Here is a 72,089-nt window from a genome sequence, read left to right on the forward strand (position 1 = left end):
CTTTAAAGATGTTCAAAGTTGGGAGCTCAGAAAACTACCCTTCATGAGAGCCTATGCCTCTGCAGAGTTGGTCCAAGGACTGGCCCAATCAGGAGGTTTGAGAACAGGGGGGCGAGTTGTGGGGGTGTTTCAAGGGCGCCCACACAGCTGCCTTCCTTACTGGGTCTGGTGTCACACAATCCAGGAGGTCGCGCACCCGCTGGATGATCTCAGGCAGGCAGGCAGGTGAAGAGACCCACTCCGGGGTCCTTGGGTCCTTACTGGGTCTGATGTTGTGCAGTCCAGGATAGATCTCCAGTATTTAAAGCGACCTAGTTTGTGGAACTTTGTCACAGCAGCCCTAGAAAACTAAACTTCTTCTTCTGCTCTTCCTCCTAGAGTGAAGAGAGGATACCTTGAGGGACAGCACATTTTAGGAATATGAGAACAGAATCTGTGTGCTAAGTAAAGATGGTAGACCAGAAAGACAATAGGAGCCTGTTTCATTATGACAATTTCTCAGGGTTTGAGACAAATAAATCTCTAGGTGCTTCAGTCATTGTCACTTAGGTTTCCTGGTACAAATGACACATTCCTAACTAACACCCTATAATCAAGTAGAATGATATAGGAGTTATTGGAGTTCCTGTCCCAGCTGTGTTGATATATAGACGGGTGGCCCTGAGGAAAGTCATGAAAACACCTTCTATGCCATTTTATTCCTCTTTAAGATAGAAATAGTATTGTCAAGCTGAGTTTTAAATGAGATATTTTTTAAGAAAACCAGGGATTGTCAATCAGGCAGGGAAAACCCATACAAATTACCAGGGCTGCTCCCAGGAGGCCTGAATCCTATCTAGGTTGCATAGTAATATAAATGCTGAGTGGAGACCCTTTCCCCACCTTTGTCCTTCCTGGGGAAGTCCCTAAATTTTTTTTTAATCAGGAAGCACCTTTCAGAAGCCCTGATAAAAATATTTTATAAAGGACCATACTGATATTGGGGAATATTGAAGTACCAATTAAATAACTCCATTGTACAATTTACAAAAGAAATCACTGGGATGAAGAGTGCTCAATGTTCTCATTCAATGGAAGGGAGAAGTGAGGGTTTTGTCAATTCCTTCTGAGACATTTCTATCCTACAAGCTTCCCAAACCATCCCTTTCTGTCTTGTTTATCACAGGACCCATCCTCTGTCTCTGAGCAAATGCAAGACAAAAGTAATCAGGAGGCTGCAGAAAGAGAGCTCTGCAAGTCCTTCCTAGAGCAGAGTAGGCCTTGATGTCATGAAGGGACAAACCTCAGGGTAGACCCCAGAAGAATGCCACTGACTCCTGGAGTCTGAGGTGCCACATGGATACATCTTTCAACCACTCCCCACTTGTGGTAGGGAGCCTCTCCTTATCTAAGCCAAGTTTTCCAAAGTCTGGAAGGTGCTTCCCAATTCTAGTGCATCAAGATACAGGTCTTAGACAGATTCAGGGGTGCACATTTGTAATCCCAGCTTCTCAGGAGGCTGAGGCAGGTAGATTGCAAGTTCAAGACCAACTTGAACAACTTAGCAAGACCTTGTTTCAAAATAAAAATGAAAGGACTAACTGTAGAGCTCAATGGTGGAGCACCTGCCTAGCATTCACAAGGTCCTGAGTTCAATTCCCAGCATCCCCTCCAAAAAGATACAGGACTCATCTTGGCTTGGTATCTCAGTTCCAGAAATGTTCTATTTCTCTCAGAATTCAATTCAAATCACCTGCTTGTAGATTTGAGCCAAACATAGGCAAGCCCTGGTTCCTCTTTCCTCTCCCTTCCACCCATTCTCACTCTCTCACCACGTTAGAACTAAGTGAATATGGTTTTCCAAATATAGTTTTGCAGCCAGTGTGTTAGGCCTTCTAATGAGCCACAGTAATTGCTTCTCTATTTTCCAAAATGAAAATGAACCTCCAAAGAGCAGCTGGTTCGCTGTAATGTTCTCCTCCCTCTGATTACATCCCACATTCCTCCAAGTCAGTCAAACCCTGGCCTTGATTGCTTCATCTGTGAGCAGGGCCCGTGGGAGAGGCAGGAGAAATGTGCTGATGTCAAGGAAACAGGCTGGGCCTCTTGAATATTTGGTTATATTTAAGGGAACATGGAAGGAAGAGAAGGAGGAGGAGGAGGGGAAAGATCTGGTTTTGCTTTTGAATTCTAAGATGTCCTAGCTTGGGTTGTGCTTATCAATGTATCTAAAAGATAACCGGGATTTTAGACAACAGAGCAAAACTGTTTCTGCCTTCCTCTCTTTTTCAAGAATCATGACAAAGCAATAAAGAGAAGAAGAATCAATAACACCCCCCCATTCTACAGGGACAGGATGCATCTGTAATCCTGAGCCCCAATGTACGAAGATGAGAAAAATTGATGAGCCACTTAGTAGAGCTACGGAAAGTCCAGCCCAAGAAGCAGAGGGTGGCATCACTGTGAATCAAGCCATTCTCCCTGCAGAAAATAGGGGAGTTCAGGGAGTTGGGAAACCAACATGCTGCATCAGTCAGAAATCAGCACAGCATGGAAAATAACCTCTGTAGTATAAAGATAACAGTACCAGGTGCCACTTGTGGAACACCTCTTGGTGCCTGGTCCTTTACGAACATTCTCTCATGCAATGCTCCTAAGAGCAAAACACATTATTTTCCATTTCTGTAGATGTAAAAACTGAGGCTCAGCAGAACAGTCACTTGTCCCAGATGTCAGAGAATAAAACACTACACCACACATTCTTTTTGTTTTTTTCTTCTTAGTAGTACTAGGGATTGAACTGAGACCTCACACTGAGCTACACCCCTGGTTCTTTTTATTTTTCATGTTGAGACAGGATCTTGTTAAGATGCCCACACAGAATTTAAACTTGCTATCCTTCTTCCTCAGCCTCCCAAGTGTGAAATACAGGTTTATGCCACCACTTCCAACATACACCAAACTATTCTTACTTTCAAAGTCCTACCATGAGCCTCCACCACTTCCTCAGGTCAATTGAAGCATGTGTACCACTTGTACCTATGTACAAGGGTGGAGCCTGGTTATCATGGTTGGCAGGGGGACAGAATGGATTGGTCAGGGCCACTTTTGTCTGGGCTTCTGCTTGATTGTCTGCTCACCCGTTTTGCTCAAGCTGCACTGTGCTTTGGAAATGTTACAGAAACAAGTGTCACCACTTCCTTCTCATCACTCTCTGTTGGAGCCCTCCTGCTGGGATGGGGTACACCCAAAAGTGGATCCTTTCAGCTTCAAGGTGGGTGCAGGTCCTTAGAGACTAAGATTCCAGCAAACATACTGGCCTGAATCCAACAGGGAGGAATGGTGTTCACTTTAGATTTTAAATGTCCTCCAAAGACTCATCTGTTAAAGTCCTAGCCTGCAGCGCTACTGTGAAGCAGGAAATCTTTAGGAGGTGGGGCCTCATGGGAGGAAGTTAGATCATTGTTGTTGTGCCTTTGAATAGAATGTTGGGACTGTGGCCTCTTCCTCTCTCGCTGTGCTTCCCAGACACCATGGGATGACCAGGTCTCCTCCACCACATGCTTCCATGATGTGCTGCCCTACCACAGACCCAGAGGACCATAGACTGAAAACTCTGAAACCAGGAGTGAAAAGAAACCATTCCTCCCGTAAGTTGATTATGTCAGGTATTTTGTCAGAGCAATGAAGAGTTAACTCAGAGGATGTCACGGAAACTGCTCCTCCCTTCCTACACTGTCCTATTTGTTACTGCCCAGCACCTGTACTATACCATCCAAAGCAGGCTGTAGAACCCATGATTGTCCATATCTGCCCACCGAAGCCACAAAAGTCTGAGTGAATCTGAGTCACAAAGAACTACATCCATTTGATATGCAGCTTCAAATACTGCACAGTGTCTATTTGCTAGCTCCTTTCTGTTTTCTGATTTTTTTGTACAAAAATCAATCATCAGACACATGAGAGCCCATGAACAAGTGCTCCCTCACTCTGTTAGGCACATTGGAGATCAAAGGTATTGTGTCTGCCCTGGAGAATCCATAACTAGTCAGAGCTCTGGCAACCACATCTAGAGTTGAACATACATCTTTCTATCTGACTTTCAGGTGCTTCTTCTACCTACACCTACCTTTTTTCTTACCCCCTGGAATGGCTTGCCTGGGTGTACCCATGACACTTATTCATCTCCATCAGTCTCACCAAAAGTTTATCACAAACCTGACTTCCTGACTTCCATGCTCAGTCCTGGATTAGTCCCTTTCTAGAAACCATCTTTCCCTTTGGAAATTTCCTTCAATTCTACAGTCACTGCATGATAATTCAGTTTGACTGTAGTCCTGTTTCCACCTGGACATACTACCTCACCACTCCAGCTCTCTGCCCTCTACAGTATTCCTTCCTTGGAACATGTTCATTCCTTTACTTGTTCATTTGTCCACTCATTACTCATTCATTCATTCAAAAATGCTGACTGAACAGTTGGCACATGCTCCACTCATTTTTATGTACTGAAGTCCAAAAATTAGAAAAAGAAAAACCTTTAAAGAGTTCACAGTTTAGTGGAAGCATCAGGGAAATCACTGAGAACAACTATGGTACATCTCAGAACACTTTTGCACTGTCTCTTAATTGCACACAGCCTGGGGTCTTTCCTTCTCTAAATTTCTATTTTTCCTTCTTCTAAATTCCTATTTTGCAAAGACAGGACAACTCATAATGTACTAAGTTCTACTCTAGCAGGTCAGTCTAACTCTTATTGGCCTTAATTCACACCCAGGAAGCTTCCAACAGTCTTGACCTGTAATCAAATGGTATTTGAAAATTCTTTTCGGGCATTGAACACAGAAAAGCCATAGATTCATCTATTTGCTGTTTATATTGAGATATCTAATGATCAGTGCCATTCATCAGTCCCAAAAGGAAACAACTTTGGGAAACTAAATTCTACCCAAGCTACTGAGAGCTCTATTGAACAGATGGATTTTCCCTCATTCATTAAGTGTCTTTGAGCTTTTACCATATAGATCAGCACTGTCATTGGCAGCAGACTGAGCACAGACTCAATGGCCAGTAAGCAGACAGGATTCATCCTCTGGGAATATGGGTCCAGGGACCTACATTGGCCCTTTGTTATTTTCTTGGCTGGTGTTGCTTCTAAGCAAAGTAAGATCCTTAACTCAGATTCAGCACTTCCAGTTTTTAATAACCTGTGAGCTAACAATGTTTTCCCCATTTTTAAGTACTAGTTGAAAAAGTCCAAAGAATACTATGTATTTATTTATTTATTTATTTATTTATTACTTTTGGTTTTTTGAGACAAGGTCTCATTATGCAGTTCAGACTGCTCTAGAACTCACCATGTAGCCCAGGCTGGTCTTGAACTCACAGTGATCCTCCTGGCTCAGCCTCCCAAGTGCTGGGATTATGGGTGTGTGTCACCACGCCCAGCTTGGAATAGTATTTTGAGACACAAGAAAATTGTATGAAATTTAAATTTCAGCACTTATAACACAATTTTACAGGAACACAGCCACATTCACCCATTCATTTTTGTCTATGGCAACCTTCATGTCACCACCACAGGGGACAGAATATGTGGGTGTGAGCTGCAGAGCCGAGCATTTTTGACTGTTTGCTTTTTCACACAAAAAAGTTTGTCATTGCCCAGTCTAATCTAACTTTTCTCAAGATTCACTCCATGAAACTACTTCTAGCTAGATATGGTGACACATGCCTGTAATTCCAGCACTCTAGGAGGTGGAGGCAGGAGAATCACAAGTTTGAGACCAGCCTGAGCAGCTTAGCAAAAGTCTGTCTCCAAAAATAAATAAATTTAAATAAATAGTGGCTAGTCATGGAGCTTAGTGCAAAAGCCCTGGGTTCAATCCCCAGTGCCACAAATAAATACATGTATTTTTTTTAATTTGAAAAGAAGTGGTGATTTAGCTCATTGCAAAGGCCTTGGGTTCAGTCCCTAGAACCACAAACAAAACAAAAAATCAAAAGGAAGAGAAAAAGCAAAGTATTATATCAGAGGACTTTTGACAAATGTTAGATTTATTTATATTTTTTAGAAAAAGATTTCCATTGACAATATATTTAAATCAATGGGCAATAAAAAATTGAAGATTTCTTTCCTTGCTATTCAATCTTGAGTATGCCAAAGCACACAGTGCCCTTTGATAGCAATATATGATTCAAAGTTTTCCAAAACTGTGTATTCAGTAGACCCACCTTTTCTCTGGTTTTATTTTATGTAGTCTGTTACCTGTGGTCAACTACAGTCAAAAAATATTAAATGGAAAATTCCAAAAATAAACAATTTATAAGTTCTAAGGTGCACACTATTCTACATACTGTGACAAAATCTCACACCAGCCCATTCCATTCCACTCAAAATATGAACCATCGCTTTGCCCCATGTATCCATACTGTGTATGGAACCTGGCACTTAATCGAACCTTGGTGGTCAAATTCACTTCTGTGATATCTTAGTGCTGGTGTTCAAGTTTTAGTCATTAGTGCTAAGGCAGTGATGGTGAGCCTCTCAGATACAAGAGCCCATGCTACAACGCCAGAGCCACTCACTTATCACAAAGTGCTAACACCGCAATTAAACTTGACTACTCAGGTTTTAGTTTAGAAAGAAAAACAAATAACGAATGTGCCATAGGTTTGCCACCACTATCCTAAAGTATAAGTAATGTAATACTGGCAATTTGACTATACCAAAGAGGAGCCATAAAACTGCTTCCTTTATGTGAAAAGGTGAACGTTCTCAACTTGACAAAGAAAGAAAAAATCATCACAGGCTGTCACTGCGAAGATCAGTAGAAAGAACAAATATTTTATGCATGACATCATGAATAAAAAAGAAATCCATCTCTCAGACTTCTAAGGTTATGACCATAATATGTGATGATTGCTTAGTTAAAATGGAAAACAGGTTGTGTGCCCTGTGATACAGTGTTTGCCTGGTATGCACACGGCCCTGAGTTTCATTCCAAGCAACACACATGCACACACACACACATGGAGTGCAAGTGTTAATGGACACGGGGGAGCATTGATTTGCAGGCTTTGGCAGTACCCCTGCTGTGAAGTACCCATTGAGGTCTGGAAGATGTCCCCACGGATACGTGGAGACTGCTGAACCTTTGCTGACTTGGAGAGACTGAGCACACATGGAAGGTGACACTGATCTGAGTAGATTCTTTCTGAAATCACCTCCCAAAGCTAAAGCAATATCCTCAAATCACAAGGATGTTTTTCCATTAGATCTGAAGCCTCTTGCTGTCCAGCATAGTGAGCAGAATTAAGCAGCTGGTATTTCCCTATCACACATGAAGAGTTTCCCTCTGCTTCCTAAAGTAAAAACATGTGGGAGACGATCACAGTCCTCCAGATTCAGGCTCTTTGTGTGCACTGTAACCTTGCCTTATTCCAGGGGCAGGGTGGATAAAGTGTCTCAGGAGGAGCCAAGGCTGGGACACATTTACAGAACTGAAGTTTGTTTGTATCAGAGTTGAGAAACCTCCTGGGAGATCATCGAGGGCAAAACAATGAATTTGGCTCTGTGCACAGACTCAATGGCCAGTAGCAGACAGCATCCATACTCTGGGAATATGGGTCCAGGAACCTACACTGGCCTTTTGACACAATGAATTTGGCTCTGGAGAAAAGCCTCAATATGCCAGGGAAGGATTAGGTCCGGGAATAGCGCCTTTGGCACTTGGAAGTGTCTATGGTACCGTCTTCACTTGCTACTGCTTAAATCTTCTAAAGTGGTAATAATAAGGAAGGAGGTTGCAAATAAAGAATTAACAGAGTATTTCTTTAAACTTTTCAAATCTTGAGGCTTGGGTACCTTGTTTTCTAAGTCAAAGTGTGCATTCTTTTGGCTATGTTACAAGACATAGATCAAGCGAATGCACATAGCACCAAAGATGCCTCTGCCCAGCGGTGCTCACATATGAAGTCATAAATTGTAGAAACACAGACAGAGGTTAAAGAATTTGCCTGAGTTCATGAAACCAAAAGTAATAAGTTAAAGGCTTAAATTCAATGTTTTTGTTTTTCTTTGTTTTATAATCCTATTACACCATGCAGAGAAAGAAAGAATATTTACTCAAGTAATGAAGTCTGAATATTTTACAAAACTCTGTTTCTTGGTTTTAATGGCTGGAGGTTTGAGAATTGGCTTATTAGATCTTTTAATTTTTCTAGCTATGATTTTATAGCAAGGGAAATATTACTTATGGGGGCAGTAATGTGGATTAAATTAATACAGTTTCATATCAAATGACCACAGTTAATACAATTTTAAATTCAACTTTAAAGCTGAATTTAGAGTCTGTGAGACACGTTGTAATAATCAGAAATATATAACAAAATGAGATCATCGTGTTTTAGAAAGAGACTTGAAAAACATTGACCCAATTTTCTGAGCACAGAAGGACACAAAAACGAAGTTCAAGAAGTTCATGGATAAATGTTAGGAGAGTAGGCTAATTCAGACTGGAAAAAAGACAGCAAGAGACAAGAACTACGTCCTAAACACCTATTGACTGAGATGAGCTACTTTTCTTGTCTGCAAGTCCACAAAGAGGACAGGGCAGGATGGACCTCTACAAAGCAGTGTGGGAGTTTCAAAGTGGGAGAGACTGTAGAATGGAGAGGATGGCTCGGAGGTGCTCTACATCTCATAGACCTGTGAAGATTCAAAGTCGAGCCCATCAAGTTCCCAGTCCAGGGAGGAAATGTAAGTATCATTATGGACAAGGGACTCGCAGAGTGTCACTGTTTCAGAAAACATCAGTATCACCTTGTGGTAGGAGGGGAAGATCCTTCTCCATATAATCATAGTAGGTAAGGAGGAGGAGGCTGGGACATCATTTTCTATAAGAATGCTGAGATGGCCACTGGAATGCCCACCCATGCTGCAGGGCTGTTGCCCCAGGCTGGGCTGGAGGGTTTTGCGTGCCTACTCCTGTGCCTTCTGCCTCAGTGGAGACCATGGTGGAATCCATGGATGCCTAGTGGCAGTGAGAAGAACATTTTAAATGTTTCAGGTGTATCTAATGTTATCATTTCTTAATATGTTCCAGTAAACACCTGAAACATAAATTCTGGATACAAATGATCATCACAAATTTAACCCGCTTGTCTTCTGGGGCCAAGTGCAATGCTGGTTTATCAGATCTATGTTTAACATTATAGAACAAGGTACTTGATATTTACAGTTTAAAGGAAAAAAAGATCCAAGGCTGGGGATTTAACTCAGTGGTGCTGCTGCCTGCCTCGCAAGCCGAAGGTCCTGAGTTTGATCCCTGGTACCCTGAAAAAAAAAAAATCTAGAAGGATAGTTATTGTTCACTCTAGTTTAACAGACCCATAAGTATCAAAATCCTATAGAATAAAAGTATTTTGTGGGGACTGGTAAGAGATTTTCACTCAGTAGGCTTCAAGACATGACATGATCAGAGAGCAGAATCCAAGGTGTCAGAAGGACATATTTGCAAGTTCTTAATAACAAAATCAACTAAGCAATCTAGCTCAGCATCAAAACTCCAACTCACTAGCTTGTGGGTTGCCCAAAGAGTCTTGGGTGGCTATATCATATGTCACATTCACATTTAGAAAAAACAAAGTTAGTAGCAGAGATCATCTCCCTGATCAGACCCTAACCAGTTCTCTCACTCTGCCTCTTTCTTGGTCCAGGCAGAGGCATTAACTGGGACCTCAACTGCAGTCATGGGAGCCTCTTGAAAGTTCCAAAGGTTTAGCAGAGAGTGGTAGAGATCATTTGAAATGTGTGGTAGTGACTTAAGTCTCCCTAGACTCACTGTTTAATTTGTAGCCAAGTCCCTTGACTGTGGCCTGGTCCCACACACCCTGTGCAAGTTTCTAAATCTCCCATGGGACTCGAGAGAGGAGCTACATCCTACTTTCACACCTATAAAATTCTGCGGCAGCCAGGATATAGCTGTGCTGGCCCCTCTGAGTGGCAGTTGTTGAATCACTTTGCTTTGAGTGATTTTCTGTCACAAGTCTACTGCCAAAAAGCATCCATGCCTAAAATAACTTGCTGGGAAAATAACTTCTACTGGTTTTCTTGGGGAAGTCATCAAAAAGCATCCATACATTATCCCTCTTTGGCTTATGCCTAGAACTTCTGACACGCGTTATATACAGCTAAATTGAGAGGCCTGCTTAGGCACAGCAATTTGTTGATGGATTTCTTTTAAATTGAAATTTCAGAGACTAAGCAGAGCAGTGATGACTGATTATTAATGTGAAATGGAAAACAGGAGAAAGAACAAGACTGTATGGTAAAGATGGAGTGGGAATCATGGCTCCTGACTAAAGGAGAACAACGATGACTATGACAACAACAACATAAGATTTAAGTGAGTTACCGAAGTAAGAAAGAGTGACGCTGACTGATTATAACCCCTTTCCCATGGGATTTTGTTCCTTGTATGCTGCACTTTGCCCCAGAACCCTTTGCTCTCATACCTCCCTAGCAACTGTCCCTTGCTCATGCCCTATCTTATTTCTGTCCTTTTACAGCCTCCTTATCTAAAGCCTAGCTCACAGCTCAGCCCAGCCCCTCACCACTCCACTCTTTTCCCACCTCCTTCTTGAATGTTATTCTAATGGAAACACCAACCTTACATTTGTCCATCCCTCCAGCCCACCTTTGCCTCTCTTTCAGCCCTGGGCCCCACAAGCAAAAATTCAAAGACGCAAAGCCCAGAAGAGTGGCACAGAAACCTTTCCAAACAGCTGCTAAGGGGAAGAGGCTGATTTTTTTTTTCCTGGCACATATGAAAAAGCCTAACATTATGCTTGGTCCTTAACAAGGAAATGATCAAGCAATAATCCATTAATATTAGTTGATAGCACCCATAGACCTGAGCGTTAACCTTAAGCTACATCAGCCACCGATACTATCATTTCTGAAATTCTTCACTGACAGATATTTTCTAGTGGTCTCCCTTCTTTCTCCCTTCCTCCTTCTTCCTTCCTTTTATACTCCTTGTCACCTTCAAGGGAATTCAAGGATAAAGATGGGGTTATCATAGAAAGTGGTCTGACTGGTTCTCTTCAGGAATAGCCATAAACAGAGCTCTCCAAATGAGGGAGGAAAATGGTAAAGTAGATTGACTGTGTGCATACCAAGGCTTACACTGTGCATTTGACACGCACTAATGACATTTCCTCCACTCATAACAAGCGTGCACCAAATGTGTACCATTGTAGCAGAGTTGCATGCATTTGACTTACTCAACCTAGACAGATACAGCTATGTATATGTGAATAAGAGGAATGGAGACCAGGAGAGAGAATGAATGTACTTTTAACTGGTGCAAGTAATTTTGCTCCCAATTCCATTCACTGAGCTTGGAGCCCAGAGTACCCATGAGATATAAATTCCTTAAAATTCCTTGTGCTTCAAATTACATGGTGTTGGTTTTTCACATTTACTCTGGTATTAAATTAGAATGTAGGCTTTTGGGGGCCTAAAATAGCTTATAAACTGAGGCTAAGAATTTCATTTTTCTCACTATTGAAGGAAAACGTAGCTGGGTTAGACCCAATGGGAGAGACACTTTGAAGAATTATTAGGAATTAGTAGGAATAAATTTTGATGCATGCTGTGTTTGCCTTATGTGTTTAGTTTTTCTCATATGTGACATTCTACTCTATCCATTGTACAGAGAATCAGGTGAACTTGCTTCAGGTCACACCTCTGGAGCTCAGATGAGAGTCAAGCCACATCAGTCTGGCTCCAAAACACGTGCTCTTTGTACTGCACACGTCCAGCACAGCTGTCCCTCCATCGCACAGCTGCACATTGTCATCCTCCTCTTGGCCCTCTCTGGGCGGTCTGCATCATCTCCATATTTCCACCTCCTCTTTTGTTTTTTTTTGTTTTTTTGAGACAGGGTCTCACTATGTAGCGGAGACTGACCTGGATTCCATCTCCTCTTAAGCCTCTGGTCAGGACTAAAATGACAATCACCAGGGATGAAGGAGGATGTTCAGCCCACTCATGTTGGTAGGGCCATGCTGGGTGCGGTGGACAGTCTTCTATCCTAATGGCCACACTGCCTTTCCAATTGATTGGACATAAACTCTAGGACCCATGCCTTCCTGGTTGTTAAATATTTTGAAGAACACCCTGATCGTATAGCATAATACTGTAGAGATTCATGTTAGAGTGACCTTGCTGTATGGTCATTTATGGTCACTGACATCTTCATTTTCCAGAGCCAGGAACTGATACCCAAGGAATATGTCTTGCCTAGGACCCCACAGGAGGTGGGGTCACACCTAACCCTGACCCTGTATCATTTTATGATAGTGTTCATGTGGTGTTCTGCAGTCTCCACACCCAGTTGCCTTAGTCTTTGCTGAGAATCTGGGGTGACAACTGACAAAATTATCTCCATAAGAGCAACAAGTTGCAGGTGAACCACTGAGAACAAATAGGGATTTTATTGCTTCCATCTGGAAATGTGAAACAAAATTACAGTGCTGTGTTGGGTTCTAGTCACTGGTGGTGTTAGGATACTTGGGAGTGGAAGGCCTGCCTGTTTTAATCCAACCACCCTCTGCTCCTCTGCTCCCAGTGATGCCAGTGGCAGTGTTGGAGACTCAGGCCCTTCACTCACAGGGTGGCTTTTCAAAAAGGTGCAAGGCCTCCAGCTATCATATCCCATGTTGCCCTGCAGGATATTGAAACTGACTCAAGATTGGCTTGTAAATGTTTTCTTTTTCTGTATGCTAATAAGAGCAAGATCACACCAATGGGTGTGGATTGTGGCATGATTTGTCTTCAGTGGAGTGTTTTAATGAGCCCATCTGTAATGAGGGCTCTGTCTGCATTTCTCCCTGTGTGCTAGCCAAAGTGTAAAGACATTTCCCCTTCTCTCACCCCCTGGCTTTAATTCTTTTAAACAGTAACATTAATTGGCTGTTAAGCAAAACAGGAGAGAGCACAACAGATTTATGATATTTTGAAAAGCTAAACCAGTTCTGGAGCATTCAGAGAAATAAGCCTGGCGTTTATGAGGTAATGATGATTTAGGGTTTGTTCCCATCCTGTTGACTCTGTGGGCTGCGTCTAAAATGGATCTGGGATGGATGTCAAAGTCAGGATTTACAGTTAAACCTTTTCAACATACAAAGAGCAGGAGAAGTTTATTGTTTTGTTGTTGTTTTCTAAGCAACATTTCGTCTTGTGTTTCTCTGCAGTTAGGTTTTACAGGATTTCTTCCCCTTTGCAATGGTCTCTATAACTTACTGCTCCTGATAAGGCCACTGTGTCATCAGAAAGTGTTTGTTTTTGGAAGCAGTCATGACAGAGCATGTCAATTTAAATAATTCTTTCTTTTCCTCTCATTCTTCACCCTCAATGAGAAAACTCCCCAGTTTTTTCCACCCTTCAGAAATGAGCAGGCACAGTCCAAGTTTGATGATCTTGAGAAGTCGGGCTTTATGCTTTTCTTTACTGAACATCCCCATGCCCCATCCACCTCACTGTCCTGGAAATCAGAACTGGATTGAGCTGTTGCTTTTGCAGAGGGCAGACCTTGGGGATTGTTGGATTCTAAGCAGTTGTGACCTATGAATCCCACTAACAGGTTGAGTTCATAGGAATTCCCTACCTCCAGGAGCTACTCATTTCTTAATTTGGAAAATAAGGGAGTGGGTGACTTATAAGGCCTTTTCCAATTCTAAAATGCTAGGGACCAGGGATTTAGTGGTTCCTCAGTATTTCTGCTGCCTGCTTCACAAGCAAAGGTCCGAAGTTTGATCCCCCAGTAAGCGAATTCTAAAATGTGAAGATTATGTTTCTATGACCCAGTAGTATATATCACAGCATCTTAGTGCATGTACGCATGTGTGCATGTATGTGTGTATGGTGTGTGAGTTTAAAGGTGTCAGAGCTGAGGAAGGGAGATGGTGTGTATTATAGTTTGACCGTGTCTCCCAAATTCCATGTTTAGAAACTCATTCCCCAAATTCATGTCTTAGTGGTGTTTGGAGGTGAGACCTTTAGGAAGTAACTAGAATTAGACAAGGTCATGAGAGTGGGCCCCTGGGAATGCAGGAGCAGCTTTGTGAGGAGGATGGAGAACTGGGCTGAGCACACGCTCTCTCGCTCCATGTCCTGTGTCAGGTGATGCAGCAAGGAGCCCATCAGAGGTCTGTCAGAGGTTGGCCACTGTGAGCCAGACAAACTTCCATTCTTTAAAAATCACTAAGCCTATTGAATTCAGGTAGAGCAACAGAAAATGGACTGAAACAATGTGACAAAAACTCTGACCTTAACCAAACTTCAGCCTGGCTCCTCTAAGCCCAAACCTTGATTTTCGATGTTTGTCCTTGGTGTGTCACCAATGCCTAATTTTAGCATGAATCCCCTAAGTCAATTTATAAAGAATTTCCCACTCTCAATGCCTGATCCACCCTGCATGTCTAACCTACGCATTTTGATGTGGATACAAGGGGTAGAGATTGACTAGTGAGTAGGGTTAGAGCTAGATTTAGGGGATGGAATAGGCTCCGCATTTCACTCCCTGTGTAGTGTAGCATCTGTTTCAGGATGAGTGTTGATGTTAATTTGACTTTCAGTGTTAGGAATGATGTAGGGCTATAAGTACCTCCTCAAGGTTTAGGGTTAGGGTTAGGATTAGCGTTAGGATTAGGGTGAGTGGTAGCCTTGGAATTTCTGTACCTGGGAATTAAGATATGGGTTTCATACTTAGTATCAGTATGAGATTTCCCCTTAGGATTAGCCACAGTGCAGGATGTCAAGTACCGCCATTTGGGAATTTAGGAATCAGCTTGGCGGTTAGGCTTAGGGTTAGGATTGGTGAGCAAGATATAGAAGGAATTCACAGACCCGATAATTTGCATGTGAAAAATGAAGGTGAGGGCAGTGAATTTTTTTTTGAAGGTGGGAGGTAGTGTGTTATTCCAAGGATCTGACATTAACTTGTTGATATAATGGGTAGTCATTGCTAGTGAATAAGGTTAGAACTAGATTTAGGGAATGCACTAGGCTCCCCATTTCAATCCCTGTGTAGTGTTGTGTGTGTTTGTGGGTGAGTGTTGTTGTTAATTTGGTGTTCAGTGTCAGGAATGATGTAGGAATATAAATACGTGCACTCAGATTGGATTAAGGTTATGTTTCAGTTTTGGCTTAGGGGGAGGGATACTTTTGGAATTTCTTTGCCTGGGTATTGAGGTTTCGGTTTCATACTTAATATCAACATGAGATTTCGCCTTAGGGTTTGCAACAGGGCAGGATTTCCAGTACCACCCTATGGGAACTGAGGAAGTAGGTTGTCCCTTAAGGTTAGGGATAGGATTGGTGAGCACAATAGGGAAAGAATTCACCTACTGGATAATATGCATTTGAGAAGGAAAGTGAGGGCAGTGACTTTTTTTGAAGGTGGCATGTACTGTGTGTTTCCAAGGACCTGACATTAAGTTCTCAATATAGGCTAGCTAATAGGTTTAGAGTTACATTTAGGGGATGGACTAGGCTACCCATTTCAGTCCATTTGTAGTGTAGTGTGAGTGTTGTTAATTTGACATTTAGTGTTAGGAATGCTATAGGAATATAAGTACGTCCTTGAGGGATAGTGTTAGTGCTAGGGTTTTATTTAGGATTAGGGTGGGGGATAGCTTTGGAATTTCTGTTCCTGGGTATTGAGGTTTTGGTTTCCTACTTAGTATCAGCATGAGATTTCACCATAGGGTTTGCAACAGGACAGGATTTTCAGTACCGCCCTATGGGAACTTAGGAATCAGGTTGTCCCTTAGGGTTAGGGTTATGGTTGGTGAACATAATAGGGAAGGAATTCATCTACCAGATAATTTGCTTTTGAGAAGGAAAGTGAGGGCAGTGACTTTTTCACGGTGCCATGTTCTGTGTGTTCCCAAGGACCTAACATTGTGGTGTGGATATAATGTGTATTTATTGGCTAGTGAGTAGGGTTAGAACTAGAGTTAGTGGAGGCAATAGGCTTCCCATTTCACTCCCTGTGTAGTGTAGTGTGTGTGTGAGGGTGAGTGTTGTTCTTAATTTGATGTTCAGTGTTAGGAATTATGTAAGAATATAAGTACATCCTTGAAGGATAGGGTTAGGGTTAGGGTTAGGTTTATGATTAGGGTGAGGGATAGCTTTGGAATTTCTGTACCAGGGTATTGAAGTTTCCATTTCATACTTAGTATCACCATGAGATTTCGTGTTAGGGTTTGCAGCAGGGCACGATTTCCCGTACCGCCCTATGGGAGATAGGAATCATGTTCTCAGTTAGGGTTAGGGTTAGGGTTAGGATTGGTAAGCATAATAGGGAAGGAATTTGTTATGCCCAAGTCGCGAAGTCCCCAAACACCACCAAGGAGTCAGGTCTGATGCAATTACAAGAGGAGTTTAGTGCAAGCTCGAGCCTGGACCCTCAGGTGTCACCGTCACAGTGGATTCAGACTGAGAGCCCAGAACCATCTTTGAAGCAGGGTTACATAGGGTTAGTGAGACTCTTTCTTTTTATAGGTCCTATTTTTAGCTCTCATTTACTATTGGATATGTGAGGGGTACTGGGCGGGCACTTACTGGAAAACGAAGGCACTTACTGGAAATATTACTAATGCCTATGTTCACAGAATCAATTCCTCTTTTTTAAAAGAACATCTGATTAAACAAATTCTATAAAAGACTACCTATGTAAGCAGCGACTAATGCCTATATTAGCAGTGGGTACCTACATAAGCTGTGACTAATACCTATGTTGGCTAAATCAGTTTCATCAATCCTCCTTTAAAAAAAAATTGAGTATTTTAAGCAGGAAGAATTCATCTTTAGATCATAAAAAGAGGAACAGAAACAGGGTTGAGATGACCTAAGACAGCTTGCCCTAAGAAGAGGAAAAGAAGAAACAGGGAGATGGTCACACAGAATGGAATTTTACACAAAGGAATTTTTGCAGCTTTGTTCTGGGCAAGGGTTGTATAGAGGGAGCTCAGAGGGAGCCCACCTTGACCTGAAAACTTGGTCCTCACATTCCCCTCTTCTCCAGGGCCTTAGGGACCCAATCATGGAAATTTGGGCGTTGTCCTCATTAAGCTACTTCCTGCTGAAAGGGGGCAAGTGGAATCTAAAAAAATGGGCAAGGGTCTTTTAGGTCCTTGAGACGGGGTTGGGTCCTGTGTCATTTGTTCCAGTAGTGGTTTTGATGTGCCTCAAGTTCTTGTTTTACTTTGGATTTGACATCCTGTAGGAGCTCTTTTTGTTGTTAATTCTTGGAGAGGTCTATGGGAGGTAAGAGGAACATATTTATTAGACAGGAAGCATTTTTACCAGTGTCTTTCAGCTTTTTGGTCCCACAACTGTGTCTTATAATTTAAGGGAGTCAGTTTCAGTGACTCAAGGAAAGCTCCAACCGAATAGATCCAACAGGGATAAACTATGAGATAGACTGTAGGGAAAGTAGGGTAATGGCAGAAATTTTATAGCTCTACCTATTGGGAACTAACTACGCCAGAGGCTCTCCATTACCCAATTTGGTCTCAGATCTTTTACCAGATTGAATTTATGCTACATTATATACAATATCCTGTAACAAAAGCTATGTCTCTTATTCTGATTGACTTGTTTACTCTCACCCGACCATTACCAAACTTTGGCGGCACAATAAAGACAAGATTTTTGAGGGTACAGAATTGAGAGTCATTTCAGGGCTGCTGTTGGGATCCATTTTTTCTGATGGTCCCAAAGAACTTGTCTATCTTTAGAGTGCTTAGGCTAAATGCATGTCCGGCCCTTAGGAAGAGAAAGAGGGTTAGACAGAAAGGGGACATTATAATTTTTCCTGGACACTTGAGATTTTTTCGTCTTCAGGAGGAGGCTGATATTGTTATCTCAGTATCATTAATTGTACAGAGCTTGTTTCTTGCCTAATAAAATCAATCAACTTATTAATTATATAAGATCCTATTTCAAGCAAAATTAAACCTAAAATTAGAGATCCAGCAAGGACTGAAAACAAAGAAGTTAGCCAGGGGGATGTGAACCAACTCTCATGCCATCCTTGGTTCTGCGTCCTTTCCCTTTTTCTTTTTCTAGTCCTTTCTTACTTTTAGCCATAGAATTTCTGACTATTTTTGAATGATCAATATCTAGGGTGGTTGCCTGCAACCTCCACCCTCTTTCTTTGATTGTATTGTAGCTCCTGGACTATACAGCATACCAGTCTCTTTTTTTCTTTTCTTTTTCATTGTTTTATAGTGGAGTTAATATTGGAATCTGTAGGTTGGAAAACAGGTTTAGATTGAGGGACTAAGACTGAGTTTGGACCAAGGACTGAGGGGGGACCATTAGTAGCTCTAAGCTGTTCTTCAAATTGTCTAATGGTAAAAAGGACTCCTTGATTATAGCCTGATTGATATAACCATAATCCCCAATATTGTCCAGCTTTCCAGCTAGGAAATTGTTTTCCTTGTGCAGTGAAGGACATCCACATGGGGTTGCAGAGGAAAGAGGAGCATCTCCCATAGATGGGATTAGAAGCTAGTCGGGCCTGAGGTACCCTAGTGACTACTATTAAATCATCTTTTACGGGGGGGTGGGATAAAATAGATCATCCAGGTGGATTCGCATCCCCTTTGTTGGCAATAAAAATGCTCAGTTACCCCACACTTTTTTATCTGTTGTCAGGACCTTCTGGCTCCTGGGAAAACATAGAAGGATGTGTCGCGAAGCTCTGCTCTGTCCATTAGGTGTCCACATCCTGGTTCTCCTCTCCTCGGCGGGGGGGTGCATCCCTTTCCTGTATCACCACATTCAGGCCTTCCCTGGGAATCTAGATCTCAATTGCCAACATCCCAGGTCCCTATGGCCAACTTACATAAATCAAATTTGATATCTGGCCACCAGGTCCCCCGAGGGACCCCCGTGGGAAGTAGTATTTGTAATTCTTCCTGTGGAGGCATTAATAATCATCCAGGTGATATTTTGGGGTTCATGGGGATTGATAGAATGGCTCTTTGCAACCACTTGGAAAATGAATACCATTAATAGACCAAGCATTCTTAAGCCCTGAAACTATTGCAAAAGATCCAATAATCAAATAAAAGACTATAGCAATTTTAAACCTAGAAAATCTAACATAGATTGATGGAGTTGCTGCTCCTAGCCCTGTTTATCCCATATCAGGGAGGACTACTTTAATTAAGAAAACTAGGATTTAACAATTCTTCACTTCCAGTGGGTAACAGAGGGTTATTGGGATCCTTGATTGGTCTCCAAGGACTCGGAGACTGAGGGGTCAGCTGAGGGTTGGCATCCTTTTTCACATGGGAATGATGAATCCAAGCAGTAATCCTGTCCACTGAGACGGCTGTGGGGATGGACAATAATACAACATCAAAGAGGAGGAGCGACACCCAATTATCTCCAGTTTCCAAGGTTAATTTAGTCAAGGTCTCTTTTAGTGTTTTATTCATCCTTTCTATTTATCTTGAACTTCATATTTGAATTGGCCCCCGTTACCTGAGTTAAATCTTGTATCACTTCTGTTACAAATGCTTATTCAAGATCACTGCCTATGGAAAGGCAGACTAAACCTTGAAATTCTAATAAGATCTTCCATATTTTTGAAGCCTGTTTTATTTTTATAGGGAAGGCCCCAGGCCATCTAGAAAAATATAACCCCATTATAGGAGGTAAGTATAATCATTTAGAATTTTTGTTCAGTTACCTTTTTGGCTCATATGCCTATCTTAGCATTGCCATTTGTTATTATATCTCTTTTTGAATTATTATAGCCATTTTATCAGATTTCCACATTGCCTTAAATAACTATATTATATCTTGTTTATTTTTAATAAATTTGTCCTCTGCTGTGAGAAGACCATACTCATATAGTCTGTGCCACAGATATACCATGTGGCAATCAGGAATCTGTATAAACATTTACCCTCTTTTGCCCATCAGAGAGCCTGTATGAGTGCCCACAGTTCCACTCATTGAGCAGACCAATCCAGTGGGGAGGGATCCTGCTTGGACCACTTTATCTTGAGTCATCTTTCAATAGCCAGCATAGCATACCCCATTTTTCCATGAAGCTGTCCCCATCCTTGAACAGGACAAAGTCAGCCTCAGGCAGCAGGTCTTTCTGCAGACCTAGATGACTGGAGAACAATTTGTCAGTGACCCCAAGTCAGTTATGATCAGGGAGCCAGGTTCCAAGATCAAAAAGTAACAGGGTTTAAGGTTTTAATTGGAACAAAATATAGGTGGGGATTCTCACAGATGAGGGCCTGATATTATGTGACTCTATTATTTGAGAGCCATCAATGTCCTGTTATTCAATAGTTTTAAAAGGCATGAGGAAACCAAACAATTTATTTTTTCTTAAGGTTACCAGGTCAACTTCTCTAATTAACATAATAGCAATTGTCAGGGTTTTATAAACAAGGGTACTATCTTTTTATAGCTTGATCTAAATTTTAAGATGAATATAGCATTGGCTGATTTTTATGGGCCTATTATTTTAATGAGCACCCCTAAAGCAATATGAATCCTTTTTCAATCAGATACAAACTAAAATGCTGGATCACATTTAGGATCCCTGATACAGGGGGCAGCAGAATTAGTTTTAGCTGTTTAAATGCTGACTCTTACTCCTTATCTTATAATAATTACTATCTTTCTGGGCCCTTTAGAGAGAATCTAGATCTTGTAAGCACCTTTTATCTAAAACTTTTATCTGCCTTAAATCCTTTTACCTTTAAGTGGCATAAATTTTATATTTTATTTCTTAAAACAATATTAAATCTCTTAATTCCCTGTTTATTTTGTACACCAGAAAATTAACAATAATCATAATTTTTATATAAGAAATTTTATGCCCTTTAGTCTAATCAAGTATCAAAAATATTTTAATAGAACCTCAATGTATTTCTTCATAAAAATCTTACTTTGAAAATACACACTATAAATACATCACAATAGCATGTTTAGAATCTAACCCTTTGATAATAACCAATGTAAACATTTTATAACTACATATTTAATCCTGATTATTGGGGATATCTTTTCAGAAGGTCATTAGTTAATATTGACCAGAATAAATTTTTCTAAGTATCTATCTTTTTACTATTATCAGGAATCTATTTAGACCTGAATTTATACTTAATTATCTTAACAAAATTTGACATATAAAACCAGGTTATTGGAATTAACAAATTATAAATATTTTATCATTTTAATAAAAATATAATTGGATAAACACCTTTTAACATATTGAACACAGACAAACATATAAAACAATTCATAAAACTATAATGTATTTAAATATTTGAACAATTGAATTATAAATTCTCTCATTTGTTTTCGGTATTGGGGATTGAACTTGGGTCCTTGTGCCTGCAAGGCAGGCAACAGCACCACTGAGCTAAATCTCCAGCCCTAAAATCTCTTTTAATTAAGACTAATCAAAACATTTACAAAACAATTAACAAAACCTCTTATAGAATTATAATCAAAAGAAATGAAAACTCTTTGTTACTATAAAAATAAACCTTCTATAACAAACTCGAAACCAACAAGCAAACATACATATTTTTTTTTGTTAAATTACTTCCACATACCTTCTTTACATACCCAAGCCTTCTGATCTTATACATCTTTCTTTATATTTTTCTAACAAGACAAACATACAAAATCTTTTCATATCAAAAGTATATCTGTTTTACCCATAGCTTTCTTAATATCTTCTTCTATCTCATTTTATAACAAACTTCAGCTGTTAAAGTCTTAAAATGTTCTTTTCCTGTTCTCAGATTGTTATATCTTAAAATTTAATTGGCTATCCATAGCACAATATTAACCTTGAATTTTTATCAACAAAGTACAAAGAGCAGACTAACCCTATAATTATAATTCAAAAATTTGCAATATACTAGAAATATTTTAAACATACCAATTAAACTTCATTTAAACAAAGATACATTTTTTAACAATTTTTTTATTTTGTTTGCACCTTCTGGTGCAATAGAGCTAAACAATTTTGTTCTTGCTTTCTGTTTCTTTTATACTCTCGATCTTAGCAACTCTGGGAGGGGGAGGCAGCTTAATTTCCTCTAAAAAGGGGAAACACTGGGATTTGCCTGCAACGATGTCATAATTTTTTATTTTTTTGAGAGGCAAATTTACCACAGGAGAACAGCAGGTTTGGCAAACGATTATTTTAAGACCAGAACTAAATAATTCTCATTAGTAGCTGATTACCACTGAATAGAAGCTTGAATACCTCCTAGAATACATTGGGCTCCAATTATTAAAGTCTCAGATAAGCGAAACAAAGACAGATAACTTCCCTTTTGTCCAGAGTTGTCCAGGGGGCAAAGTCTGACTTGGCTGAGATTATGATGACACACAAAGTTTCTTAAGCATCTTTGATTGCAATTTTATCTTAGAGTCTCCCAGAAAAATTTATTAAAATTCTAAATTATATACTTAAGAACAGCTGGCCCAGCATCAACATTTTTCCATGACCATTAGATATTCCCTTGTCTGGTGACGCAAGACAAACAAAGGGGGCTGTGTCATTCATCAAACACACAGGCACACAAGAGGTTAATACATTCCTTCCCTGGGGCCCCTTCCAGAGACAAACTAGGAGGCTAACCAGGGGATCTTACCATTTAGATATATTTATTTTTTTTCTTTTTATTCCACTACCAGTGAGCTGGCCTCTGCATCCTAGAAAGGGAACCCAGGAAATCCTGGGGGGGGCCTCTTCCTTTTCAAGGAGGTGGGCAGTCGCTCTCTCCGGTGAGACTCGGGTTAAGGTCCAATATGGGCTGTGTCAGTTAGTTCCTTCTTTCCCGATGTAGAATTTGACTCTGTATTTATCTTCTTGCTCAAGGAAAAAGCCAATTTAAAATTAATGAGAAAGCAATCTAACGGGGTGTTTTTGGAGTCGGATCTTCAGGATTTTCCTTTTCTTTGGTAACCAATATTGGCTCCAGCAGCTGTGAGGTCAAAAGACAATTTAACCAGCAAGGGGGATTTCCCAAACAACAATAATTTAATACTTCCCTTTTTTTATTTTTACAGACAAACCAAGAGCTCATGCTTTTACTTCTTTAAAGTGTTTAATCATTAAGAAAAGGTGAATAATTTAATTTGGGACAGTCTCATTATTATTGATCACATCCATTTTTCTCCACATAAAACCATTCACAATTGACACAAAACCAACAGACAAAACACAAACAATCAAAAAGGATACTGAAAAACACCAAATATCATACGCAGATGGTGGCATAACAATGCTGGCATGGGAGCCACCCACTTTACCTTAAAGAGAAACACACAGAAAAGAAAAAGCCTGAGTTGGATCCGAGAACTCTGTGTTCCATCCGTAAACCCAAGAAAAGCCTCAGTTGGATCCGTCAACTGTGCGTTCAATCTGCCAATGCCCTTGGGACAGGAACGTCTTCCACTCTTCCCCGCCTGTCGGACTTGTATAGGCCCGTCAGCCCACAATGCACAGTCGGCATGAAAAGACCCATGGGTTTAGATCAGAACATTGACAACAGAAAACAAAAAAGACAAAAGAAACAAAGGAAAAAGACACTCACATGTGCACATTCTGCCTGCTTATCTCCTTCAGAGGGAGTCCTTGAGTGTTTGGGGATCCCGGATGAGCCCCCAAATGTTATGCACAAGTTGGGAAGTCCCCAAAGACCACCAAGGAGTCAGGTCTGATGCAATTATAAGAGGAGTTTAGTGCAAGCTCGAGCCTGGACCCTCAGGTGTCACCGTCACAGTGGATTCAGACTGAGAGCCCAGAACCATCTTTGAAGCAGGGTTACATAGGGTTAGGGAGACTCTTTCTTTTTATAGGTCCTATTTTTAGCTCTCATTTACTATTGGATATGTGAGGGGTACTGGGCGGGCACTTACTGGAAAAATTACTAATGCCTATGTTCATAGAATCAATTCCTCTTTTTTTAAAAGAACATCTGATTAAACAAATTCTATAAAAGACTACCTATGTAAGCAGCAACTAATGCCTATATTAGCAGTGGGTACCTATATAAGCTGTGACTAATACCTATGTTGGCTAACTCAGTTTCATCAATCCTCCTTTAAAAAAAAAAACATTGATTATTTTAAGCAGGAAGAATTCATCTTTAGATCATAAAAAGATGAACAGAAGCAGGGTGGAGATGTTCTAAGACAGCTTGTCCTAAAAAGATGAACATAAACACAGGGAGACTGTCACACAGAATGGAATTTTACACAAGGGAACTTTTACAGCTCTGTTCTGGGCAAGGGGTGTATGGAGGAGGCTCAGAGGGAGGCCTCCTTCACCTGAAAACTTGGTCCTCACAAATTCACCTACTAGATAATTTACATTTGAGAAGGAAAGTGAGGGCAGTAACTTTTTTGAAAGTGGCATGAACTGTGTGTTTCCAAGGACCTGACATTAAGTTGTCGATATAATGGGTAGTCATTGGCTAGCGAAAAAGGTTAGAATTAGATTTAGGGGATGGAATAGGCTCCCCATTTCAGTCTCTGTGTAGTGTAGTGTGTGTTTGAGGGTGAGTGTTGTTAATTTGACGATCAGTGTTAGGAGTGATGTAGGAATATAACTACCTGCTTGAGAGATAGTGTTAGGATTAGGGTTAGGTTTAATACTAGAGGGAGAGATAGCCTTGGAATTTCTGTTCCTGTGTATTGAGATGTCACTTTCCTACTTACTATCAGCATGCGATTTTGCTTTCTGGTTAGCAAGAGGGCAGGATTTCCAGTACAACCCTACGGGAATTTAGGAATCATGTTGTCCCTTAGGGTTAGAGTTATGGTTGGTGAGCGTAATAGGGAAGGAATTCACCTACAAGCTTTAGGTTTAGCTTTAGGATTAGGGTAAGGAATAGCTTTGGAATTTCAGTTCCTGGGTATTGCAGTTTCGGTTTCATACTTAGTATCATGAGATTTCCCCTTAGGGTTTGCAACAGGGCAAGATTTCCAGTACTGCCCTATGGGAACTTAGGAATCAGGTTGTTGGTTTGGGTTAGGGTTAGGATTGGTGAGCATAATAGGGAAGGAATTCACCTACCAGAGAATTTACATTTGAGAAGGAAAGTGATGGCAGTGACTCTTTTGAAGGTGGCATGTACTGTGTGTTTTCAAGCACCTGGCATTGCAGTGTGTACATAAAGTGTATTCATGGGCTAGCAAGTAGGGTTAGAGCTAGATTTAGTGGATGTAATAGACTTCCCATTTCACTCCCTGTTTAGTGTAGTGTGTGTTTGAAGGTGAGTGTTGTTGTTAATTTGACCATCAGTGTTAGAATCATGTAGGAGTATAAGTACCTCCTTGAAGGATAGTGTTAAGGTCAGGGTTTGGGTTAGGGTTAAGACAAGGGTGAGAGATAGCCTTGGAATTTCTGTGCATTGGTGTTGAAGTTTCGGTTTCATTCTTAGTATCAGCATGCGATTTCACCTTAGGGTTTGCAACAGGGCAGGATTTCAAGTACCGCCCTATGAGAACTTAGGAAGCAGGTTGTCACTTAGGGTTAGGGTTAGGATTGGTGAGCATAATAGGGAAGAAATTCACCTACCAGATAATTTACATTGGAGAAGGAAAGTGATGGCAGTGACTTTTTGAAGGTGGCATGTACTCTGTGTTTCCAAGGATCTGACATTAAGTTGTTGATATAATGGGTAGTCATTGGCTAGCTAATAGAGTCAGAGCTAGATTTATGGGACAAACTAGGCTCCCCATTTCAGTCCCTGTGTAGTGTAGTGTGTGTTTGAGGGTAAGTGTTGTTAATTTGATGTTCAGTGTTAGGAATGATGTAGGAATATAATTACCTCCTTGAGCGATAGGGTTAGGGTTAAGACTAGGGTGAGAGATAGCCTTGGAATTTCTGTAACTGGGTATTGAGGTTTTGGTTTCATACTTAATATAATCATGAGATTTCACCTTATGGTTTGCAACAGGGCAGGATTTCCAGTACCATCCTATGGGAATTTAGGAATCAGGTTGTCAGTTAGGGTTAGGGTTAGGGTTAGGATTGGTGAGCATAATAGGGAAGGAATTCACCTACCAGATAATTTACATTTGAGAAGGAAAGTGATGGCAGTGACTTTTTTGAAGGTGGCATGTACTGTGTGTTTCCAAATTGCTGACATTGTGGTGTGGATATAATGGGTATTCATTGGCTAGCGAGTAGAGTTAGTGCTCGATTTAGTAGACGTAATAGGCTTCCCATTTCACTCCCTGTTTAGTGTAGTGTGTGTGCAAGAGTGAGTGTTGTTGTTAATTTGACATTCAGTGTTAGCAATGATGTAGGAATATAAGTACCTCCTTGAGGGATGGGGTTAGGGTTAGGGTTAGGATTAGGGTGAGGGTTAGCTTTGGAATTTCTGTTCTTGGGCATTGAGGTTTCAGTTTCCTACTTAGTAGCAGCATGTGATTTCACCTTAGGGTTTGCAAGATTGCAGGATTTCCTGTACCGCCCTATGGGAACTTAGGAATCAGGTTGTCCCTCAGGGTTAGGGTTAGAATTGGTGAACATAATAGGGAAGGAATTCACCTACCAGATAATTTACATTTTGGAAGGAAATTGACTGCAGTGACTTGTTGAAGGTGGCATGTACTGTGTGTTTCAAAGGACCTGACATTGCGGTGTGGATATAATCGGTATTCGTTTATTAGCGAATAGGGATAGAGCTAGATTTAAGGGGCGGAATAGGCTTCCATTTTCACTCCCTGTGTAGTGTACTTTGTGTGTGAGGGGCAGTGTTGTTGTTAATTTGACTTTCATTGTTAGGAATGATGTAGAAATATAAGTACGTCCTTGAGGAATAGGGTTAGGTTTCTGGTTAGTGTTAAGATTAGAGTGAGAGATCACCTTCGAATTTCTGTTTCTGGGTATTGAGGTTTTGGTTTCATACTTAGTATCAGCATGAGATTTCCCCTTAGTTTTGCAACAGGGCAGGATATCCCGTACTGCCCTATGGGAATTTAGGAATCAGGTTGTGTGTTAGGGTTCGGGTTAGCCATTGGTTAGCATAATAGGGAAGGAATTCACCTACCAGATAATTTGCATTTGAGAAGGAAAGTGAGTTCAATGACTTTTTTGAAGGTGGCATGTACTGTGTGTTTCCAAAGACCTGACATTAAGTTGTTGATATAATGGGTAATGAATTGAGTAATGAATAGGGTTAGATGTACACTTAGGAAACCGAGTAGGCTCCCCATTTTAATCCCTGTGTAGTGTAGTGTATGTTGGAGGGTGAGTGTTGTTAATTTGACATTCAGTGTTAGGAATGATGTAAGAATATAAGTACCTCCTTGAGGGTAGGGATAGGATTAGGGTTAGGGTTAGGGTTAAGATTATGGTGAGCAATAGCCTTGGAATTTCTGTTCCTGGGTATTGCGGTTTTGGTTTCATACTTAGTATCAGCATGAGATTTTGACTTAGGTTTTGCAACAGGACAGGATTTTCAGTACCGCCCTATGGGAACTTAGGAATTAGGTTGTCCCTTAGGGTTAGGGGTAGGATTGGTGAGCATAATAGGAAAGGAATTCACCTACCAGATAATTTACGTTTGAGAAGGAAAATGAGGGAAGTGACTTTTTTGAAGGTGGCATGTACTGTATGTTTCCAAGGCCCTGACATTGCCGTGTGTATATAATGGATATTGATTGGCTAGCGAGTAGGGTTGGAGCTCGATTTAGTGCAAGTAAATAGGCTTCCCATTTCAGTCCCTGCGTAGTGTAGTGTGTGTGCGAGGGTGAGTGTTGTTGTTAATATGACATTCAGTGTTAGGAATGATGTAGGAATATAAGTACCTCCTTTTGGGATAGTGTTAGGGTTAGGGTTAAGACTAGGGTTAGAAATAGCCTTGGAATTTCTGTACCTAAGTATTGAGGTTTCCGTTTCCTACTTAGTATCAGCATGAGATTTTGCCTTATGGTTTGCAAAAGTGCAGGATTTCAATTCGTGTCCTATGAGAATTTAGGATTCAGGTTGTCGGTTAGTGTTAGGGTTGGGATAGGTGAGCATAATAGGGAAGGAGTTCACCTACCAGATACTTTACATTTGAGAAGGAAAGTGAGGGCTGTGACATTTTCAATGTGGCATGTACTGTGTGTTTCCAAGGATCTGACATTTCAGTGTGGATATAGTGGGTATTCATTAGCCAGCGAGTAGGGTTAGAGCTCTATTTAGTGGACGTAATAGGCTTTCCATTTCACTTCCTGTGTTGTGCATTGTGTTAGTGAGGGTGAATGTTGTTCTTAATTTGACATTCAGTGTTAGGAATTATGTAGGAATATAATTACCTCCTTTGAGGGATAGGGTTAGGGTTAGGGTTAGAGTAGAGTTAAGATTAGAGTGAGAGATAGCCTTGAAATTTCTTTTCCTGGGTATTGAGGTTTCAGTTTCATACTTAGTATCTGCATCAGATTTCACCTTAGGGTTTGCTATAGGTCAGGATTTCCAGTACTGCCCTGCCCTATAGGAACTTACACATCATGTTGTCCTTAGGGTTAGGATTAGGGTTAGGATTGGTGAGCATAATAGGGAAGGAATTCACCTACCAGATAATTTACATTTTAGGAGGAAAGTGAGGGTAGTGAGTTTTTTGAAGGTGGCATGTACTGTGTGTTTCCAAGGACCTGACATTGCAGTGTGGATATAATGGGTATTCACTGGCTGGCAAGTTGGGTTAAAGCTAGATTTAGTGGATGTAATAGATTTCCCATTTCACCCCCTGTGTAGTGTAGTGTGTGTGTGAGGCTGAGTGTTGTTGTTAATTTGACATTCAATGTTAGGAATGATGTAGGATCATATGTATGTAATTGAGGGATAGGGTTAGGGTTAGGTTTAGTATTAGGATAGGTGATAGCTTTGGACTTTCTTTTCCTGGGTATTGAGGTTTTGGTTCCATACTTAGTGTCAGCATGAGATTTTGCCTTAGGGTTTGCAACAGGGCCTGATTTCCCGTACTGCCCTATAGGAACTTAGGAATCAGGTTGTTGGTTAGATGTGGGGTTCAGATTGGTGAAAACAATAGGGTGGGAATTCACCTGCCAGATAATTTACATTTGAGAAGGAAAGTGAGGGCCGTGACTTTTTTGAAGTTGGCATGTACTGTGTTTCCAAAGACCTGGCAATGCAGTGTGGATATAATGGGTATTCATTGTCTAGCGAGTAGGGTTACGGGCTAGATTTAGTGAATGTGATAGATTTCCCATTTCACTCCCTGTGTAGTGTAGTGTGTGTGTGAGGGAGAGTGTTGTTCTTAATTTGACGTTTAGTGTTAGCAATGATTTAGGAATATGAATATGTCCTTGAGTTATAGGCTTAAGGTTAGGGTTAGGTTTAGGATTAGAGTGACAGATAGCTTTGGAATTTTTGTTCCTTGGTATTCAGGCTTCAGTTCATACTTAGTATCAGCATGAGATTTTGCCTTAGGGTTTGCAACAGGGCAGGATTTCCCCTACCGCCCTATAGGAACTTAGGAATCAGGTTGTGGGTTAGGATTAGGGTTAGGGTTGTTGAGCATAATAGGGAAGGAATTCACATGCCATATAATTTGCATTTGAGAAGGAAAGTGAGGGCAGTGACTTTTGTGAAGGTGGCATGTACTGTGTGTTTCCAAGGTCCTGTCATTGCGGTGTTGATATAACAGGTATCCATTGGCTAGTGAGTAGGGTTATAGCTAGGTTTAATGGATGTCATAGGCTTCCCATTGCACTTCCTGTGTAGTGTCAAGTGTGTGTTATGGTGAGTGTTGTTATTAATTTCACGTTCAGTTTTAGGAATGACCAAGAATATAATAAGTATGTTCTTGAGGGATAGGGTTAGGGTTAGGGTCAGGTTTTGGATTAGGTTGAGTGCCAGCTTTGGATTATCTTTTCCTGGGTATTCAGGCTTCAGTTTCATACTTAGTATCTGCATGAGATTTCTCCTTAGGGTTTGCAACAGGGGAGGATTTCCCGTACTGCCCTATGGGAACTTAGGAATCAGGTTGTTGGTTAGGGTTATGTTAGGATTGGTGAGCATAATAGGGAAGGAATTCACCTACCAGATAATTTACTTTCAGAAGGAAAGTGAGGGCAGTGACGTTTTTGAAGTTGGCATGTACTGTGTGTTTCCAAAGATCTGGCAGTGCGATGTGGATATAATGGGCATTCATTGGCTAGCATGTAGAGTTAGAGCTAGATTTAGTGGACATAATAGGCTTCCTATTTCACTCCCTGTTTAGTATAGTGCGTGTGTGCGGATGAATGTTCTTAATTTGACATTCAGTGTTAGGAATGATGCAGGAATATAACTACATCCTTGAGGGATAGGGTTAGGGTAGGTAGGGTCAGGGTTATGTTTAGGATTAGGGTGAGGAATAGCTTTGGAATCTGTACCTGGGTATTGAGTTTTCGGTTTCATACTTAGTATCAGCATGACATTTCACCTTAGGATTTGCAACAGGGCAAGATTTCCAAGCTGCCCTAGAGGAACTTAGGAATCAAGTTGTCTGTTAGACTTAGGTTTAGGACTGGTAAGCATAATAGGAAAGGAATTCACCTACCAGATAATTTACATTGGAGAAGGAAAGTGAGGGCAGTGCCTTTTTTGAAGATGACATGTACTGTGTGTTTCTAAAGTCATGACATTGCGATGTGGATATAATGGGTATCCACTGGCTAGTGAGTAGGGTTATAGCTACATTTAGTGGACGTAATAGGCTTCCCATTTCACTCCCTGTGTAGTGTCGAATGTGTGTTAGGGTGAGTGTTGTTCTTAATTTGACGTTCAGTGTTAGGAATGATTTAGGAACATAAGTATGTCCTTGAGTGATAGGGCTAGTATTAGAGTTAAGTTTAGAATTAGGGTGAGGGAGAACTTTGGAATTTGTGTTCCTGGGTATTCAGGCTTCAGTTTCGTACTTAGTATTAGCATGAGATTTCTCCTTACTGTTAGCAACAGGGCATGATTTCCTGTAGTACACTATGGGAACTTAGCAATCAGGTTGTTGGTTAGGGTTAGGGTTAGGATTAGGGTTAGAATTGGTGAGCGTGATATGGAAGGAATTCAGCTACCAGAAATTTGCATTTGAGAAGGAAGTTGAGGTCAGTGACTTTTTTTATGTTGGGGTGTTCTGTGTGTTTCCAAGGACCTGACATGAATTTGTCGATATAATGGGTAGTCATTGGCTAGCGAATAGCATTAGAGCTAGATTTCAGGATGAACTAGGCTCCCCATTTCAGTTCCTGCATAGTGTAGTGTGTGCTAAAGGGTGAGTATTGTTGTTAATTTGACCTTCAGTGTCAGCAATGATTTAGGAATATATGTACGTCCTTGAGGGATAGGGTTAGGGTTAGGTTTAGGATTAGTGTGAGGGATAGCTTTTGAATTTCTTTAACTCTGTGTTGAGGTTTCTGTTTCCTACTCAGTATCAGCATGAGATTTCAGTTTAGGGTTTGCAACAGGGCAGGATTTCCTGTATCACCCTATGGGAATTTAAGAATCAAGTTGTCGGTTAGGTTTAGGGTTAGGATTGCTGAGCATAATAGGGAAGGAATTCACCTACCAGATAATTTACATTTGAGAAGGAAAGTGAGGGCAGTGACTTTTTTGAAGGTGTCGTATACTGTCTGTTTCCAAGGACCTAACATTAAGATGTCCATATAATGCATACTCATTGGCTAGAAAATAGGGTTAGAGCTAGATTTAGGGGCCAGACTAGGCTCCCCCTTTGAATCCCTGTGTAGTGTAGTGTGTGTTTGAGGGCAAGTGTTGTTGTTAATTTGACATTCCGTGTTAGTAATGATGTAGGAATAGAAGTACCTCCTTGAGGGGTAGGGTTAGGTTTAGGGTTAGAGTTAATACTAAGGTGAAAGATAGCCTTGCAATTTCTATACCTGGTTATTCAGTTTTCGGTTTTCTACTCAGTACCAGCTTGAGACTTTGCCTTAGGGTTTGCAACAGGGCAGTATTTCCCATACTACCCTGTGGGAATTTAGGAATTAGGTTGTCCCTTAGGGTTAGGGGTAGGATTGGTGAGCATAATAGGAAAGGAATTCACCTACCAGATAATTTACATTTGAGAAGGAAAGTGAAGGCAGTGACTTTTTTGAAGGTGGCATGTAATGTGAGTTTCCAAGGACTTGACATTCAATTCTCAATTTAATGTGTAGTCATTGGCTAGCTAATAGGGTTAGAGCTAGATTTCAGGGATGGACCGTGCCATGTAGTGTGTGCTACAGGGTGAGTGTTGTTGTTAATTTGACGTTCAGTGTTAGGAGTGATGTAGGAATATAAGTACCTCCTTGAGGGACAGATTAGGATTATGGTTAGGGTTAAAATTAGGGTGAGAGATAACCTTGGAATTTCTGTACCTGTGTATAGAGCTTTCAGTTTCTTACTTTGTATCAGCATGAGATTTCACCTTAGGGTTTGCAAAAGGGCAGGATTCCCAGTACTGTCCTATGGGAACTTAGGAATCAGGTTGTCCCTTAAGGTTAGGGTTAGGATTGCTGTGCATAATAGGGAAGCATTTCCCCCACCTGATAATTTACATTTGAGAAGGAAAGTGAGGGCAATGACTTTTTTGAAGGTGGCATGTATTGTGGGTTTCCAAGAACCTGACATTAAGTTCTCGATATAATGGGTAGTCACTGGCTATTGAATAGGGTTAGAGCTAGATTTAGGGGGCCGGACTAGGTTCCCCATTTAAGTTCCTGTGTCCTGCAGTGTGTGCTAGAGGGTGAGTGTTACTGTTTATTTGACGTTCAGTGTTAGGAATGATGTAGGAATATAAGTACCTCCTTAAGCGATAGAGTTAGGGTTATGGTTAGGGTTAAGTTTATGATTAGGATGAGGGCTAGCTTTGGAATTTCTGTTCCTGGGAATATAGAGTTCCGTTTCCTACTTAGTATCAGCATGGTATTTCGCCTTAGGGTTTGCAACAGAGCAGGATTTCCCCTACCGCCCTATGGCAACTTAGGAATCAGGTTGTTGGTTAGGTTTAGGGTTAAGATTGGTGAGCATAATAGGGGAGGAATTCACCTACCAAATTATTTACATTTGAGAAAGGAAGTGAGGACAGTGACTTTCTTGAAGGTGACATGTACTGTGTGTTTCCAAGGACCTAACATTCAATTGTCCATATAATGCATAGTCATTGGCTAGTGGATAGAGTTAGAGCTAGATTTATGCTATGGACTAGGCTCCCCATTTCAATCCCTGTGTAGTGTAGTGTGTTTTTGAGGGAGAGTGTTGTTGTTAATTTGATGTTTATTCTTAGGAATGATGTAGGAATAGAAGCACCTCCTCGAGGGACAGGGTTAGGGTTAGGGTAAGATTAGGGTGAGAGATAGCCTTGGATTTTTTTTGTACCTTGGTATTGAGGTTTTTGTTTCCTACTTAGTATCATCATGAGATTTTGCCATAGGGTTTGCAGGATTTCCAGTACCCCCTTATGGGAATTTAGGAATCAGATTGTCCCTTAGGGGTTAGAATTGGTGAGCATAATAGGGAAGGAATTCACCTACCAGATAATTTGCATTTGAAAAGGAAAGCGAGGGCAGTGACTTTTTTTGAAGGTGTTATGTAGTTATGTTTCCAAGGACCTGACATTGTGGTGTGAATATAATGTGTAGTTAGTGGCTAGCGAGTTGGGTTTCAGCTAGATATAGGGCATGGAATAGACTCCCCATTTCACTCCCTGTGTACTGCAATGTGTGTTTGAGGATGAGTGTTTTTGTTAATTTGATGCTCCGTGTTAGGAATAATGTAGGAATATAAATATCTCCTTGAGGGATAGGGTTAGAATTAGGTTTAGAGTTAGGATTAGGGTGAGTGATAGGCTTGGAATTTCTGTACCTGGGTATTGAGGTTTCCGTTTCATACTTAGTATCAGCATGAGATTTCCACTTAGGGTTTGCAACGGGGCAGGATTTCAAGTGCCCTTTGGGAACATAGGAATCAGGTTTTCGGTTAGCATTAGAGTTAGGACTGGTGAGCATAATAGCGAAGTAGTTCAACTACCAGAAAATTTACATTTGGGAAGGAAAGCGAGGTCTGTGACTTTTTTGAAGGTCGCATGTACTGTGCATTTCCAAGGAACTGACATTGATGTATGTGTGTAATGGGTTCTCATTGGTTAGGGAGTGGGCTTAGAGCTAGCTTTGCCAGATGGAATAGGCTTCCCATTTCACTCCCTGTGTAGTGTAGTGTGTGTTTCAGAGGGAGTGTTGTTAATTTAATGTTCAGTATTAGGAATGATGTAGGAATATAAGTACGTCCTTGAGGGATAGGGTTAGGGTTAGGTTTCATATTAGGGTGAGTGATAGCTTTGGATTTTCTTTTCCTGGGTATAGATGTTTTGGTTTCATACTTATTATCAGCATGAGATTTCGCCTTTGGGTTTGCAACAGGGCAGGATTTCCCATACCGCCCCATGGGAATTTAGGAATCAGGTTATATGTTAGGGTTAGGGTTATGATTGGTGAGCATAATAGGGAAGGAATTCACCCACCATATAATTTACATTTGAGAAGGAAAGTGAGGGCAGTGACTTTTTTGAAGGTTGTATGTACTGTGCGTTTCCAAGGACTTGACATTGCAGTGTGGATATAATGGGTATTCATTGGCTAGCCAGTAGGGTTAGAACTAGATTTAGTGGAAGTAATAGGCTTCCCATTACACTCCCTGTGTACTATAGTGTGTGTTTGAGTGTGAGTGTTGTTCTTAATTTTACGTTCAATGTTAGGAATGATGTAGGAATATAACTATGTCCTTGAGGGATAGGTTTAGGGTTGGGGTTAAGTTTAGGATGAGGGTGAGTGATAGCTTTGGAATTTCTGTTCCTTGATATTGAGGTTTTGGTTTCACACTTAGTATCAGCATGAGATTTTGCTTTAGGGTTTGCAGCAGAGCAGGATTTCCTGTATGGCCCTATGGGAACTTAGGAATCAGGTTGTCAGTTAGGTGTAGGGTTAGGATTGGTGAGCATAATAGGGAAGAAATTCACCTACCAGATAATTTACTTTTGAGAAGGAAAGTGAGTGCAGTGACTTTTATGAAGGTGGCATGTACTGTGTGTTTCCAAGTACCTGACATTAAGTTGTTGATATAAAGGGTAGTCATTGGCTAGCGAATAGGGTTAGAGCAGGATTTAGGGGACGGGCTAGGCTCCCCATTTCAATCCTTGTGTAGTGTAGTGTGTATTTGAGGGAGAGTGTTGTTAATTTGACATTCCGTGTTAGGAATGATGCAGGAATATAAGTACCTCCTTGAGGATTATGGTTAGGATTAGGGTTAGGGTTAAGATTAGGGTGAGAGATAGCCTTGGATTTTCTGTATCTTGCTATTGAGGTTTTCATTTCCTACTTAATATCAGCATGAGATTTTGCCATAGGGTTTGCAACAGGACAGGATTTTCAGTACCGCCCTATGGGAACTTAGGAATCAGGTTGTTGGTTCGGTGTAGGGTTAGGATTGGTGAGCATAATAGGGAAGGAATTCACCTACCAGATAATTTACATTTGAGAAGGAAAGCAAGGGCAGTGACTTTTTTGAAGGTGGCATGTACTGTATTTTTCGAAGGACCTAACATTCTGTTGTGGATATAATGTGTAGTTATGGACTAGCGAGTAGGGTTAGAGCTAGATTTAGGGGACAGAATAGGCTCCCCATTTAACTCCCTGTGTACTGCAATGTCTGTTTGAGAATGAGTGTTTTTGATAATTTGATGCTCAGTTTTAGGAATGATGTAGGAATATAAGTATCTCCTTGGGGGATAGGGTTAGGATTAGGGTTAGAGTAAGGATTAGGGTGAGTGATAGGCTTGGAATTTCTGTACCTGGGTATTAAGGCTCCCGTTTCATACTTAGTTTCAGCATAAGATTTTGACTTAGGGTTTGCAACGGATCTGGATTTCAAGTGCCACCCTTTGGGAACATAGGAATTGGGTTTTCAGTTAGCATTAGAGTTAGGACTGGTGAGCCTAATAGCAAAGTAGTCATCTACCAGATAATTCACATTTGAGAAGGAAAGCGAGGTCTGTGACTTTTTTGAAGGTTGCATGTACTATATGTTTCCAAGGAACTGACATTGCTATGTGTATGTAATGGGTTCTCATTGGCTAGGGAGTGGGGTAAGAGCTAGAATTAGGGGATGGAATAGGCTTCCCATTTCACTCCCTGTGTATTGTAATGTGTGTTTGAGTGAGTGTTGTTGTTAATTTGATGTTCAGTGTTAGGAATGATATAGGAGTATAAGTACGTCCTTGAGGGATAGGGTTGAGGTTAGGATTTTGTTGAGGGTTAGCCTTGTAATTTCTGTACCTGGGTATTGAGATATGGGTTTCATACTTAGTATCAGCATTAGATTTCTCCTTAGGGTTAGTAACAGTGCAGGTTTTCAAGTACCCCCCTATGGGAACTTAGGAATCAGATTGTTGGTGAGGGTTAGGGTTAGGATTGGTGAGCGTGTTATGGAAGGAATTCACATACAAGATAATTTGCATGTGAAAAGGTTGGTGAGGGCTGTGAATTTTTTGATGGTAGGATGTACTGTATCTTTCAAAGGATCTTACAGTATGGTGTCGATATAGTGTCTAGTGATTGGGTACCAAGTACGATTAGAGATAGACATAGGGGATGGAACAGACTCCCCTTTTCACTCCCTTGTAGTGTAATTTGTGTTTGAAGGTGAGTGTTGTTGTTAATTTGACGTTGAGTGTTACGAATGATGTAGAAATATAAGTACCTCCCTGATGGACAGGGTTAGGGTTAGGGTTAGGGTTAAGATTAGGTTGAGTGATAGCTTTGGAATTTCTATATCTGGATATTAGCGTGTGGGTTTTATATTTAGTATCAGCATGAGATTTGGACTTTGAGTTAGGCACACTGCAGGGTTTCAAGTACCCCCCTATGGGAACTTAGGAATTAGGTTGTTGGTTAGGGTTTTGGTTAGGCTCATTGAGCATTATATTGAAGATATTCATGTACAAGATAATTTGCATTTTAGAAGCAAGGTGAGGGCAGTGGGTTTTTTGAAGTTGGGATGTACTGTATGTTTCCAAGGACCTGAGCCTTGTGGTCTGCATATAATGCATAGATATTGCCAAGTGAGTATGGTTAGAAGTAGATTTAGGGGATGGAACATGCTCCCCATTTCACTCCCCATGTAGTGTAGTGTGTGTTTGCAGGTCAATGTTTTTGTTAATTTGACGTTCAGTGTTAGGAATGATATTGGAATTTAAGTACTTCCTTGAGGGACAGGGTTAGTGTTAGGGTTAGAGTTAGGATTACATTGAGTAATAGCCTTGGAATTCCTGTACCTGGGTATTGGGATTTTGGTTTCATAGTTAATATCTACATGAAATTTTGCCTTAGGGTTAGCCACAGTGCTGGATGTCAAGTACCGCCCTATGCAAACTTAGAATCAGGTTGTGGGTTGGGGTTAGGGTTGGGATTGGGGAGCATGAAGGGAAGGAATTCTCCCAGCAAATAATTTTCATTATAGATAGAAGGTGAGGGCATTGCATTTTTTGAAGGTGGGAAGTACCTCATCATTTCTTGTACCTACATATTGGATTCTGGTTATCTTGGGTAGTCATTGGCTGGTGAGTAGGTTTAGAGCTAGATTGAGGGGACAGAATAGGCTCACCCTTTCACTCCCTGTGTAGTGTAGTGTGTTTGAGGATGAGTGTTGCTGTTAATCTGATGTTCATTTTTAGGATTATGTAGGGTCAGGGTTAGGGTTAGGATGAGGGTTAGGATTAGGGTGAATGACAGCTTTGCAATTTCTGTACCTGGGAATTGCTGTTTGGGTTTCATACTTAGTATCAGCATGACATATCTCCTTAGGTTGAGCCATAGTGCAGCATTTCATGTACTGCCCTTGGGAACTTAGGAATCAGGTTGTTGGTTAGGGTTAGTGTTCAAATTGGTGAGCGTGGTATGGAAGATATTGCATTACCAGATAATTTGCATGTGAGGTGGAAAGTGAGGGCAATGACTTTTTTGAAGGTGGCATGTAATGTGGGTTTCCAAGGATCTGAGCATTGCAATGTGGATATAATGGGTAGTGTTTGGCTAGTGAGTAGGGATACACCTAGATTTATGGGATGGTTTAGGCTCGCATTTCACTCTCTGTGTAGTGTAGTGTATGTTTGAGGGTGAGTGTTGGTGTTCCTTTGATGTTCATTGTTAGGAATGAGGGAGGAATATAAGTACCTCCTTGAGGGACGGGGTTAGTGTTAGGGTTAGGGTTAGGGTTAGGGTGAGTGATAGCCTTGGAAATTCTGTACCTGGGTAATGAGGTGTGGGTTTCATAGTTAGTATCAGCAGGAGATTTCATTTTAGGATTAGCCACAGTGTAGGATTTCAAGTTCAACCGTATGGGAATTTAGGAATCAGGTTGTCAGTTAAGGTTAGGTTTAAGCTTGGTGAGCGTGATATGGAAGATATTCTCCTACCAGATAATTTGCTTGTGAAAATGAAGGTGAGGACAGTGACTTTTTTGATGGTGGGATGTACTGTGTGGTTCGAAGGACCTGACATTGCAGTTTGGATATAATGTCTAGTGATTGGCTAGTGAGTAGACTTATAGCTAGGTTTAGGGGGCAGCGTAGGGTTCCCCATTTCACTGCCTGTGTAGTGTAGAGTGTGTTTGAGGGTGAGTGTTGTGAATTTGACATTAATTTTCAGGAATGAAGTTGGAATATAAGTACCTCTTTGACATACAGTGTTAGTGTTTTGATAAGTGTGAGTGTGTGCCTCGGAATTTCTCTACCTAGGTATTGGGGTGTGGGTTTCATAGTTAGCATCAGAATGGTATTTCGCCTTAGTGTTAGCTACAGTGCAGGATTTCAAGTATCACCCTATGGGAACTTAGGAATCAGGTTGTCGGTCAGGGTTAGTTTTAGGATTGGTGAGCTTGATACAGAAGGAATTAATGTACTAGAGAATTTGCATTTGAGAAGGAAGGTGAGGGCAGTGACTTTTTTGAAGGTGGGGTGTAATGTTGGTTTCCAAGGACCTGAATATTTTGGTCTGGATATAATTGGTAATGATTGGCTAGGGAGTAGGTTTAGAGCTAGATTGCTGCGATGGAATAGTCTCCCCACTTTACTCCCTGTGCAGTGTATTGTGTGTTTGAGATTGAGTCTTGGTGTTATTTTGATGTTCAGTGTTAGTAATTATGTAGGAATATAAGTACCTCCTCAAGGGTTAGAGTTCTAGTTAGGGTTAGCGTTAGCATTAGCCTGAGTGATAGCCTTGGAATTTCTCTACCTGGGTATTTGGGTTTGGGTTTCCTGGTTAGTACCTGCATGAGATTTTGCTTTAGGGTTAGGCAAATTTCAGGATTTCAAGGTCTGCCCTATGGGAATTTAGGAATCAGGTCGTTGCTTAGGGTTAGTGTTAGGACTGGTGTGCGTGGTAGGGAAGGAGTTCACATACCACATAATTAGCATATGAGAAAGGAGGTGCAGGCAGTGACTTTTTTGAAGGTGAGATATACTGTGGGTTTCCAAGGACCTGAATATTGCAGTCTGGATAAATTGGTAGTGACTGGCTAGCGAGTAGGCTTAGAGCTAGATTTAGAGGATGGAATAGCCTCCCCATTTCACTCCCTGTGTAGTGTAGTGTGTGTTTGAGGGTTAGTGTTTTTGTTAATTTGACGTTCATTGTTAGGAATGATGTAGAAATATAGGTACCTTCTCAGTTAGGGGTAGGGTTAGTGTTAGAGTTAGGATTAGGGTGAATTATAGCCTTGGAATTTCTCCTCTTGAGTATTGGTGTGTGGGTTTCATAGATCATATCAGCATGAGATTTTGCCTTAGCCTTAGCCATATTGCAGGATTTCAAGTACCTCCCTATGGGACTTAGGAATGAGGTTGTCAGTTAGGGTTACTGTTAGGATTGGTGAGCCTGATAGGAAAGGAATTCATGTACCAGATAATTAGCATGTGAGAAGGAAGGTGAGGGCAGTGTCCTTTTTGAATTTGGATTTACTGTGGGTTTCCAAGAACCTGAACATTGCAGTCTGGATATAATGGGTAGTGAATGTCTAGGGAGTAGGGCAAGTGCTAGATTTAGGGGATGGAATAGGCTCCCCATTTCACAGGCTGTGTAGTGTGTTGTGTGTTTGAGGGTGAGTGTGTTTGTTAATTTTACGTTCAGTGTTAGGAATGATATATGAATATAAGTACCTCTTCAACAGTTAGTGCGAGGTTTAGCGTTAGGATTAGGGTGATTGAAACCCTTGGAATTTCTCTAGTTGGGTATTGGGCTGTGGGTTTCATAGTTAGTATCAGCATGAGATTTCGCTTTTGTGTTAGCCACAAGTCAGGTGAGAAACAGAGTCATCGGCTTAACAAAACATAAAGCATAACAGTCAGCCCTTAATTAATAAAGAAAATAAAGACAGCAAAGCATTTTAACCATAATGGTAATAACAATTAAAATGTCAATGTGAATGTGGAAAAGGCTTTAAGGTAGAAATCAAGATTGTGTGGCAGTGGTTTTCTTGATTCTTAATATGCGATCACATCAACAAACAGGAAGTTTTACCTGCTGTGAGATGGATAATTAAAATAAATGTAAATTGTGAACAAAATTAACAAATTGTTCACTAGGTTAAATAGAAAAGAAAGATATGACTCGCGTAAATAAGATTGGGAGTGCAGAAAATATATCGCAACTGATACAACAGAAATATAAAGAATTAAAGAAGCACAGTACAGTCAGGAGTTTAAATTCTGTAGCTCTGCCACCTGCCTTGCAAGTATAAGGTCCCAAGTTTGTTCTCTAATACAAAAAGAAAATAGAAATAAAGAAATAAAAAGGATTACAAGTAAATATGAATAGCTCTATGCTAATACATTAGAAAATACAGAAACCCATTTTCACCATTTCTGTTCATCATAGTATTGTGTTATCATTGGAAATGGTTTGAGTTGTCCTTCAGCGTTTCTTGTACTGGAAACCTGGTCACCTTCCTGACAGTGCTGAGGTGCTGCAACATTTCAGAAATGGGGCAGGCTGGGGATCAACTAGGTGTTTGGGACTCTGCACTTGGAAGGAGTTAATGAAGTTATTATGGTACCCCTGTTAGTTCTTTCAAGAAAGCATTGCTATAAAAAGTGTAAACCTGATAGCCCCTGGTATCTGGCTTCCTATGGTCTCTGGTTTCCTTCCTTTGCATGTAGTCTCTCCCTCTGAGCTACTGCCATGCTGCTCAAAAACCCTGCAGACATATATTGGCACTTTAAGATGGCCAGAGGCCAGGTTCTATCAGTCCAACAAGACAGAACTGTAATCAACAAATAGGATCGACTATGGCCAAAGATCAGGTAAAGCGTATTTCAGATTAAAAGCAATGAATAAAACTTTATCACATTAACATGTAGTCCTATAAAACTACTACTCCCTCCCTCTAAAGAACTGTTTAGTCCTCTTTTAATGGGAAGAAACAGAAAAGGAATTCTATACAATGGGACTTTCAAAAACAAGCAAATAGCTAAGGTCCAAAGCTAATGGCAAGAAGTGTTTGGCTTTTTCAAACTGTGTACTCTAATGTGTCATTAGTTACACTATTTGTGGTGCAGGACTTCTTTAGGTTTCCTTTTAAAAGTACTTTAATGTAAATTAGTAAGCCTAAAATGTTTTTCTATTGATGTCAAAATTTTGTAATTGTGTTACTTCTAAAAGAAGTATGCTGTATGGTGATACTATTTTGTAAACAAAAATATAAATCTGCTTTGTAGGTAAAGCCATGGTCTAAACACCCAATTTTCTTACTTTCTTATTTTATAGTGACACTGATTTAATATATAACAATCTTATGAATTTGGGATTTAAAAAGTAAAGCCCAGAATCAGCAAATGTAAAAGGAATAAAGAGCTAAATATGACTACTGGCTACTTTCTAAGTCATTGCTCCTTATAAACCACAGCTTCTTCCAAAATTGTACCAAGAGGTTTATTTATTTATTTTTTTTAGGGCCAAGGGCTATGTTTAAAAATAACTCTTCATGTTATTATTTTAGACTACTTCCATTCATGCAATAAAATCCAGAAGGAAATTTGGGATGATCCCAAACTTTCTTCAGAAGTACAAAACTGGGAGGTCTGCTGGGCACATGGAAGAGTACCATCTCTCCCTTAGGTGTACAGATGCAGCTCTAAAACCACAAAGCCTTAGTGAGAATTTGGCTCTTAAGTATATAGTTAAAAGCAGAATGCTGCATTTTAGCCCATATAGAATTAAAAGGCTAAGAGAAATTAGAAACTGCCTACTGCTTCATTCATTACAAATTACCTGTGCTGATCGCTTATCTGCTGATGAGCTGAGCAGTAAGCAAGGAGGGACCAGATATGCACTTGCAGCTTGCACTGCTTTGGGGAGGCAAAGTTTCAAGCCTAGAACATAAGTTCAGGGATCTTCCCTGCCTGTACACCAGTGCCATTTGTGCTATGTGAGGAGCACTGAAACTGGACTGTGACTTCACCACACTGAACTTTGTTATGCCTTCTTATCTGAAGTAGCTGAATTCCTTGCCATCCAGAATTACACTGGCTGTGTAAAAGGTGCCTGGCTCGATCTGCTCTGGGTACTCAAACCGCATGGGGAATTGCTGGACCCTGCTGAGAAATACTTGCTCAGGTTCTGCCCCAAGACAACACCCTGCCTCTTGAGTTCGATCTTGGCACTGTATTCTGCAGAGCCACAGCTGGAGCCATACAGTCCAAAGCCCATAATGAACACTCTCTTGTCAACTGCAAATTGGATGCTGTCGCAGCGGCCCTGATTGCACCACTGGTTGCTCCAATAGGCACAAGACTGGAAATGGTGGCAGCACTGGGAGATGAGACCCTTGAAGGCTTTACTCACAAACTGCAACTCGGGCGTTTTGGCCACAGGGTACCAGAGGAAGATGTTCTCGGTCTCACTGAAAGTTAATACTCCGGACAGGGACAGGGCGGCACCATTTGCAAAGTAATCAAAGGCCATTGTGGGTGTGCGGATCAAATGGATCAAATGAAGTGCCTTTCGCAGGACCTTGTGTTTATTTTTAATGCTCAGGGCCAGATCTTGTCTCTGGCATTCTACTTCAGCCCAGTTGAGAGCCGCCTCAAAAGTGACAATTTCTTTGGCATTCAGAGTTTCCCTGTGGAGGATACTTTCTAGCATCTGGAAGTGGATATCACAGAGCCCCTCAGACTTAAGAACTAACTCGGCCTGGGCGTTGGTCACCTCCCAGCAATGTTGGATCAGGTCTGGCTCTTCAAACAGGCAGCTCTGGGAAAGCAGCACACAGGAGTTGTTGGCACTCGGGCTGGTCTCCAGGAAATTCATGCAGGCTCGGCAAGGTGAGGGACAATGGACTTTTTGGCAGCATACAGTGTGGCCAGCACCATGTCTGTGGCCAAGTCAATTTCATCACAATAGATATATTTCAGCATAGCGGGAAAAGCAGCAGGTTCGACATCTGGTATACGGATTTCATCTTTGTCCTCAGCAAGTTCTCCATAAAACATCTCATGGAAAACAGAGCTCCCAACAGCTAAGACATATTTGTGTCCTGGCAACCACTGAGTCCCACCTGGTGGCCCAATCCCGAAATGTACATCTGCCATCAAATCATTATTGAACATCACCGCATTTCTTTCTCTGATGGTGGGATAGAGACCTTGCCAATTGGGGGCCTGTATAAGGCTGCTGTTACCGAGATTCTGCTGGTGCTACTGCTGGACAGTGGTGCTGCTGGAGTTGGCTGGTTTTTTGCTGGGGAATATAGGGACAGCCTCTTCCTCTTCCTCTTCCTCCTTCTTCTTCGTCTTCAAGATAATTATTTCATAACAAACTAGGGGCAACTTGCTGCTGCTGCTGTTGCTACTACTGCTGCTGCTGCTAGCATTTGCTTTCTTCAAGCTTTCTTGGACCTGTTCTTTAGAGTCTCGCCCAAGCTCCTTGTCACCCTGGCTTGGGGCCCAAAGCAACACAAAACAGCCTAAGAACACACCCTAAACCCATGAAGGCAAACCTGTGGCATTTGTGCCACAGTGGGCTGTTGTTACCATTGAAAGCTCTAAAAGGTTCGCTTTCACCGCCCTTTACAAACTTCAACAGAAACTTACATATCTCCCACCTGTTCTCAGGGCCCATCCACTGTCCTTAAAGATCATTTGCTTTTCCCTGTGTTATCTCTCCTCTCCCCACCTCCACTTTCCCTTAAGAAGATGTGTGTTTACTCCTAAATCCCACTGCCTTTTGGGGTATTCTTTCTTAACTCCCTGCAATGCCCTGTGCATATAATAAATGTACAATAGATCGTCTCTCCTGTTAATCTACCTGTTTCAGTTTATTTCCTAGACTTTGCTGTCAAATCTAGGAGAAAAGAGGGAACATCTCTCCCTCCCTTATGTATGTGATCCATTATACACTATATACAGCACCATTGACTGTGCAATGCATCTGAGATGTCACCTTATATTATATATAGCTAGATATTATGACATAGTTTATTATAGCTACAATTTATTGAATATTAACTATGTGCCAGGCGTGCTGTTAAGTATTTTTCTTATGTTTTCTCATTTAGTTTAGGTGATGTAGCTTATGTGAATGGTAATTCCAGTAACATCTAATGTTTATCATTTCTCCGAAGCATTTCTTCTGTCTTTAGGATAGAGAGGTTAAGGCATAGGGAAAAGGACCCAATAGGAATATCTTCAAAAGGAGGTGAAAATAATGAACTAAGGATTATTACAAATCTTAACCCTTCCCGGGCCCCTACCATCCAGTCTAACCAAACAGGCACCACACACACACACACACACACACACACACACACACACACACACACACACACATCTCTAAAGGTTGAGCAGAGAATTCAAGGATTCCATTATATTCTAAAATCTTCCCAACTGGGATAATTGGCTTTGGAGCTCCCCTTTTCCCCAGGACTCTCACTCACATGCCAGTTTCTCTAACACATAGATAATTTATGAAAATAGAGTAGACACTTTTTAATAATTAAGTGATAGATAATAGGAGCTTTTAACATAAGCTGTAAGAGCTTGGAGAAGGAATAGGGACTGAGATGATTAGTCATCTACATATTTATTTGGGATGACCCTCAAGGCTACATGTCTCATACCCCATTATCCACAACCAGAGGCCCCCAAAAGTTTGCCATATTTGCTAGCCGAGGTCTTTTCCAGCAGCATCTGGGGACTGCAGTGAGTCAGGGATAACCAAAGAAGAAGGTGCCTACTCCAATCTAAATCATCCCACCCTATTCACTCCAAACTGCAGTGCAAACAAAACACAGGTAAAATTAGTCCAGACACTAATTATGGAGCTCAAATGGGAAAGGGTTATGGAATGATCAGTGGCAAAGCAGAATGTGTTATGTCATATCTTGTAATCTTTCCGGCTGCTGAGCCCAGGAACAAAAGGAGAATTGTGCTCTGTTTGTCTAACATGCTCTATGTCACAAATTAGAAATCCTTCCTAATTAAGATATTGTTAAATGTCCTTTGTTAGCAGATTTTAACAATGTTAATTAGGAGGTTAGAGTGATCATTGTTCATCTAGCAAACAATTAGGGTGATTTGCACTGTAGCTTTGGAGGAACTTCCCAGCATTTCAGGAGTCTCCTCGCCTCTCTTTGCAGGGAGGTGAACGGTCTTGAGAAGGTGGTGACAGGAGGGTGACATCCTTAGTCTCTGGGCCCAGGCAAAGTGGATGAAGTGAAGAAGTGTTAAGTGTGAGCCCAGCAGTGGAAGGCAGCACATTAGTCTTGACCTTGTGGAATAGTTGTGTTGGCAGCTGATCTGTCCCCACAGTGGTTCTTGTCTTGGTCATTTAGGAGAGTGTGGCTAGGTCTCTTAACTATCTTATCAAGTGAAGGTATCTTCCTAAGGAAAGGAAACTAGTGCCATGCCAGCCATTTTTCAAAGTTTTTAAAGTAATTCCAACACTCTGGGAGGCGGAGGCAGGATCTTAAATTCATGTTGCCCAGACAGAGCCTGTCTTAGAGAGAGAGAAAGAGAGAGAAGTAGAGATGTAGCTCAGTGTGGAGGTCTTGAGTTAACCCCCAGCAACTCTCCCCCCACGAAAAAGTTAGAATTTATGAGTTTTAATACCAGGTGAGTCTGGGATAAACCTGCTATAGCCCTCCACCCCCTATCACCTCAAATCCCCAACACCACCCCACACATGATATAAAACATTTGTCAAGGATTTTCCTTTTTTCCTCCCCCCCACACCTCACCCTTCAGCCTGCTACTCGTTGGAGATGAAGGGATTAAAAGGAAAGAAGCCAGACAGGAAAGGGGAGGCTGGAAGCAAAGAAAGGAGGAAGGACAGAGGGAGAAAGGAAGGAGAAGGAAGAAAAGCAAGAAAAGGAAGGAGAGAGGGAAAGAAGGAAGTCTTGTGTTTTGCTACTTTGAAACTGCAAATATGCAGTATATATTTTGGGACCAGACCAGAAGTGGCTGTTGGACAACTACCAGCATGCTTAAGTGGCTTTGCGAACCTCATTCTCTCTTGGCAAAGGTTTCTGAGGAGCAGGGGGGCAGGCACCCTGGGGAGAGGAGCTGCGGATTGGAAATTGAACTCAGACACTGAGCCCTATTCTGGGCTTCACCAATGACTTCCAGACAAACCCAGGACAAGTCACTTAACTAAAAGTTGCACTGCTTGAAAATGTCACCGGGCATCTAATGGTGTACATCTAACTCTAGGGGAAGGAAATCCTAGCAGATGCCCACAGTAGCTCTAGGCCAGGCACCGTGCACAGTGCTTTGCAGAAATTCAGTCACAGCTAGCACTTAGCTTCAATCCCAATTGCCAGCGGCCAATTTAAGTGGCTCTCAAGCCTCTTTTATCCTTGGGGGACCCTATCTGCTGGGAGAATAAAAAGCCCTTTTATGTTCGGCAAGCCCACAGACCACCCACCCCAGCAGTTTGTGCTTTGTCACAAAAAAACCCTTCATCTAATTAACAGGGCACGATTTTGATGAAATATTGGTGAAATAAATTATTCATGCATGTCAGAAATCAAATATAGATGGAGTCATCTTGTAAACTGTTACGATGTCTGTAATTTGCTTTATAGAGTACTTGCACCTAGACAATGTATATCACGTTCACGTTAGTTAGCAAAAGCCACAACTAAAGTGAAGACATCACTGTAGTAGGAATTTGTTTGTTAGAAAACTGCCATTCGCGAGCTGCCTCCTTGGTCAAGGTCAGAAATAGGTATGCTCTGTATATTCATTGGCGAAGTTAGTGGCTTTTTGTTGCTGTTGTTTTTTTGTTTTTTCTTTCCTTTTTTTTTTTTTTGGTACCAGGGATTGAACTCGGGTCCTTGCGCTTGCAAGGCAGGCCACTGAACCACTGAGCTAAATCCCCAGCCCGTTAGTGGCTTTTTAATCACATAGTGGCTGTTGTAAATGGGCTTTCATTGGTGAAATTTGATCTGAGTGTCACATTGCTAGTTTAGAATGACAGGTGGATTGGAGTGCTAGTGTTCTGTAGCAGACTAGTCTAAAATAACTTATGATATACAGTGTTTCAAAATAACTAAGATTCCAATATTTCCCAAAATGTAGAATATATTAAATCCCAAAATACAAGGAAATGGAAATGCTAATTACCCAACTTGATTATTACACATTGTTATACATGTCTTGAATTATTGCACAATGCCCCATAAATATGTACAAATATTATGTCCATTAAATTTTTCTTTTTTGTAAATTGTTTTAAACAGTTGAGGGATGAATCTGAGGTAGGAGATTAGGGTGTGGCCAGCCACCTGGGGCAAGTGGGCATGACCTGTCAATCATGGAGATCAGGACACAGGCACTGAAAAACAGTTACCAATCCTTGCAGCTGGGGCCAATCAGAAAGTCCTGTCTTTAATTCTTCTGGTGCAAAACCAAACAGGTTTTTGACAGGAAGCCTTTGTCAGCCTGAGGAATGGGGGTTAAAAAAGATGGCGGCCATTAACCTCATAGTCACTGTGCTCTGTCTTTCTCAGCAGCCTACTATCACTCTGCAGAATGTACTTCTGTTTCTACTTTCAAAAAGTGTAAAGCTTCACTACCTTTTGCACATACCTTGTCCAATTCTTTGTTCTGGACAATAACCTGCAAGGAATTTCTGGAAAGCCACCACAGCACCCCAGGACCTTGGTAATAAATCCAGTCTTCTGTTTCTTTGCAGCAATATATTCCCAAGTGGCCTTTGTGTTTCTAGCTGTCTACATGTTTTCTCCACGTATCTGATGTTAAGCATAGTAGGCACTCAACATTCTTCTGTTGGATGAAGGATGAAAGCCACCTTGTTGAGGTTGGGGAAAATTAACCTAGTATAGAAAACACGTTGATCTTTCACACGACCCCATGGAAAGACCTGGTGTGTGTGCGTTTCACTCTTTAGATTCACAGACAAGCCTTTCACTATTTGACATGTTGCAGTCTGAAATCACTTACACAAGAAACCCAAAATATAAATAAAGAGCAAAGTAAAAATAGAAGATAGAAAGTAGGGAGATAAGTCTTTTGCAAAAAAGGAGGGAGTCAAGAGCTGGAGGAAGGAGAAAGGGGAAGGGAAAAAAAGATTTAAGATTTGTTATGTACAAGTACCAACACCCCACAAGGAATGTAATCATTATGTACTGCAAACATGTACTACTACTACTACTAATAGTAATAATAATATAATAATAAACAACACAAGAAGATCCTGGAGTGGTACTGCATACCTGTAACCCTAGCTACTCAGAAGCCTAAGGCAGCAGGGTCACAAGGTTGAGGCCAGCTTGGGCTACATAGCAAGACCCTTCTCCAAATAAATAAACAAATAAAAATGAATAGGAAAAAAATTATTTCCATTGAGGTCGGCTGGTCATTTTAAAGCAGGTCAACTTTTCCAGCTATCTTTATCTATGGACAACACCACAAGGAAGGAAACCATAAACTCATTGGAGTTTAGACACACAATGTGCTGGAGGAGTGGAGAGAATATTCAAGCTATGAAATGTGATGGCTCATTACCATGACAAAGGTTGTAACAACTTGGACAGGAAGCCGAACAAAAGGCATCCACCGTTCTATTTGCAATTCTTGAATTGTATTTGTAATCTCTCTTCACAGGAGAAAGAGACCGCCAGCAAAAGGCTGCCACACAAAGGAAGAGGGAAGCCACGGTGCTGGGAGACACCAAAGGGACCAGGGGATGCTCACACACCAGTGTTTATATCTTCTCCATGTGTGTACACAGTCCATGAGAGTAAATTATTGTCATGGGAAAGGGTTTAACATTCTTGACCTATAGTATGGCTTGAAAAAAAATGTGCAACATGGCTAGAATGCCAATTTGAAGTGGAGAAGCATTTAGGGGGAATGAATAGACTGTGCTTCAGAAGTATTTTCATGGAAGGGAGCGAGCCTCTTTAATTTGTTCTCTGCAGAGGCTGCGAGTGAGTGAACATTGTAACCTGCTAAGTAAGGCACCGTGCACATGATTAATAATGCAGAGATGATGGCTTAAGAGTTGCTGTGCTACTGGGTTTTGGTGTCAAGGAGGCAGTAATTGTTACAAAAACCACTGATCATTTTGGTTAACACGTGATACAGATGGAACCGGTTGGGTCTGCTGTTCTTTGGGGCCCTCCCTCACCCACAGCCACTGAACTCCAAATCCTGATGCAGTGTCCCTTCATCCCTTTTTGTTATCTACATAGCTAGTGCCTGCAGTTGTGGTGGCGACTGTTCAAAAGGGTCCACTGCCTCACAGTCCCTGGTGCTGGAGGAGCAAAGCCGTTGCTTTTGTTCAGCTGGAAGAGAATGAAATGCACACTCTATGCTATTGTCCCACTGTGAGCCAGGCTTGTAATTGGCACGTTGGCATCAGTATTTAAAGAGGTGTGTGACGACGGCTTAGAAGGAGGCATCATGAGGGCAGAGGTGACTTCACCTCCAGCTTAATCCTGCTTTGGAATTGTTTTCTGTGCTATTACTGCTTCTGGTTCCTAGGAAACGTGTGTGGTTGCTGTTTGTGGAGGGGCAGATAGGGCTGCACTTAGATTCGGAGCAGCAGTTAACATTTTGCAATAATCCTGTGCTTTATCCATCCTTCCTCTTTTCCCCTCCTCCTCCTCGGCTTCACCTCATTTGGCTTCCCCTGGCTTCCATCCTATGGGGTGCACAGAAATGAAAACATTGGTTTGTCAGTCCCTTTTATGCTTACGAAGTGTTCCTAGTCTGAAGACCCAGCCATGAGTTGGACATCTCCGTTTACCCGTGTGTCCACATAACATTTATTGAGCCATGTGGGTGCAACATGGAAGCAATTCAATGTAACAAACATTTATTGACCCTCTGACTGTAATTGATTCGAGGTCCTGAGTCATTAACGAAACTGCTTCTGTGACTTTCGTGAGGAAGTCAAGGTGATCCTTGCAGGAGTTCTGTCTGCCCGTGGTGTGGAGGAGTTTGGTGTTGATGAACATACCTTATGTAGGAGACCTCTATGTGGCTCCCCAAATGACAACTGGGCCTCTGTATCTGTAGGTTACACTCACCCAACCAACCGGCAATGGAAAATATGGGGGAAAATCACATTTTTACTGATTATGTACAGATTTGTTCTTTGTCGGTATTCCCTAAACAGTACAACCTAACTGCATTTTTACGCTAGATTAGCGTTTTACGCTAGATAGTGTGAGGTGTTTATAGTCATCTACAGGAGGATGTGTGAGGATTATATGTAAAGTCTATGCCATTTTATATACAGGATATGAGCACCCACAGATTCTGTCAACCACAGAGTCCTGGCACCAGTCTCCTGTGGACTCTGGAGGTGACTGCGTGCCTCTTTGGAATAAGGAATATTTTGAGAAACTGAAGACACAGGAGAAGCTCTGAAATGGAGTTGTAACACCACCTTTGCAAGGAAAGTTTACAAATCTCTATCTGTCCCTGTAGCAGGAAGATGACTCTTATTGAGGAGAAGCAAGACTGGCATCTGCACACCAAGCCTTACTCTGCAGATGCCTCCCATTTCCTGGGCTCCCTTTTGCCCTCCTTTCTTTGTTTTGGTTGAAGATGGTATCTAAGCTGCCTTTACGAGAGTTACTCATTTTCCCTGTGTACCTTCCACAAAAACTGAGCTATACATGCTATTAAACTTCTGTTTATTTTACTCCTGTTAACTCAAAGAAGAAAAGGATTCAACAATTCTCATCAATGCAAATGGCACTGATTTAAGTCTGTATAAAAAATTACTAAACAACCCCATTCACTATACTTTTCCTGGTCACCTTCCCGTAACTAGCTTCCCCCACCTAGGACATGAAGGAAGACTTGCAGAATTGCCTCAGACAAAGGTAAGAATGATGGGGCAAGTGTGTTGGAAGTGAGGGGAAGTATTTTAAGGGGAATTAATGGCAACATATCTTTTACTATAATACTTTTTAAAAGATGTAAACATTTTATATATTTTTGATCATTCTGAATGCACACAGAGACAAATAACTCAAAGGAGTGCTTAGCCCTTGGGCTTACCTACCACATTAGCTTCTGGGTGGGAAGCTAGATGGCATCTTCAGACCTTCAGTGGCTTTCTTGGCTTGTCACCTGCCAGGCCCTGAGTTACTGGTGAATAAATCCATGGGAGAATGAATGAACAGGAGCTTCTTAGCCAGGAGGAAAATCAGTTCAGGCTCAGAATTGACAATTCCACCTCATCGGCTATTGGGTTAAGTCACACAAGGACACAGTGGGGCTTCTTCCATCAGCACCCCTCAGGCCCTCTGGCTACAAGTGGTGGCTGTGCAGTGAGTTGTTCTTACATTGTCTCTGCATCACACACATCACCTCCGATGGTCCCCATCTCTCTATAGAAACCACACATAAAGTCACTGAGGCAGACACTAGTGAAACAGCAGACATTTCTACACTGTAGTTTCATTTTATAGAAAGCCAGGCAGAGAAATCTATAAAAGTTGGGAGAAAATTGAAGCACGTGCCTGTGTTGCAAAGAAAGGTAATTTAAGGGATGGCAGTTGGTGAAGGTGAAATATACATTTTTAATGGATTCTCCAATAAGCAAAAGCGAACATGAGACATGCACCAGTATGTATCTGTCTGCTCCCTGCTTTCCTACCTGGAATCTTCTCAGGCCAGTACCTACAGAAAGCCCTTGGGAGGTGATCTATTTAGCAAAACATGCAAATCTGACATTGTCACATATTTATGGAGAGGCAGGTTCCTTTATTCTTGTAGCTGTGGCCCCATATTTCTCTTCATTTTAGTCCTTTTTCTACACTATATGTGTTCTCTACCTCACACTCAAGTGGTATAAAATCCTCTGGCTGTTATCTGTCATGCTCAGATTTTCTACAATTAAAAATGAGGACATGGTCTGAAAGTGTTGAATGAAGGCATAGAACCTTGTGGTTGGTTGGCTCCTGTTATGGCTTGTATCTATCTCCCTAAAGCCTCTTGCAGTCATAGGTAGAACTTTTCCCAGGTGGCTGGATCTAGGGTGTATGATGCTGGGATTAAGGGTGCCCCTCCCTGGGTATAGGTAACACTAATCAATAGGCATATAGCCTCAGTAGAGTACAAATGGACCGTAGTAAGCTGCTGCTTCTGCTGTATTTTTGTTGTTGTTGTTGTTGTTTTGATTTGTTTTGTTTTGTTTTGTTTTTGCTGCTTGCTGCTTCTTTATTATTTCACTGCTTTGCTGTCTTCTGCCCATCATGAGCTGTTTCTCCTCTGTGATACCCTCTGCCATGCCACTCTGCCTTGGAGCCAGCCAACTATGGCCTAAAACCTCTACAAATTGAGAGCTACAATCAACATTTCCTCCTTTAACTTTAGGAGTTGGGTACTTTGTCTCAGCAATGAGAAAAGTAACTAAGACTGCTGCTTTAGGAGTCGAGGACAAGATGGCTTTAGAAATGTGAGAGATTTATTGGGAGTTGCGTCATGAGAGATAAAGGTCAGGGGGAGCTGGGGATATAGCTCAGTGGCACAGCATCTGCCTGGCAAGCTCAAGGTCCTGAATTGATCCCCCATACAAATAAAGAAAGGTAGGGATGAGGGTGTGAGCAGGAAGATTCTTCAGGCAGATGCAGACCTCTTGTCTGTGAAAGAGGAGAGTTTGCCACAGAAACAAAACCATGGGTGTTTGTGCATTTAAGAGATTTGTTTTAAGGAATCAGCTCACAGAATTATGGGGACTGGCAAGTCTGCAATCTGCAGGGAAAGCTTGGAATGCAGGGAAGAATTGATGCTGCACTCCCGAGGCAGAATTTCTTCTTCTTGGGGAAACCTGAGTTTTGACTCTCAATGTTTTCAACTGATTACAATTATCAAGGATCATCTCCTTCGCTAAAAGTCAACTGAGTGCAGATATTAACCATATCTACAAAGTATTTTCACAGCACTACTTGGATTAGTGTTTGATTATGCAACTGGGTACATTAGCTAACCAAGCTAATCATCACAAGGGGGAAGGAAGGAAAACAGAGTGGGAAGAGTTTACACCTAGAGGGAGCACTGATAAAGTCTCAGCCAGTCCAACAGGAAACTCTGGGGCAGTATCCCACACTCAAAGGCTGGCCCGTGCTGAGACCTGGCTGGAGGGGCCCAGGGGAAACCAGCCTCAGCTCAAATGCTGCCCAGGTGCTGAAGGTGCTGAGCTGGGTGCTGTCCACCAACTGTAACCCTGACCAGAGAATGGAAAGAGATCAGGGGCTTAGAGTCACTATATTTTGCTGCCTGCTTTCCTCCTCTGATGCTGTGTTCTGGCACTTACTTTCTCTCTTTCATGTTGTCCCCAGACATTCATTGTCATGGCCTCCTCTCCTTCTCCTTGATTCTATCCCCACATTTCCTCCAGTTCTACTCTCTTGTCTCTTCCTCCAATTCTCTCCCAGCTTCCCTGTGTCTTTTATAAAGTCAGCTGTCCCACCTTCTCTTTCTGACCCTTGAGGAATAGAGTAGGAAGATCTGTAGGAGCCCAGATCTGCAGGCTGGTGTGAGCTGGAACAGGCTTCTCAGCCCCTCTTCTAGGCGTGATGGGGCATGCTGGCACCAAGCCAAATGCATGCTTAAATAATGGGCATGCCAGGGCCAGAAAATTAAAACACAGCATGGATTGCTGAATGCACAATTTTATTGTCAGTGATTGCCTGGTGGCTCTGCATATTGAGAAAATCTTCACAGCTTCTTCCATTCTCCATGGCTTGGTTAATGTGCAGATAATTCTAGTGGTAAACTTCTCTCTCCTCCCCAGCCTATTCTCTCCCTTCCTTTCTCTCCCAACCAGGCAAATAAAATATCAACTGTGACAAAGGGAGTTTTATGTTTCATCTCATCACTCACCTTTAGTAGAGAATGATGCTATTTATAGCTGGGTGTTTGGAAATCTTAAGTCTCAACTGCATTCACTCTTTACAGATAGAAAAAGGTGAGGGCAGAGGTGGTCATGAGACTTGTTCAAGGTCATGTAGGAGACAGTGGGAAAGCAGACTGGCCTGCAGCCCAGTGGGTATCAAGATCTCCCTTCTGAGGGGTTCAGTGAAGAAGTAGGCATGACAGGTGCTTGATTTCCCTTCAACATCTGAGGAAATAGAATCTCAGAGCTTCCCAGGGAGTAGAGGCATGGGCAGGTCTCCATACCCATTCATTACAGTGGCCAACACACCTGTGCCTTCTTTTGCTAAGTGTAGCAGGAGTTAGAGTCTTTGTTTGAATTAGAAGTGGAACCACATAATGTTTTTGGTGACAACTCCCACGCTGAAATATAGCACTTGTGGAATCTGTTGTGAAACAAGGACACGTAACTATCACCTGCATAGCACCGTACCATCTCCCAAGGTCATTCTTTCCTCACTACAATGGGCCCCAGACAGGTAGTTCATGGATCCATAGCTCTGTTTTTATGATTGAGAAAGTGAAACCTCAGACAGGAGATGATTTGCCCAAGTCATATATTAAGTTAGGAAGCTGAGCTTTGGATCTTTCCAAAAACAGCACTTTTCATACTCTTGCTCCATCAAATGGTTTGTGGATGCTGCAGGTCTCAGACTGAACAGTCTTACACATGAGCCTGCAGGGACATTAATTCTTACTTCATATTTAGCCACTTCATCCAATCCCCAGTGCATTGCCCTGGTTTGTGCCCTATCAATTTTACTTTGGTCAAGGCAACAACCTCCTATCTGGCCTCCTTGTCTCCACCTTACTGCCATCCCATCCATGTTCTCTGTAGCTTGACACTGCAGCCAAAGAGGCCCTTCTGAAGCAATCAGTCCTGCACCTCCAAATATATTTACAAATTCCATGCATGTGCACCTGCTACCAATTAAGTGTACATGTGAAAAGTCTATTAGAAAATTTTAAAGGCTATGTTTTAAACTGTGATTAAAGGATCTAATATTTTCTTCTTAATACCCTGCCTTAGAGAATATTACTCTGAAGTGCAAATGGATTCTTCCATTGCTAAAAATTAACACTATCCTAAGATTAAAATCTCAACTAAATGTGGCTCCTAAGGCCCTTCAAGTTGTGGCCCTGCCTCTGTTTCAATCCTAATGTCTTGCTATATTCTTCCTGTGCAATTCTACACTCTGATTTCTCTGCTCCTGTTCATCTTTCTGTAGGTTTTGTCCTCTGCTCTTGTCTCTCCCATGGAAACCACTTCTCTCTCTCCCTTCTCCCTCATTTTCCCCAGTGAACACCTGCTGTCCCTCAAGCTTCAAATTAAGTTTATCTTCCCAGTAGGGGATGCTGCCCTGATCCTCTGAGAACAGGGTGGGGGTATCTGGGCACCCTTTAGCTACTCACACATCATCAAGCCGCTTTCATTCCTATTTACTCGGCTTCATTCCCCAGTAGACCATCCACTCCTTGAGGGCAAAGCATGGGGTCTGCAGAGTGATTACTCTCCAGTGCTATCAAGGGGCCCAGGGCATCAATGACCGTTTGTGAAATGGGCAGTTGCCGATATCTGCCTCAGCCCTAGGGCTCCTGGTGAATGGAAAAGAGAAAGTAACTAGAACATTGGTCACACAGATCTCATGGAATGTAGTATTTTTGACATCTACTTAAAAAAAAACAAGTACCCAGCAGGGAATCTTTCCCTTGCCTGGGAATAAAAACTTGGATACTTCCCACAACATTTCTGCTTGCTCTTAGGTGATAGAAGCCATGCATTCCTTTCAAGTCCCAGTCATGCCTCAATTAATTTTGTAATTAATGGTGTTGAACCCAATACATCAAGCAAAACTTCAATATTCAGAGGGAAACACAACATCCCCATTTCCACCAGTCCTGCTGCCTTTTCGAGGAGAGGGGAGAATCAAAATGGTTAGCCAATTCCCCTTCCTGGCTAATCTTATACTCCATCCACTAGTTAAAGTTTTCCAACCCCGTGGGGGTAGAATGGGTGAGCAGATAGGAATGGAGAGGAGACAATGAAGTTCAGGATATGCCATCCCAAAATGTAGCTGTGGGAAACAAGGATATGCTACTCCTAATTATGCCTCTTTGGTCTAAGGATTATTCTGAACTCTTATTTTGAAAAACTGCAAAGGGGAAGCTCTGAGAAGTTGCCTATTTGTGGGAAAAACATACCACTGTAAAGGAAATCTCTATTTGTATCTGAGTCTTCCTCTGCACCAGGAGGGTGAGAACCAAATCATTAGGGATCTATGGTTAAGACACCTACATAAAGCTGCAAAGCAAACTTACCCTTGCTCAAGGTCCTGATCCTGGTCATTTTCAACCAGACTTTTCCCGACAACCTTCTTTCTTGTTTCAGAGATGGCACTTAAGCCTCAACTCTCCCTGAGATCTTCACAAGAGATTTACTCAGTTCTGAGTTTCTCCCATGCATACAGAAAGTATAAATATTATCAAACTTCTATGTGTTTGCCTCTTGTTATTCTGTCTTTTGTTATGGGGAGTCATAGCTAAGAACTACAGAGGTAGACCTGTCATATAAAAGTACAAGACCCCAATAATGAATATAACTGTACTGTATACCTAAAATGTACCAATAAACTCAATGAGAAAAAAAAAAGGAACTATGGAGGTAGAGAGAAAATCATTTTTCTTTCTTTATAGGGAATGGCAATTTTTAAAAATTTTGAATACATAATTGAATGTGCTTATAGAGCAAAGTGTGATAATTTGGTATAAGTACGCAATGTGTAATGATCACATTGGTAATCAGTATTTCCACATCCTTCAACACTATCCATTCTTTATGTAATAAAGTTTTTAGTTGGCTGGCACTCCCATACGATGGTTCTGTGAACCCTGAAACTTATAGATATGTCAAGTTGACCTCTGCTTATGGACACTTTGTACGTTCACTGTTCTCACATCTTAAATACTTGCAGGATGCTTTGGCAAATGGCCTGAGGCCAGAATTTCCAAGGTGACTGTACTGAAGTCCTGATGTTGCCAGAGTTCTGGAGTGCCTTGCTCTTCCTGGGGATCCTTGCCAGGCTCTTGTCCTGAACAAAGAATGGGACAGGAAATGACGTAGTCAAGTTTTAAATTTATTAAGGGTAAGAAAAAAAAAAAAGAAGTATGTTCTGCAGATGCAGTTGGTGAAAAGGCTCACAGTGGCCCTGAGGTTAAGAATCGTTGTCTTTTTAAACACCATTCTGACTAGGCCATCCTATCAAAACCCTGCTTGATCTCATGCCAGGAGAACTGAAGATAGCATTCGCTGATCTGTACCAGGTGCAGGGCTGGAAGCTGTTCTGCACAGGTGCCCTGGATCTCTGTGATTGACAGGTCGCGCCCACTTGCTGAGCTATTTTGCCACAACCTGATCTCCTGCCTCACTAGGATTCATGCGTGCAGCTTTTACAGGGGGTCCAAGCAGCAGCACAGTCTTCTCTCTGGTGACTGCAGATCACTAGAGCTTTCTATGGTGAGTCTGGCATAAATGCCCTATGAGTCCGCAATTCCAGAAGCCAGGGCCCAGCTTTCTCAGTGGGATATTAGAGCTTCCCTCTCTGGGTGTAAAGGGAGAATTAGGCTTGTAGTCCAGAGCTTGGTGAAAGACAGACGGTTCCTGGGGATAGCCATGAGAGGAAGACACAGTTTTGGCTCTCTGGCTGCTCCGCAGGAAAACAGACACTGAAAGAGCCCAGAAAATGTAATCCCCCAAATATGGCACCTTAGTGTAACAGTTACTGTAAATTAGAGGTCTTGGAGTACAGTAGATGCTGAAGAACACTTTCTGATACTTCCATATCTGTTTAAAGAAATACCGCAAAAGAGGAAAACAGTTGCTTTCAGTCCACCTCGTGAGGTTTACATTAGCTAAAGCCAGGTAGCAGGTAGAAAGAATGAGGAATGTCACCACTCCCTGACAGACTTGTCACAGCTGTTGTTCTTATCCTGGGCCCACTCATTCTTCAACACCAAACCATTTATTATCACTGGTCTCCTAACAATCATTTGTTTCCCCTAAAAAATCCCCTACCTTCTCCAACCCCTCTCCCTTCTGAAGGCCATCGCATGTGCAGAACCTTTCTATGAAGCCTCTGTGCATGTTAAACACATTTGTGTACTTTTCTCCTATGAATCTGTCTGTTGTCAGCTCTTCCTGTCACTGGATGGGTCCCAAGAGGTGCCCTAGGACCTTAGTCTCCCATCCCCATGGAGTAGATTCTTCTACTCCCATCACAGGAAAGCATGTCAGGACACATCAATGAGAGGCATGGGCAGATTTATGAAGCAGAATCAAAGAAGTGCACCTTCTGAGAGAACACAAAAGGAGGTGCTTGAGACAGGCATACTGTGGTTTGGGATTTGGGTGTATATGTAGTCTTAGAGGTATCCTTTAAAATGGGTGATTTGTTTTGCCTAAAAACATTCTTTGAAACCTCAAAAATCTGTTTCTTCATCTTAAGATTGGTTGCTACCCTTTACTTCTGAACTAGGTTAATTTATGAGTTTATGATATCTTCAAGGGATTTGAATGTGATGGGCCTGGAAGAAAGAAAAAAAAAAAAAAACCTAGAGAGTCAGGATACAGAATGCAGCTATGGATAACCTGGACAACCTTGATCATGTCTTAGGACTCTGGTTTCTTCAGCTCCTTCCTGCCGGTCTTTATGTCTTCTGTCCTACCTCGACCTCAAACTTCTGAGGCGTCAGGAGAAGTTTTTCCTCTGCTCTACGACACAGCGCATCCTGAACAAGGAGCCAAGGAGCCAGGCCCAGGAGCTCCCCAGTCTAGAGGCCAGTGTGGGTATCATTAGCACAGCATTGCACCATTCTGTGGAAAGAAGGAGTGTGTAACAACTCCCGAGCCCAGAGTCTGGACTCCTTTCACGGCTGCTGAGTTAAGAAGCTAAGAAGAGTGAACTTCAGGCCTTGCCCACCAGCTCTTCTCCAAGTGGCTGCCAGTACCTCTCCATTCCGCATGGAAGGCTGAGAGGTGCGAGCTGCAAGTCCAGCGTCCTGTGGCCTGAATACTGAAGCCACACCTCCCGCTTATTCAAAAGCTGGTTTTTCATAGTGGTCAGATTGACTTTTACAAATTCAGTTAATAAACTTTAAAAATGCACCGTCATCTTAAACTGACTGACTTGGCCCCCTCGTATTGGCGTTTATTATTCCATTCCTCAGAATGTGTTGAAAGAAGGCAATGTTAAGTTGAAGGCAATGATAGTTAAATGAGACTTCCTGCAGCCTTTTCGTGTAGAAAAAAAACCACTTTTTCGGGACACTGCTTAATTGACAGGTTTTTTGTTTTGTCTTGTGTTGTTTTGCGGTGCTGAGGCTGGAACTTGGATCCTTGTGCTTGTAAAGCAGGCTGCGGCACCACTGAGCTAAATCCCCAGCCCTTAATCGACATTTTAAAAGACCTAAAATGAATTCTTAAAATGTATGCATGTTTGTAAAAGTACATTCATGGGGAGATCGTCAAAAGGCCTCTAGACTTAGAGTCTAGAACTGGAAAAATAGAAGTATTTTCTCCTTGAAAATAGCAGAAGTTCCTTTGTTTCCCAATGAAATGGAATTCTAATAAAAAACAAAATCAAAGACAACCAGAAAGAAACTCCCACCCAATGATTTCATTTGAAGAACAATGCCAGGTTTGCTGTTAAAAAAAGAAAAAATCACAAAGGAAATCACCTTTACAGCTGAAAATTCAGCCCAGGTGCCGCTGCTGCCCACAGCCTACATTGTTGAGCCAACAAATTACAAGGAAAGAAGACCCGAGGTAGGGCAGACAATGTGTTACTGAGGCTTTCCAGACACAAGTGGAATGTTCCTGGCTTTGACAGTCATTTGAATTTTTACTCCTCAAGGAAATGTTTTGGGGCTCAGAACACAATTCCTTTGTTTTCTTTGAGGGGAATGGGGTGTGTATGTGTGTGTGTTTAAAACTAAATGGCATTTGAGGGCTTAAGTGTTTTGAGTCCCCGAAAAGTGAATAGGCCATATGGTCTATTGTAGAATAAGTAATTACAAACTTATTAAAAATACATGTTAGTTTTACTCACTGACACTCCATGGTAATGGCTTGCCCAGGATCCAATCCATTCTGCTGATTATCCTTATCTATTTCTGGTGCTAGAACTTTTGTCCTGAACAAATGGCTCAAGCAAAATCAACCTGACCCACACACACTAAAACATGAAATCACAAACAAAGTGATATGGACAATTTCTGGATTGCTTTTCCTGTTGCCCTTTAAATTCTTATGTGGAACCAGAGACAGATAAAGCAAAAAGACATTTCTGCTTTTCTTAGCCCCGCAGTCTGATATACAAACAGCCCCCCAAAGCTGGTAATTCCAGAGTATAAGACAAGAACATCCTCGAGGTGCTGTCCTAGAGAATATGGTACTTGCTCAGCAACTGAATCAGTGATACTTGAATGTGGGTTCATGCATTTTATCCTGATCAGGCCCAAGAAAACTGGCTTGGAGATCAAGTAACTTGCCTGTGGGTCTCAACTGTTGATGTATTTATGAGTGATCTGGGATTTGGGAAAATGCACATTCTCATGAAGTAGCTCAGGGTGGGGCCTGCGATTCTGCATTTCTAATCCATCTCTCTGGTGATGTTGATGCTACAGATCCGGGGACCATCTTTGAGTAGCAAAGACTTGGCTAACTGACACACTGGTGCTGGTCTGTGCACATAGAAATTTTTGTTTGTTTTTGCACTGGGGATTGGTCCTGGGTCCTTTGTCCTGAGCCACATCTCCAGTGTTTTGTTTTGTTTTTCTTTTGAAACAGGGTCTTGCTGAGTCTCTCAGTTACCCAAGCTGGGCTGGAACTTGCAGTCCTCTTTGCTGAGCTTCTGAAAGTGCAGAGATTACCAGCCTGTTAGGTACTTGGGAGGCTGAGGCAGCAAAAGTCCAAGGTCAAGACCTTTGTTTTGTTTTGAGGCAGGCTCTTATCACATAGTCCAGGCTTGCTTACAATTTCAGATTCTCCTGTCTCAGTCTCTGCACTGCTGAGATCACAAGCATATGTCACCACACCAGCTCAAAATAAAGTTCGAAAAGCTCAAGGATAGAACTGTTGCCTAGCATGAGTGAGACCCTCTGGGTTCAATACCCTAGCACCTCAAAAAAAAGCAAATAAATAATTTAATAAAGCTATTTAAATTTGTATTTCATACAATATTATGAACATCTGTCCCACAGTGAACATTTGTTTGGTAAAATACTGGAATGTGGAGGCCACTGTAATAATTCTGAGATACCAAGGCCAGTCATAGAAATTGTGGAATGCCAGTAAGCTAAGAAAAGCAACTGTCACCATGTGTGGAACGCTTACTTTCGTGAGAATTCTCCAGAGAGCTTGGGCTCTATTTTGTACTTTATGCCATATAATCGATGGGGCCCAGGATTCGTTACCCCAAAATATGACACTCAGGAGTTTGAGAATAACTGCAGAAGCAGGAAAGTCTCTTTGCCATTCTCCTGCCCTTCTTTCTCATGAAGCAGGCTATAAAAAAAATGCCCTGAACTTCCTCGGAAGCAGGAATATTCTCACAGGAGATGTGCCCTCCCTGTACCCAGGGGAAAGGAACATCCTTATCTTTGAAGACAGAGGGACCGATACAGAAGAGCTTGAACAAACAGGTCTTTCTATGCCCCCACCCTACTTACTACCATTCATTCACACTTTTGTTCTCCAAGAATACTTTCGCACAACTCTTTATTAACCCTGTCCGCTGTATTTAGACAGATTTTCCTCTTTCTTTGGATCGCCTTCTCCCAAAATCTCTTGTGTCTTGTAAAACTTACAATAAATAAACTTGTTTGCTTTTCCTTTGTTAACCTGTCTTTTATTACCGGCATCTCAGCCATGACCCCTGCAGTAGAGGAAGGGAAGATGCTACCTTTTATCCTCTCTGTAATAGTTGGATTCCTGGATTTAAGCAAAAGCTATCTCTACTTCTTAACTTCAAGCAGAAAATGAATGTATTGTAAAACATTAGAAAGTTGCAGAACTGACCCAAAAATATAAAACTTTGCTCTTGATTATGGTATTTTATCTTGTCATTTTCCTATAATCAGCCTTTCTCCGTACTCATCTTTCTTTGTTTTCATAAAGGGTATTTAAGCCAGGAGTCAAAGCGTCCTCTTTGAGATCAACTGTTGAATTTCACCCATTTGTCCTGGGTATCTCCCCTGTATGCATGAGGTATACATCTCAATAAGCTTCTGTTTATTTTTCTCTTTATTATTTATTTATTTGTATCAGAGATTGAACTTGGGAGCTTGTGTTTGCAAGGCAGGCACTGGAACCACTGAGCTAAATCCCTGACCTATTTTTCTCTTTTAATTTGCCTTTTATTACAGGGATCTGTTCCAACCAAGAACTCAGAAAAAGAGGGCCCACCATACCTACAATCCCAGCTGCTTGAGAGGCAGAGGTGGGAGGATCACAAGGTCTGGGGTAATCTGGATAACTTGGCAAGATCTTGTTTGAAAATAGAAAATAGAATGGGCTGAGGATATAGCTCAGTAGCCCCTGGGTTCAGTCTCCCTTGGGAAGGGAGGAGAGGGAGGGAAAGAAAGGGGAGAAGGGGAAGGGAAGAGGAGAGGGAGGGAAATGGGAGGAGGGAATCTTTTCCCTCTCCACTATAAGATGTAACACGGTAACAGAGATCTTGCAGCGGTAGTAATGGATCCAGAAAGATGGGCCACTCTCTAATGAAACTTCCAGCCCAGAATTCACCTGAAGGGTTGGCTTTGTTTTAAGAAAGTTACAAAACCGAGATGGAGAAGGAGGCTCATAATAAACTCAAGTCCAACGTTGGCTCTGGGTCAACCAGGGCACTCCATCAAGATGCCTTAGTGAGGTTTGAAAAAGAGAATACTGCGTTTATTTCCTAAAGTCTGGAAATGAAATTTTCCCCCAATTACTTTCATAGTGGTCTGGATTTCACTTTCTCTCCCAGCCCTGTTCCCATTTTGGTAGTAAAAGTTGCTTAGATCAGCAAAAAGGTTAATACATCAGCAATTCTGTTAGTGTGTGTATTGATTCTCCAGGGGCCAGCATGGAACCTCAAAGGTGAGTCGAAGTGGAAAATACACGTAGCCAATATCCCACTAGCTGTATTTATGAGCCATTTAGAGTGTCCCAGGAGAAACGCAGTTTAAAATCTATCAGAGCTTTGGATTTTTCTCTTCTTTCCAAGGAGGTTCCAGCAATTATTTATTTTACAAATATCTGTTAGGTCTGAATGCTTCCCACAAATGGTACCTGGAAGGAAAATGGTGATTGTTCTCCCAATAAATGAGGAAGGCCCAGGGGTCAAGGGAGAGGAAATCTATGATCCATCATTCTGATTCTAAGAATATGATTTTCGAAGTCATGCTCTGGTCAATCACCTCTACTCTTACGTCCACTGAACTTTTACCATTATCTCTAGGTAGGCTATGTTTAGCGGACTGAAATAGTGAATCTAATTTCTTTAACATGTTTTTGTTTTGCCTTTCTTTTTTCTTCATTGTTTAGAATGGTCTCTAATTTCAAAGAGGCACCAAGAAATAGGCCTGCTGTCTCATGTGCCAATCAAGCCAAGCTATTTAAAGATGGATCCAATAATTTCCATTGATTCATTATCCATTTATTCAAAAGACACTTATGTAATGTCTGTGCTGTGCCAGACTTTGTTCTGAGGTCCATGGATAGAGAAATGTCTTCTAGAAGAGCACATAGTCCTAAGGGAAAGCAGACAAGTAAGTACAAGCACAGCACAGTGGGTAGGAAGTGCTTAGTAAAATTGCTACCTTTCTTAAGCATTTGCTTCTATGAAACCTGTGTTCATGTGTGTTATCTGTAATCCTCCCAATGTTCTGCAACATGTTTTCTTATCTCATTTTCTTAGGAAATAGATTGAGAGATGTTTGAAATCTTGTAAGGTAATGCTACAATAAATATTAGGACTGGGCCCCAAACTCTGGCACTATGGTCTCTAAATCACTCTTTCTTTGCATGTTACTCCTTAAGGCACTGACTGAGAGCCACAACAGCTCATGCAGACCCAGGCTGGCTCTCCTGCCCTTGCTAAGGAGGTGAGCAGTAGGACAAGTGGCAGGGGAGCAGGAAAAGCTCACCTTCACTCAGCCTCCTTAGACAGAGCCTCATAAAAGCTGCCCAACTACAAAGTTGCAGAAAGAAAGGGGACACAACTTTTGAGCTCTCTTTAGTTGTTGTAGAGAAAGTGATAACCAAGCTAGGGAAGGAGCAAAGACAATGGGTTAGCAAGATACCAGAGCAGGCACCAGAACCAACTGTAGCAGGTAGGGAAGGTGGCGATCTCTTGGTCATCATAGTTTGTAAAGACCGGGCTGTCTGTGGCCTCTACAGCCACATGACTCTACTGACACTATGAACCATCACATTTCCACCCTGGGGTAGCTCTAGCCAATTGGATTGTCACGTGGCTAAAGACAGCTGCTAAGGAGCTGGGTCCAAAATAAATGCAGTAAAACTTTACTGTTACGGAAGACAGAGAAAACTGTGAGTCTCATTTGAGTAATTATTACTATTTCTTTGTGTATTTTGGAGCTCTGACTTTTTGTATATGCTAAGTAGGTGTGCTATTTCCAAACTACACCCCAGTCCTTGAATTAATTGTTATAATACATTCTAACTCTAGAACTTGTTAAAAAGATGTCCTAATAATTATGTTACATACTACAGATACTATAAACTCAAAAGTGAATAGAGTCCTACTAAGGAAAATTGGCTAAACAAATCTGAGATTACAGTTTATACACTGTTGTATGTGTAGTGCTCATAAAAGTACAGATAAACTATAAATCTTGTTGGAGGTAACAAATTCTGGTTTTCAACAAAAAGCAACAGTGGCTTAGAATAGTCAGAGCATCTCCCCAGCACCCAATCCATAGGAGATGCACCAGGAATAGTGTGACAATTTGGATCGTAAATGCCCCCCTCTCAGAGCTCATGTGTTGAAGGCTCAGTCAGCAGCCTGTGGCCCTATTAGGAGGAAATTGAATTATCAAGAGGTGGGAGCTCATAAGAGAAAGTCAAGTCACTGGGGGGACCCTTGAAGGGGATACTGGGATCCCTGACCCCCTCTCCCTCGCTCTCCCTGCTTTGCAGGTGCAATGTGAGCAGTTTTGCTCTACTGCATGCTCTTGCCATGCTGTACTGCCTCAGCACAGGCCCAAGAGCAACAGAGTCAGTTGGACATGAACTAAAACCTCTGAAACCATTAGCCAAATTAAGCTTTTCCAACTTCTAAGTTCATTTTTTCAGGTATTTTGTCATAGGGACAAAAAAATTGACTAACACAAATGGGAAAGTGAGACTTTTGTTACAATATCAAAATTTCTCTTGGTTTGGAGGGGCTATGGACCCAAAATAAATTTTATTTTGTTTTCAATTTTGTAAACATGAAACACCTCACTAATTTTACTGAGTTGGCCGGGAAATCCACATTGTCTGTTTTTCTGGAGGCCATGGGAGGAGCCATGGATAGAATGACAGGGTTCAAAGACCAAATGCTCTGTTCATTTATCCCTAAAGTATGCCCCTTAAAGTATATTCTTCTGAGTTATTTGGAAGTTCACTGAAATTAACACATTAATGATTGTTTTACTCTTTTAATTTGTCCTTCTCAAAGTCTTCCTAGAATGGTTTCCTTTATCCCTGTCATCAATATCCATATCCTCAGAGACACTGCACTGTCCTGTGGACCAGAAGGTGAAAGTCTCTTTGCCCCTTTGATCTGGACAGAGTTTTCCTGGGTCCTGTGAGCATCCTTCCTAAGGGGAAGACCACAGTCCCCACATTTGTCCAAGGAGCAGTTTCCCTGGCTGCCTTCTCCCTACCCACCTCCCTTGTGATATCCCCTTTTGTGCTGCTCTACTTAAGCCTCACTTGTGACAGATGGTGCTGGGGGCTGATTAATATACACTTTGAGAGCTCCATGCAGCACCTGAGGTGTGCATTCATCAGGATGGGCTCCAGCTTCCACTGACAGGCTCCCTGGGATCACAAATGACGTGGAGCACAAGGAATGCAAGGGGTGAGGAGGGTCTGGGTAAGAAGAGAAACAGGAAGCATGGAAAGAAACAGAGGCAGAGACAGAGACAGAGACAGAGAGAGAGAATCCAAACTCTGCATGTTGGAGCTTGATTATAAAGTGCAGTAGTCCCCCTTATCTGTGGTTACCTGTGTTTAACTATGATTTTAAAACATTAAGTAGAAAGTTCCAAAAGTAAATAATTCATAAGTTTTGAATGGCGTGCCATTCTGAATATTGTGATGAAATCTCCTGCTGTCTGCTCCCCTCCTGACTGAGACATGTTCACACCTTCATTCAGTGTATCCACCCTCTATATACTGCCTGCACTGTGGCAGTTTAGAGAGGGGCAGAGAGAACACATTCACATTACTCTAATTACAGAATGTGTAAAAATATTTTATTTTATTGTTATTGTTGTTAATAATTTATAAATTAAATTTTCTCATAAGTACAGATGTTTAGGAAAACAACCATAGTATATTCAGGGCTTAGTACTAGTCTCAGTTTCAGTCATCCAGTAAGGGCCTTGAAATGCTTCCCACATGGATAAGAGGGGCTTTTGTCTCATTTTAATTATTGTTATCCAGGTGTGGTGGAGCACACCTATAATCCCAGTACTCTGGGAGGCTGAGGTAGGGAGATCACAAGTTCAAATTCAAGCCCACCTCGGGCAATTTAGCAGTTTAGTAAGACCCTACCACAAAGTTTAAAAACAAGTTTTTAAAGGGAGATAGAATTTTTGCAAAATAGAAGGGGACCAAGAGATGGAGGAGGACAGAGGAAGGGTAGGGTAAGTGAAAAGATAAGAAAAAAATGAAGATGTGCTATGTATATGTACCAACTTTCCTCAAGGAATGTAATTATACACTGCAAGCATAAACTAAGAAAAACAGACAAATAAAAGGACTCTTAAAAGAAAAATAAAAGGAGGCTGGGGATGTAGCTCAGTGTTAAGGACCTGGGTTCAATCCCCAATACTGCAAAAAAAAAAAAACCAAAACTGTAAAGTTAATTTAATTCATAGCTTAATGGTAAGGAAGGCTGGAGGATGGAGAAGGCGCTCTCCGCATCCCCACTGCTCTGGTGATTGCTTCATGCCAGTGTTTTGCTCAACAAACCTTCTAGAGGGCCAGGGATTTAGTTCAAAGGTTTTGCTGCCTGCCTGTAAGTGCAAGGTGCCGAGTTTGATCCCTGGTGCCAAACAAAAATAAAACAAAATGACTCTTATAGACGCACATCCACATCTCACATCACTCTTCCTGGGATATGGGAGGGAAGATGTATATTAGTTGGCGCCCTCTAGACTGTATAAGAGTTTTCTTTTTCTCAGGGCTTTAAAATTATAATTGTACCTGGTATTGTTATTGCCTATTAATTTAAAATATTGGGCTTTAATGTGCACAGTCTGTTTTGATCATATCCATCTGTGATGATCATAGTTGTGATCTGTCAACCTGACTTCAGTAAGAACTGCCTGGCAAGCCCTGGATGTGTCTGTGGATGATTGACACAGGCTGTACACTGAGGAGGGAAGAGACGCTGGGTTATAAATGGCACCAACCAATAGGCTTGTTGCCTGGAAGGATAAAAATGGAAAGTAGAAGAGTCTTCCCTTTTCTTTTTCTGATGAGCTCCAGTTTTGCTGTTGCCTTTGGGCATTCATCTCCAGTTCCTTCAGCCTTCCAGTGCAGACCCTTTGGCTTTCTGACACAGACTTATACCAAACTCTGTAGTGAAGCCTGTGACCTTCTCCTGGAACCTCTGGCTCTGCAGTGTGCAGGCAGCCATTTTCCATTCTTCTACCTCTCACTCTGTAGGCAGCCACTGTACGTAAACATATTTAGTAAGCCTTTGTATAATCACACATATATTTTACAAAATGTGTACTTATATTGAACCTTATGGTTACATCATCCTTCCAGCACATGGGATTTTTGTAATAGTCCCAGAACTGTGCCTCTTTCTCAGCCCCACCTCTGGCTGAGTGGCTTTAATAGGCCGCTCTACACATCCCAATTTGATGCCATCCGACGCCACTGGTTTTCTCTCTCTTCTATGTAGGAGGAAGCTGGGCAGATGAGCTGAATTCCCTAGTATGGTTCTCACCATCCTTGCCTCTCCCCTCCAGCCCTTCCTACACTAACATGAGTGCTCCCTTCCCTGCATTCACACACCGTATTTGCAATATGATTCACTTTTTTCATGCATAGCATAATTCATTTATTTCTAAAATAGCCCCTTATGAAATGCCCATCAAATGTCAAATTTTGGGCTTGCTCCTGTCCCCAAATTCCTAAAAATCTATAAGTGGTAAGGTGAGGGCTGTCACCAGCCTGAATCCTGGGAGAGCTGACTACTGACTCATGTCCCTGCCTCTCCACCTGTGCAGAACTGAATCAATTCCTTCTTCTCCCATGCCTCTGGGCACTGCACTTAGAACCAGAGCACTGAGTGTGGACCTGGGTTTCAGATGACCTTGAACCAATTATTTAGCCTCTCCACCCTCAATTTATTCTGTGGACAGTGGGTTTCTGATGGCTCATATCTGACAAGATTTGACTTACTATTATGGTATATGCTAAAGGTAAACTCTTTGGTTGTTTTGTTTTGTTTGTTTGTTTGTACTGGGGATGGACTTCAGGACCTTATGCTTGCGAGGCAGGTGCAGCACCACTGAGCTAAATCCTGGGCCCTAAAGGCAAACTCTTTACAAATGGTTTGAGTTTTCTTTAAAGTTCAAGGGTTCTTTCTTCTATTTGTGAATGCTTTTCCTTATCCCACTGTTTGTAACAGAGTTATATTTTCTTGGTCCACATAATTTTGTTTTCCTTTTTCTCCTCTATTTCCTCCTCCTCCCCTTCACCCCCTCCTTCCTCTTCTCTGTCATATCCATCTTTATACTATTATTATCATTAACTGTTATTAAGCTAAGCCCAAATGCCACAAATTAATTGCAATAGAAGCAATGACCTAGAAAAGGCCCAGGAAGTGAAGGAGTTGAAGAAAACAGAGTCAGCTGCCAAAGCAGACTGGAGGCCAACTTATTAAAAGTGAGTACCTTAAGATACATCAGCTTGGACTTTCTTTGGGACAACTTAATCACCACAAGAATGATGTATTACTTTTCCCCTGGCTTTTGGCCAGACCAGCCCTGGGAAGTGCGGTCAATCTAACTGAACTTGGCATCCAGAAATAGAGCTCAGCTTCTTTGCCAGTTTCCCTCTGTCCATGAAATTACTTGCAGAAGAGAATAAAAAAGAGCCAGAAGATCATAAACTAAAAATATTTGAAAATTATAAACTAAATAATGGTAATAAATGATGCAGTCCTCTTTCAGTCTTTGACAGCCATCCACGTGGGTAGCCACGTGACATTTCTTCCCTATGTTGGGGTCCCCAGTCCAGCAGCTGGGTGGGCTCAGTGGGTTGCATCCCTTCTGCACACAAAGCTCTTTGTGTTTTGGGCTGCACTGACTAGGAGGGAGCTGCTTTTTCTAATTCCCACAATAGCAGCATGGTGAGAGCTAATATGAGCCCTCTTTCTCCATGTTTTGTGGAGAAAAGAGCTTTATGGTTTCCCCTTACAACTTGCTTATTCCTGGCATGTTTAAACCATCTGGATTATTGGTCTGTTTTCCTCCTTGCAGGTGGCATACATAGTGGAGAGAGTGTAAGCATTCGAAGTGAGCAGGAACCCATATGACCATCTAAGTCACCAATGAAAGTGTTAATCAGCTTCCAGGGCAAAAGCCACAGGCCTGAGGATCCCAACAGGAGACTCGGCCATCTGTCCCCAAATGCCAGGCAAGGTGATGTGTAGTGGCAAAGGGCAGGAAAGAAGCTTTAACAAGCGTGGCCATCCCAGGAAGGACAGGTACAGAGGTTTAAGGTATGCCTGTGAGGGACTGACTGGAACCCTTAAGGTTTTCTAGAAAAGGGGCACAAGGCAATGGTTGGGGTTTGCACAGCAAGCAGGGTGTGGACTGACTGGGTTTTCTCAGGATGCTTCTATGAGATAACCCCAGAGAAACCCCTATGGCTTGAGGGGGCACTGCCGTTCCCATGAGACGCTTGCTTCTGCTTTGTGGGGGAAGGCAGCCTCAAGTTCTCCTAGGGTGATTTGTCTGCAAGGTTCTGCTTTTCCTGGAGTCCAAGGTGACAGCAGGTTTAAGCCAATAACTGGAGAATTCTAGGCCCTACTTTAGAAGGTCTGGAATAGGACATTGTAAACGCTGGCTATTGAACGTCCCCACAAATCTTGAAAATACCTTTGGTGTTCTTATCTTCCCATTCTTAATCTTGAAGGGAGTTGAGATATGTTAGACAAATTTAGGGCTAAGTAACCTTGTTTAACAGCTTTTAGACAGACATTCACTTAGTGATTAACGTGCCAATTGGCAGAGCTGAGCAGGGGTCTGACCCAGAGTTTTAAAGTAACAAAGGAGACATACAAAATGAAGGTAGAGATAGAAAGCTTTGTCCTGCCCCTGAAGGACCCACCTCTAAGTCCCTCTTTTAAAAAATGACTCAAATGAAGTTTTCCTTTTCCCTGCAGTCTCACCAGCATTTGTTATTATTTGATTTCTTGATGATAGCCATTATTTTTGGGGTGAGATGGAATCTCATTGTTGTTCTAATTTGTATTTCCCTAATGGCCAGAGATGTTGAGCATTCTTCTTGTGTTTATTGGCCTCTTATACATATTGTTTTGTGAAGTGTCTGTTCATTTCACTTGTCCATTTTTTTATTGGGCCTTTCATTGTGGGAGAGTCTAAGTTTTCTGAGTTCTTTACATATTCTATGTATTTGTCTTTTTCACTCTGTTGATTGTTTCTTTTGTTGTGCAAAAGCTTTTTAATTTGGCATGATCACATTTGTTGACTTTGATTCTATTTCCTATGCAACTGGGGTTCTGTTAAGAAAGTCCTTGCCTATGCCTGTGACTTCTAGAGTTTTGCCTATTTTGTCAAATGACCATGACGTTATCATTCCATGGCATTTGTAATGACACCTTCCCTGAACTCGTGTCCCATCCACAAAATGGGTGCAGCAACAGATGTTCTTAAAAGGTTATTTAAGGATCAGAAATAGTATAACTTTTATCCTTGGAATAGAAAGTGGATAGCTGTTTATAGTCAGCAAATCCTCTTTCTAGAAATGAAACAAGACAAAATAAAACAAACCTCTTGTACCTGATCCTTCTCTGGAACAAAATTGTGTCTGCATCTTGTCTTAAAATAATCTGAATGTCTAAAGCTACAGATTTATCAAACGGAAATTGGTTGCATTCTCTTTTTATTCCTTAAAAGAACACAGGCACTCTTACTACACTGAAAGAAGAATCCAATTTGCAGGTTTTTGATTTGTTTGTTGCTTCCCAAGGGAAATAGACAGCTTGTAATTAAGTACGCCTCTAGATTTTGGATACCACCACATCTCCAACACAATGGAA

The 72,089-nt window shown here is 41.6% G+C and overlaps 1 pseudogene; it reads right to left on the reverse strand.

Annotated features, from left to right (window-relative positions):
• Window positions 1-42,465: 42,465 nt before the first annotated feature.
• Window positions 42,466-43,770, reverse strand: LOC104861599 (annotated as a pseudogene).
• Between the last annotated feature and the right edge of the window lie 28,319 nt (window positions 43,771-72,089).

Source organism: Fukomys damarensis, unplaced genomic scaffold (genome assembly GCF_012274545.1).
Source record: "Fukomys damarensis isolate Sample0158 unplaced genomic scaffold, DMR_v1.0_HiC HiC_scaffold_10, whole genome shotgun sequence".
Taxonomy (NCBI): domain Eukaryota; kingdom Metazoa; phylum Chordata; class Mammalia; order Rodentia; family Bathyergidae; genus Fukomys; species Fukomys damarensis.